We start from the raw sequence: 60,948 nt of genomic DNA on the forward strand, positions 1-60,948 counted from the left end.
ATAGAGATCGTCTTTGTTTGGTGCTTAAGGATAGTTACTTTAGCTTCCGGTGAATGCATGCTAATGGACAATGAGTATAGGATAGTATGTGATACATAAATACCACCACAATAAAACCGAACTCCTAGAACTCTTCATAAACCAAGTTAATTGCTTCTTGTTGCTAGTTCTCGTTTCCGCTTCCCAATCTCTTTTCTTAGATTACTTACAATCATCGATAGTGTAGCTAATCCTAAGTGTGCCATCACTAGTGCTTATAACCAGTTCTCGTGGGATCGATAATCTTTATTACTGATGATGAATCCGTGCAGTTACAGAATCGTAACAAGTTTTTGGCGCCATTACCGAGGACTGCGTCTATAACATTAGTGATAATCATATTAGATTAGACTAGACTTTGCTTTCTTTTCCTTTATCTTTCCTTTTTCTAATATTTTGCATTTAGAGATAAATAATTTTATTCTTGTTTTTCTTTTCCTTCTGTAATTTTATTAAAACGCCAAAAATAATATTATTTCATCTCTTCTTCTTTACTATATTTCATTTTTTTTTTTTGCATGCGAAGAGCTAATCTTTCAGGACAACTTCTACCGTTCGATCCAGAGATCGATAGGACCTTCTTGAGAAGAAGAAACCTTCAAAAAGCATTTCAAGCAGTACAAGAATCTTCAGATATGGCTGATAAATTGTTGAAGGATTATGCAGCACCTTATGCATGAGGGGTTCGGTCTAGCATCACTCGACTGCCAATCGAAGCTAACAATTTTGAAATCAAGCCTGCAGTAATTCACATGGTTCAGCAGAATCAATTTGGAGGAGGACTGCACGATGATCCAAACCACCACTTAGAGCTTTTCTACGAGATCTGTGGTACCATGAAAGTGAACAGAGTCCCTCCAGAATCAGTATGGTTAGTGCTCTTCAGATTCTCCTTGAAAGATAGAGACAAGCAGTGGCTAAATTCCCTTCCAGCAAATAGCATTACATCCTGGGAGCAGTGTGAGAAGAAATTCCTAGACAAATTCTATCCACCAAGTAAAACTGCTAATATGAGGAATTTGATTGCAAGCTTCAAATAGATAGACTCAGAATCATTATTTGAAGCATGGGACAGGTTCAAAAGTATGCTGAGACAGTGCCCCCATCATGGCCTTGAGAAATGGTTGGTTCTACACACCTTTTACAATGAAATCAACTATCACACGAAGGTATCCCTCGATTCTGCAACAGGAGGAGCACTGATGAACAAGAGCCTTGATGAAGCTAAAGAGATCATAGAGAATGTGGCACAGAATCACCATCAGTGGGCATCAAAAAGATCTGGTGGTTCTTTCTCAGGGAATCCAATAAAAGCGTCAGGAAAATCCGACGTAGATGCAGTCACTCTCATGTCTACAAAGCTAGACGCTCTGACTAAGAAGTTTGAGGCCATGGGAAACAACAACCACACGACCAATGCGATAGTTTGTGTTTACGAAATTTACGAAAGTACGAATCATGCTCAAGATACTTGGCCCCTAGGGCCAATACAAGAACAGATAAATCAACTTGAGCAGTGTGATATGATAGTCAGCTATAACCAAAGTCAAAACAATCCATACTCCAACACATACAATCCAGGTTGGAGGAATCACCCAAAATTCTCATACCGGAACAATCAAAAACAAGGATCAGCAAAACAAAGCTATCAACCTGGACAACAGAGCTACTCATCTGGGCAGCAGGGCTACTCATCTGGACAACAGGCTTTTCAACAGCAACCTTCACAATTGTCCAGAATTGAAAAGATGCTTGAAGAAGCTCTCTTAGAGCAAAAAGAGATGAAGAATGAGATCAAGCAGTTAACTCAAAGAATGGAAAATTCTGAGAAACATCAAAAGATGCAAGACAGCCAGATAGCCCAGATAGCCCAGTCCATCTCAAGAGCACAGGGAACATTTCCAGGGAAGCCAAATATAAATCCAGTGGAACACTGCAACCGCATCGAGCTGAGGAGCGGACGAACTGTGGGAGACCCCCAAATCATTACTCAGAAAGGACCTGACTCAGAGGAAGAGCCCTCTCCCCTAATGCCCAATCAGACCCAGAACAGGGATGGAGAGGAGGTTACTAAGAAAGTTGAAGGAACTCTTCAAATTCCCCCACAAAGTTAGGCGATTCCTTTCCCTCAGAAACTGATAACATCCAAGAAGGATGAAGAGTTCAATCGATTCCTGAAGAAGATTAAGGAAATTTGTGTAGAAGTGCCACTGATAGATGCACTGCACCAAATGCTGAAGTTCGTAAAGTTCTTAAAGGGTATTTTATCTAACAGGAGGCAGAAGGGCAATTTCGAGACCGTAGCATTAAGAGAGAATTGCAGCGCTCTACTTATGGCAAATATTCCACCAAAACTTCAGGATCCAGGAAGTTTTTCCATACCATGTAAAATTGATTCTGAACTCATACAGAGAGCTTTTTGCGACTTGGGGGCCAGCGTTAGTCTACTTCCGTACTCTTTATGTAAGAAGCTGGGACTCCAGAACATTAAACTGACTACTATGGCACTGCAATTAGCTGACCATTCATGTAGATACCCAATGGGAATAGTGGAAGACGTGCCAGTAGTAGTGGGTGGATGTATCGTTCCCACATATTTCATTATCTTGGATATGGAGGAGGATCCCAAGATACCGATCATCCTTGGAAGATCATTCCTTGTCACAGCTGGAGCCATCATTAATGTGAAAAGCCACAAGTTATCCTTGGAGATCGGCAAAGAAAAGTTTGAATTTGATTTATCTGATTCCTCCATCTGCGGCCCCTCTTCTCAGGGAAATTCTAGCAAGATCAACTTACACAAAGTCGAGGAGTGCAGTTTCCATGAGAGTTCCCCTCCAGCGAGCAATAATAAATACATTTGTCCTGCACGAGTCAAACTAAAGGCGCAGACTAGAGCATTAACCATAGGAGGAAAGTCGTGCTTCCACGGGTTTAGTCCACATTAGCTGAATCGGGGTCGAGCTAAAGACCTAAAACAAGCGCTTCTTGGGAGGTAACCCAAGGGTTTCATTTTAGTTTATCATTCCGTTTATCATTATATTTCTTTAGTAAGTCTGAGTCGAGTATTTTTATTATTTCTTTTTTTTTTGGGTATTCATTTTTAGGATGTGCAGAGCCTCCACGAGCTACCCGTGAGCATTTCATGGGTGTGGGGACGTTAGAGGAACCAAAATGGCGAAAGGCGAGTCATCGTGAGTTTAAAGGAGTCGGTCGTGTGACCCCACACGATCGTGCGAAGCCAACAGAGGGATGAAGGCCACAGGTCATGCAACCTTGCACGGCCGTGTGGCCTATGCAGAGAAAAGAAGAACACAGGTCGTGCCAATCGGCACGGCCGTGCGAGACCGCCAGAGAGGGAGAAGACTCAGGTCGTGCCAATTGGCACGGCCATGCGACATATGCAGAGAAGAAGGAGGAATGGGCCATGCCAATTGGCACGGCCGTGCGACCTAGGATGAGGGGAGACAAGAGGAGGTCGTGCCAATCGGCATGGCCGTGCAGAATCCCACCTAACCCGGTTGTGTCTATAAGACACGGTTGTGCCCCTACCCGTGTGCGTCGTCTACTCCTCCAAAAGCCTTAATTTTCATCTTCTTCTCTCCCAAAAAGCCTTCTCCTCCCCACTACACCTCATCAAACCCTAATTCGCACCTCTAGAGCTCATTTTTGCTTAGATCTATATCTAGATCTAACACTTCTTCAAGCCACAAATCTGGAAAGACAGAAGAAACTTCCTTATTTTTCCTTCCTTCTCCTCCTCTTCCATCCTCAAGACCCATCTCCACAAGAAATTCCTCAAAACCTTGCACGCCATGTCGCAGATCTTGAAGAGACTTCGTCGAGGAAGCGGTGGATCTGGCGAAGGAGATGCACCGGGAGGCGACAAAGGCAAAGGGAAGGCGTCTTCTTCAAAAGGCAAAGGAAAAAGACTGGCACGCGACGAAGGTAACGAAAACGAGTTCAATATTATTTTTAGAAATCATGAACAAAATGCTAGATATGATATCCTTGTCGCTAGAAAAATTACATGCACTAAATATATGGATCTCATTACTATGGATATGCTAGGAATTAGGGATGATATAGATTGGATGATTAGTTCTTTAGATTGGAATGATATTTTGTACGCTCATGCGCCGACTTACCCCCGCCTAGTCCTTGAATTTTTAAACTCGATTGATGTTAAATTTTCTTCTAAGGATGACTACGTAAGGGTCATAACTTTTAGGATGATGAATAAAGAAGTTCGGTGGACTTTTAGTAATTTCAATAATTATTTTGGTTTACCCATTGGTGGTGCCCGTGGATTTGATGATGAAATAAGATGGAATGAATTTTGGACGTCAATAACCAGATCAAAAGACCCTTATGAACCCTCTAGAGCCAAGGCATCCCGCATGCAAAACCCGACCTTTAGATACCTTCACCGAGTGATGAGCAAAACGATCTTTGGTCGAGGAGAGAGTGATGGGGTGGTTAGAAAGATAGAACTCTATTATCTTTGGGTGATGTTGAATAAAGTCGATTTTGATTCCGGATTTCATTTCTTGCAAACTTTGTTGAGAGCAGCTAAGGCATCTTCGGGGATGATAGTGTTTGGTGGATTGATCACCCAAATATCATTCAATCTGGGTTATGAGATTGATGGATTAGAGGTAATTTATGGTAATGACAAGATCGATATCGATTCTTGTCTTGCTATGAAGATGATTTGTCGGGATGAGAATGGGGTTGCCTTCCCTAGGAACAATGGTTTTCCATTACCCCTTCCCTGCCCCGAATGCACTTCAGTTCGCGACCCCGTGAACTGGGTGATTACTGATTTACACCCCGAGACTGTACCCTCCATTATAGAAGAAACTGAGTACCACCAAGAGCCCTCATCATCAGGATTCCCGCAGCCTTCCGAACATCCGGAACCTCCTAGGCACTCTTTTGCATATGGCACGGGACCTTCTAGGTTTGATTTTTCTAACTTCCGTGCCTCTTTAGACTCCCTTCATGAGAAGCAAAATACCCAACAGCGATTGTTGGAGGGTCACTTCAAGTTATCTGACGACCAGTTTAGGGAGGTACAGGATCATTTTCAATTTACTAGGGACTTCCATAGTCAAGTGACAGGGTTCGTTCAGGATTATGAGATTGACTAGGAAAGAATGAGAAATTTTATGGATGATATGGATATCACTAGACAACAAGTAGATGCTCTTTATCAATATCATCAACACATTGGTTATCTTCTTGGTATGCCTAGATTTCCCCCTGGTACACATCGGGAACCTCCTTATCCCCCACCTCCACCACCGTATTGATTTCATCGGGACGATGAAAAGTCTAAGTCTAGGGGGGTGTTGTGTCTGTCTGCACAACCTGAGTCGAGTCGAGTTTTCTTTTCTTTCTGTATTTTATTTTGTTTTGTATATTTTATTAGTCTGTTTTGTTTATTCGCATTTTACTAGTTTCATATTTTTATTTGCATCTCATTTGCACTTTGCTTTGTTTATTCACATTTTATGAGATTCATATTTCTTGTTTTGAGGTATATTTGAGAACATCAAACCTTCTACTTTTTCTGCTACTTGTCCGATAGTAAAATGACTAGCATTTTCTTAGTTTATGTGTTGTCAAGATAGTGTTAGTATGTTTGGTGTATCTCCTTTCTCTATCTCTAGTAGCATGAAATAAGCTAAATATTGTACGGAGTTTGGTATAAGTTTTGACCTAACCTTAAGGATCTTATTTACACTACACTTAAGTACTTAAGCTTGAATAGTAGAAATATTTTGGAATAGTTATGATTCATCCAAATTGTTTAGTACTTTTGTTCCCATGGTGATTTCTTATTTACATTTTGGTTAATGGATGACCTCGGATCATGGAAGCTCATTTGGAAAAATCTAAATCCTAACATATGCATCCCACATGTGTGATTAGTGCTACACTATAGCACCAAAAAAATATTTAAAAAATGAATAAGGGATAAAAAAAAATAGTTGTCGTGAGTGGAAACTAACAATTCACCCCTTTGAGACCGAGTTAGGTTACTGGGGAAATGAATGTTATGTTTCTCTTGATTCCGAGGAGTATCCTTTGAGACCTTGTGTAATTTAAGAAAAACGAACCAAGTGTGTGGCAGGTAAGTGCCTATCACCGAGAACATTAGGAACTCAATTGTATGACGACTTAACTAGGACAAAGAATTGAAACTTGAATAGTTTGAGCTACTTATTGCACTAAGCACAAAGAACTTATGCTTAGGTCATACTTAGGGAACTCCACAATCATGCTTATCAATGAAATTAGTTGATAGAGTTAGGCGAATGCACTAGGGATTATGAAACATTGTCAGGCGCTCATGAACATAGTTTGTAGCGTTTTGCTTGAGGACAAGCAAAGGTTCAAGTCTGGGGGTGTGATGTGCATAAATATTATGATCGTTTATGCATGTTTTAACACACATTCACTTGCTTTATACGTATATATTCCTTGCATGATCACCTCTTTTATCATGTATTCATCATATATACTCTTTTGTTTGGATATCTGCTCTTTATTTGATTTTGTGTTGACAGGGACAACTTTTGGAGTGAAAATGGTGATTGTCGATGCACCGGAACAAAGCAGAGAGCACGACCGTGCAATCTTGCACGACCGTGTGGCCAATCGAGAGAGAGATCAGAGCACGACCGTACAACCCTGCACGGTCATGCCTCACAACCAAAAACCAAGCAAGGAATGGCCGTGCAACCCTGCACGCCCGTGCCCTCCCATGACCGCAACCATGCAGCACACGGTCGTGCAACCCTGCACGATCGTGTCCCAAGAGCCGAGCCCGGAGTTCACACAGCCGTGCCAATTGGCACGGCCGTTCAGCGCAGCCAGAGACAAAGAAGGGCACGGTCGTGCCATCCTTACACGGTCGTGCCGCCGCAACCGCGCCCTAGCCTATAAAATGGTTTTAACCCTTTTCCTCAAGGGGGGAGAGCCGGGAAGCGAGCCGTCAAGAGGAGAATCACTTTGGTGTTGTTCCACGCTGTCCAATACATCGGTCCAGCGATCTTTCATCACCACATCAACTCTAGAAGCAAAGAATTGGATCCGAAGATCACTCGTTGTCGTTGGATAAGCATACTTCTTCTTTCTCTCTTCGTGTTTAAGAATTGTATGTTTAAATACACCATGTCTTCGGATTTTTCTCCGGCGTCTATGGAGTAGAGCTCTTGTTCTAGGATGAGGGAGTAATTGTGGATTAGTTTTGATGTAAGACTCGTATTATGCTTATATTCATTGGATGATTTCGCTTGCTTTGTTTCGACTACTTGATCTCTATATCGTGTTGATTGATTGTGTAGGAATTGCCAACCTCGTAGAGGGAATATCTTAGATTGTGCACCCGAGGGGCCCTAGTGACAGGGGTAACTCGTTCACGGACATCTAGAGGTACTTCCTTGAAAGGAGAGACGACTCCTCCACAAGAAAGTAAGAGGTCAAACTAAGCTCCTTAATTCTATCCTTGATAACATCAATTAGAGTTGTGTCCTTGTGATCTACCGAGGCGCCCTAGTGACAGGGGTTAATCGTAACAGGATTTCATAAGGATCGTCTTTGTTTAGTGCTTAAGGATAGTTGCTTTAGCTTTCGATAAATGCATGCTGATGGACAATGAGTATAGGATAGTATGTGATATATTAATACCACCACAATGAAACCGAACTCCTAGAACTCTTCATAAACTAAGTTAATTGCTTCTCGTTGCTAGTTCTCGTTTCCGCTTCCCAATCTCTTTTCTTAGATTACTTACAACTATCGATAGTGTAGCTAATCCTAAGTGTGTCATTGCTAGTGCTTATAACCAGTCCTCGTGGGATCGATAATCTTTATTAATGACGACGAATCCGTACACTTGCGGAATCGTAACAGAGGCGCCCTCAAAGGCATTAAGGCACCCTCAAGAGGATAAGCTGCGGGAGTTGCGGATCTTATCCACGCTGTGGATCCGGGCCTTCGGAGGCGCCCTTAAGGACCTTGAAGGCACCCTTAATGGCTTATATCAGCCAATCTCGACCAGCAGCTCAAGACAACACTTTCTAAGCAATCTTTCTTCAGCGCACTGCTAACGAGACTATCCGGTTGAGCTACAACAAGACACCGACGACCAGAATCTTCAGTTTTACAATTCGCTTGTGTCGGTATAATTTTCAGTACAGATTAATTGTAATATTCATTTGTAACCTTTTGCGAGATTATAGTTGTTGCCCAAAGTAAACGCTCAACGAGCGTGGACCTTGGAGTAGGAGTCTCCCCAGACTCTGAACCAAGTAAATCTTGGTGTTTTGTTGTTTGTTCTTATTTCTGTTGTGTTTACTCGTTAAGTTTTCCGAAACGAAAAGTGAAAGTCACGAGCGTTATTCATCCCCCCTTCCCCCTCTAGCGCTTTTCGATCCAATAAGTTAGTACAAGAAACCAACCATACCCTGTAAAATAAAGTTTAGCACAATATAGACATGAAAAATAAAGCTTTTGACAGTCTCCTGATTGTCCCCTAAGATTTAGCACAATATAGCACAATATAGACTTTCTACCTAGGATTACCACCCCCTAGAACGTAGGGTTACCACCCCCTAAGACCTAGGGTTACTGCCCCCTAAGATTTTCCACCTGCCTAACCGCAGCTAGGACTTTTGCCTAAGAACACTTAGGACTTTCCTGCAATATCATTCAAACTTTTTAGATAATAAATAACCTTAACTTTGAATCCTTTTCCATTATCAAAACTCAGGCTCGATCGTCTGATGCTTCCCGCACCAACAAATTATTTCATATTGTCTAGGTTGTACACTTTCCATTATCTAACAACCTTTGATATTCTTAGCCACCTCATGGTTACGGAGATTATGAGAGGTGGTATATAAAGGGGGTTCTCTTCATTGGTAATGTACATTCTCTGAACATCTAAAGCTTACTCTCGCCTGCACGTTCTCTACTATTCTTCATTCATCCATCCTAAATTGTACTGATTTAAACGTCGGAAGACGTTCGCCAGGGCGGTTGCTAATTCGATAACCTTATGACTTGTGATGAGGTGGACTTTGAAGCGGTCGACAAAGGATGTCTAGGAGGATCCAGGCGTCTAGATAACTTTTAGCGAGATGAACTCCAGAAAATTTCAACCAAAAGTGGACTTGTAGATGAATACTGAAAGATGGCACGTGGAATAAACTTGGAGGACTTGGCGCATTCCAAGTACTAAGGATCCAACATGAGATGAACTCGAGGGTTGAATATAAAGAGCATTGACAAGATTGAAGACCTACAATCTATATGAACTATAATAGATTACAAGTGATTTTAATCTTGGCGGTTTCTCACTTTTGTGCAACATCATTGTGGGGATGAACTAGTTGTCTACATAATTCCTTCATTCCTTGTATGAAGCTTTCTACTAAAAGACACTATAATTTTTATTGTAGTAAGTGACTAAACTCGATCTTATATCTTTGCGTAGGATTACAAGAGTGTAAGCCAAGTGAAATGGGAACCTCTTAGAAGGTTAGTCAATTAGGGTCAACATTGATAAACGTTAATTATACACGAATCAATGCCAAATCAACATTGAGCAATGTTGGTCAATGGTACAAGTCACTGTCAGTCATGGAGTAATTATCACCAATTAACATGGATCAACTGTCATTGGTGAGTCGTCGACATCAATAATCCATAGTCACCATTAGTGGCCAGTCGCTAGTGGTGGTCACCAATGGTTAGTGATGATTGATGGTCAATAGATTGGGTCAAAGACACACTAGGTCATGGAGCGGTCTAGGACTAGAGCGGATCAAATCAAACTCAATCTGGATCTTTATTCAGACTCAATCTAGATTTGTATCCAATCACTTAGTAAAATTCAAAATTTAAAGGAAGCCAACTGCTTTAAAAATGTAAAACCACTCCATCAGTGGCGGAGCTAACATGGGCTGGCCCAAAAAATTTAAAATTTTCTTATAATTCAAACTCATTGTTCAAAGTTGACGGCGGTCGGCATGGAAAACAAATTAAGAACCCTTCCAGGTTCCGTTGTGCAGACCGACATCTTGAACTCAGGTTAATTTCCTTTTTTGCTTCTATTGTTGACAGTGTCATTATTTTTAATTTTAGCCAACGATATATGAAGCTTTATTACTTACTTGAGGGTCTTCAGGGTTATAATGCAATATGATGAATTTATAATTTTTTTTTAAAATAAGTCGTGCAATTAAAAGATGTTGAGCATCTTGATTATTCATCGTGAGTATTTTTTTATTTATCCTGATAGTCCATGAAAAAATTTGATGATGAAATATTTTTATAGAACTGGACCAATGACTCTATCATTACTTTTTATTACTTGTGGAATAAAATTTGGGATGAAAAAATAATTTATTTCCTATGCCATATTATTCATGGTTTTAGGATTTTTAGTATTTAAGTTTGGAGGGTTATATATATATATATATATATATTTTGATCCTGTCTGAATCAGAAGTCAAAGAACGCTGGGGACGTGGCGCTCTCTGCTGGATCCTCGAGTGCTCTGGTGAATCTGCAACAAAACCGAGCCGGGAGGGGTGTCCCGGCGACGGCCCTCCGACGCTCAAGTCAGGCGAGGAATAACAAAGAGGTGGCTTCCGAGATTCAGACCAGCGTACCTCCGGTGAAGAAATGGAGACCTTATATAGACCTCTCGAAGGAGCCTGGGCGCGCCAATCAAAGCAATCACCTGCTTTCGACCATGCCCAGGTATGGGTCTGTCAGAAGGACATCCATAAGGCCATACCGTTACTGTATCAACCTCTCCATGATGTGACGGCGAGATCCTCCCTCGTGTAAACTTGTGTACGACATAATCATCAGACACGCCTTTGCTGACATCTCATATCCCGCGCCGAAAGAATAGGCCGCTCGGCTAACCTTTGTATCCTCGCCCTTATCCTAGCCGAATGGACCACCCGCTCGGCCCTTCGGTTCCAGCCGGGTAGACACCCGCTCGGCCATTCGGTTCTCCCGCCTTGGCGTCGGAAACCCAAGCCCATGGCTGGGTTATCTCTGGCTCCGCTCGGACCTGCTTAGCGCGGCCATTACCCGCTTGGCCAGCCCTCCATCCGTTCTTAGGCCGGGACCCTTCAGGAAGTGGGTCCCCCATTCTTACCGCCGGATCACTTGCCTCCCCTTCAAGTCTAGTCGAAGGAGGCAGTGAGTCCGACTGACTGGACTATGTGTCCGAGCGGGTGCTCGTCGCCTTTTGTTTTTAAAGTATTCCACAGGCCGCTCGGTGTGTGCGCCGAATTCAGTCGTTCGGCGCTCGCTCAGATGTGACTTATGCGGCCTGTCGTCGTTGCCTCCTGTCTAAATCCCCTCGGGAACGGGGGCAATCCATTCCATTAAGGTTGCACGTGCGTGGCATGGTGCACATTAAATGCGCCGAATCGCTCAGCGCCACGTGTCGACCATTGTGTGGCGGTGGCATTACTTCTGATGGGACGCCATCGTTTGAAATGGACGGCCTGATGGCGTCCTTGTTTCTCGTGACCTGGATCGGACGGCGGAGGCCGACCGGCCTCGTCCGTATAAAGCCTCAGTCTCCCTCTTTGGCCGCATGCTTGCTCGCGCTTCATCCTTCTGCTTCTTCTGTTGCTGCGGCCTCTGGCGATCCAGTTTCTGTTTTTAGCCGGCTATCATCTCACCGGTGATCCTTTCCGCCCGTTTCCTTCTCAGTGAGTCTTCTTCCTTCATTTACTAGGTCTTCCCTGCTCATTTTGCCTCTTTCGTTCTCATTCCTTCGATTTCTTGCTATCCTTTTGCCTCTTTCGTTCCCATTCCTTCGATTTCTTGCTATCCTTTTGCCTCTCCGAGATGGCAAGCTCCTCCGAACCCGCCACCAACGTTCACGGTCCATGGTATGCGACCATGGAGAGTCGGTTTGATGAAGAGGGCGCTCGGCGTCTTGTTCGGACATACGGGATCCCGGACGACCATGAAATAGTGGTAGCCGACCCGACAGACCGGCCCCATAACCCGCCGATCGATACCATTTGTTTTTTTCTGGACCAATTCCAGGGCGGCCTTAGATTTCCTACCCATCCTTTTGTTTTGGAAGTTTGTAATTATTTTTGCATCCCGCTAGGCCAACTTGTGCCGAATTCCTTTAGGTTGCTGAGCGGGGTGGTCGTCCTCTTTAGGCTGCACAGTATCTCACTCGACCCCAAAATATTCCACTACTTCTTCTACCCCAAACAATCCGAGTTGGGTACTTTTATTTTCCAAAGTAGAATAGGCTTCAAATTTTTTGAGAATATGCCGACCTCCAACAAGCACTGGAAGGAGTCCTTCTTCTATATATGACTTCTCGAGCGGCCAGCATTCAGAACCAAATGGCAGACCGCTGTGCCGACCCAGCCGGAGCTCGGCAAATTCAGAAGCAATCCAGCCTACCTTCATGCGGCAAACTGGTTGTCCGGTCAGCGGTACAAAATCGACCAGTTGCTTCTCAAGGGGGTGTTGTACATTTTTGGATTATCTCCCGTTCGGGCCAATCTCCCCTACCGCATGGGTAAGGACTCTTTATTCCCTTCGCCTTTTTTATCTAACTGATTTTAATTTTTTCTACTGCAGCTGAAGTCATGTGGCGCTCCAAGGCTACCGATCATCTGAAATTGAAAGCCGTGGAAATTGAGGCGGCTACCAAAAAAGAACTCGCCGAGCGGAGTCTGATCCCCAGCCGCCCGGCAGATGCAGGAGAGGGGGGGCGCAGACCGCCCCTGAAACAGAAGTTGCCCCATCTGCTTCAACGGAGGTTGAGGCGGATCCTGTTTCCTCTGCTCCAGCCGAGCTGGGAGTCCCCCAGGCCGGGGATTCACCATTGGGAGTTCGGCGGAAACGTCGAAGAGACCCTAGCCTTCCGCCGACCCAAGAGGGCGAACCACGGGCGTCGATCGAGATCGCCCCGCCCGATCGCACGAAGTCGCAGATCGGGACCCCCGTGGCCTCGCCCACCGCACAGCCCTCTAGCTCTCCTCCACGGACCCGTCGTCGCTTACTACGGTTGGGCGAGACTTCAACCATAGGGGAGTCCTCGGGCCAAGCGACTGCGGCTGAAGAAGTGCCGGCCGGCCATCCGACCATCAAGACTACCCTTCGATTCCCATCGGAGGAATATTTATTGTCTGCCGATCGGCCATCGAGCCCCGTTCATGAAATAACCTTGACGGGTCCGCTCGCCAAACTTTTCGAGGACGCCCAGATTCGGGTGGCCCTCATGACGCCCAAGCAGCTCGGCGATAACCACATGCAGCAGGCCACTCAGGTAGGTTCATTTTTCTTCATGTGCCATGCTACTGTTCGGTTCCTTATTTTATTATTTCCCTTACAGCATTGGGCTGAGCAAATCGCCACTAGCCATCGGCTGGCTGATCTGGAGGATCTCATGGAAAAACTCCAAGTCTCGGGGGGTCCATCGGCCGAGCGGGAGAAACAAGCCCGTGAGGCCGAACAGAAGAAGGCCGCCGACCTGGCTACAGAGGTGGCTCGACTTGAAGGCCTGGTGAAGAAGCGCGACGAAGACGTGAAGCGCGCCAGTAGCCGGAAGAAGCGAGCGATCGCTGATATGGACAAGATGAAAGTTGAAGTCCGAGCCCTAGATCAACGATCTAAGGAGCTGGAAGCCCAACTAACTGCCGAACGGGATGAGCGCTCAGCTGAACGCACGAAAGCGGAGGTGGATCAGAAAGTCCTTCACGATTCACTGATTGCCTCCCGGGCGGCGCTCAGAAACTACAAGGAAGGGGAGCCGAGTCGTCTGGCTGCTGCACGTCAAGATTACCTCCGCTCGGAGAGGTTTGGCACGAAATTTGGTGGCAACGTCTCCTCAACTTTCGCCGAGGCGGTCAAGGTCACCATGGCATACTTGAAGAAGGAGGGGCACCTTCCTGCTGACCTGACCATTCCCTCTTCGGATCTAGCGGTTATGATTGACGATATCCTGGACGCTTTCTTCAACTTCGAAGACCCTGAGTGAGGAGTGTTCCTTGTCTGTACCTTGTTTTTACGTTTCCTAAGCCCAGCGCAACTTTTTGTACTTGCCGTTCGGCATGCTTTCCTTTTAATGTAATTATGTCTTTGCTTGTGTCTTCCTATCCATAATATTCTTCTGTTTGCTTAACGTTTATGCTTAGAGTTAGTCATGTTCTTAAGCGTTCTCCGTCACGCGGCTGGTCAGCTTAACCCATTAAACAAAGTCAGAGCAGGAGGGCCTACTCGCTCTACACGCATCTAGCCAGTGTGAACTCAACAAACGCCAAGTATCGAAGGACCAATGCCCGAGCGGGCCTAAATGTTTTAATACTTCAGGTTTCCGCGGTTTCTTATTCTCTGGTATTCGTTCGTCCGCCCGGGGTATTTATAGTCGCCGGACCGACTCTCGATTTTTAACGATGGTGCTCGTCGGCACGGATATTTATGGCCGGTCAACGCGGCTCTCTATCTTTAACGACGGAGCTCGTCGGCGCGGATATTTATAGCCGGTCGGCGCGGCTATCGATCTTTAACGACGGAGCTCGTCGGTCTTCCGCTCGGATATTTATAGCCGGTCGGCGCGGCTCTCGATCTTTAACGACGGAGCTCGTCGGCGCGGATATTTATAGCCGGTCGGCGCGGCTCTCGATCTTTAACGACGGAGCTCGTCGGTCTTCCGCTCGGATATTTATAGTCGGTCGGCACGGCTCTCGATCTTTAACGACGGAGCTCGTCGGCGCGGATATTTATAGCCGGTCGGCGCGACTCTCGATCTTTAACGACGGAGCTCGTCGGCGCGGATATTTATAGCCGGTCGGCGCGGCTCTCGATCTTTAACGACGGAGCTCATCGGTCTTCCGCTCGGATATTTATAGCCGGTCGGCGCGGCTCTCAATCTTTAACGACGGAGCTCGTCGGCGCGGATATTTATAGCCGGTCGGCGCGGCTCTCGATCTTTAACGACGGAGCTCGTCGGTCTTCCGCTCGGATATTTATAGCCGGTCGGCGCGGCTCTCGATCTTTAACGACGGAGCTCGTCGGCGCGGATATTTATAGCCGGTCGGCGCGGCTCTCGATCTTTAACGACGGAGCTCGTCGGCGCGGATATTTATAGCCGGTCGGCGCGGCTCTCGATCTTTAACGACGGAGCTCGTCGGTCTTCCGCTCGGATATTTATAGCCGGTCGGCGCGGCTCTCGATCTTTAACGACGGAGCTCGTCGGCGCGGATATTTATAGCCGGTCGGCGCGGCTCTCGATCTTTAACGACGGAGCTCGTCGGTCTTCCGCTCGGATATTTATAGCCGGTCGGCGCGGCTCTCGATCTTTAACGACGGAGCTCGTCGGCGCGGATATTTATAGCCGGTCGGCGCGGCTCTCGATCTTTAACGACGGACTCCCGTCGGATATTTATAGCGCCGGCTCGTCTCTCGATCTTTAACGACGGAGCTCGTCAGCGCGGATATTTATAGCCGGTCGGCGCGGCTCTCGATCTTTAACGACGGAGCTCGTCGGTCTTCCGCTCGGATTTTTATAGCCGGTCGGCGCGACTCTCAATCTTTAACGACGGAGCTCGTCGGTGCGGATATTTATAGACGCCGGTCCGTCTCCCGGTTTCACGGCCGGAGGGTTTATAGACGTCGGACCGTCTCCCGATCTTTAACTGAGCTTGCATATATATAAACCTCCCGGCCGAGCGGCTCGGGGGCCTTCGGATAACCAGCCGTTCGGCTATGAATACAGAATGCCTTGGGAATAATTTGTTTCGTGCGATAAAAGGAGTACAGCTATTTTGAATTTACACAAAATAGAGCAACAGCGCACCTCTCACCCAACTCTATATGGCTGAAGGTGATTTGCACTCCAGGGCCGGTCCAGCATCCGACCTTCCGCATCCTTGAGGTAATAAGCGCCCGAACGGAGCTTCTCGACCACTTCAAAGGGTCCTGCCCAGGGAGCTTCCAACTTGCCGACATCTCCGACCGGCTTAACTTTCTTCCAAACTAGGTCGCCTACTTGAAAGGCTCTGGGGATCACGCGCCGGTTGTAGTTCTGTTTCATACGTTGCCGGTACGCCATCAGCCGGACGGACGCTTTAGCTCTTTCCTCTTCGACCAAGTCTAGCTCCATGCTCCTCCGTTCGGCGTTATCTTCATCATAGTTTTGCACCCGAACGGACTCCACCCCAACTTCAATCGGGATGACTGCTTCGCCTCCATATACCAAGTGAAATGGAGTGACGCACGTTCCCTCTTTTGGTGTCGTGCGGAGAGCCCATAGGACGCCCGGCAGCTCGTCTACCCAGCTGCCTCCTTCATGGTCGAGCCGAGTCCGTAAAATTCTGAGAATCTCTCGGTTGGTTACCTCGGCTTGACCGTTACTCTGGGGGTATGCCACCGATGTGAAGTGCTGCTCGATGTCATAACTTTCGCACCACTCCCCGAGCAACTTCCCCGTGAATTGACGTCCGTTGTCGGAGACGAGTCGTCTTGGGATGCCAAAGCGGCAGATGATATTTTGCCATATGAACTTTTTAACCATCTGCTCGGATATTTTTGCAAGTGGCTCAGCTTCTACCCATTTTGAGAAGTAGTCGACCGCCACCAATAAGAACTTCCGCTGCTCGGTAGCCATGGGGAAGGGTCTCACGATGTCCATCCCCCATTGGTCGAACGGGCAGGCCACAGTTGATGCTTTCATCTCATCTGCCGGTCGGTGGGACATGCTGTGATACTTCTGACAGGATAGAGAATTTGCCACGGTCCGGGCAGCATCCATTTGAAGTGTTGGCCAAAAATACCCGGCTAGCAAAATCTTCCTGGTTAATGACCGTCCGCCTGGATGTCCACCGCACGAACCTTGGTGCACTTCTCGAAGGATGTACTCGGCATCTTCCCCTAAGGAGATAGCCAGTCTTACCTGTCCGACCGGAAGAACCTCATTGCCCGTAAACCCGTAGAGGGGGGTTGTCATGGGCAGCAGCTCGGCTTGATCGATTTGTAGTTGATCAAAGGCCTTTCTGAAGATGATGTTGACCGAGCTGCCAGTGTCAATGAAGATACGGTGGATGGTGTAGTTGGCTATTACCGCTTTGACGATAAGGGCATCATCATGCGGCACTTCAACTCCCTCAAGATCCTTGGGCCCGAAATTGATCTCGGGTCCGCTCGCCCTTTCTTGGCTGCAACCCACCTCATGGATTCTGAGCTGCCGAGCGCTTGCTTTTCTCGCCCTGTGTGAATCTCCTCCGGTCGGCCCACCCGCAATAATATTGATTTCTCCCCGGGAGATGTTGTTTCTATTCTCCTCTTCCCGAGCGGACTGCCTAGGTCGCTCATTGGACCTTCGAGAGCGATCTTCATGCCTTGGAGGGAAACGCCGTTCGGGAGATCTCCTATATGTTCGTCTACCGGACTCTTGATGCCGCTGCCTGCAGTCGGGTGAAGGCGATCGACGAGGGCCATCCCGTCGTAAGGGATGGGTGATTGAAGGCAAGCCCCGACAGTCGCGGGTGTTGTGGGAGTCAGTATTATGGAAAGAGCAAAACATCGGGGTCCATACCCTCTTTTTCTTCATCCTTGGCCGCTCGGCCGCTACCTCTTGGACCACCGGGGACTTCGCATGATGTGCCCGGGATGCCTCAACTCTTGGTCCTCTTAGTGGCTGATGAGCGGCGTGCTGTTTCCGCTCGGCATGAGTAGGTTCCCGCTCGGTTGGAGTTTCCTTTTTCCGGGCAGCTTGCGCTTCTTCCACATTGATGTATTCGTTGGCCCGGTGTAGCATGTGGTCGTAGTCTCTGGGCGGTTTGCGAATGAGCGTGCGGAAGAAATCCCTTTCTGCGAGGCCTTGCGTGAATGCGTTTACCATCGTCTCCGAGGTGGCTGTGGGGATGTCCATCGCTATTTGATTAAACCGCTGTATATACGCCCGGAGAGATTCTCTTGGTTCTTGTTTGATGGTGAACAGGCTGACGCTTGTCCTTTGATAACGTCGGCTGCTCGCAAAGTGATGAAGGAATGCCGTTCGGAACTCCTGGAAGCTAGTGATAGAGCCGTCCGGCAGCCTCCGAAACCACCTATGTGCAGATTCCGATAGAGTGGTGAGAAATACCCGGCACTTTACGCCATCAGAGTACTGATGCAAGGTGGCGATGCTGTCGAACTTCCCCAAATGATCGTCTGGGTCGGTCGTTCCATTGTAAGCTCCGATCGGCGGTGGTGTATAGTATTTTGGTAACGGATCCCGATGTATGGCTTCAGAGAATTGTCGGTGAACCTGCTCGGGTGGTGCGTCCGCTCGGGGAGCTTTGCCCTTCCTATGATCCCGAATGGGAGGCTCATCGGATGAAGATCCTTGCTCCCCGTGGGCGGGCGCGATTTCTGGGGGAGTACGGAAGAGAGCCCGAGGGAACCCTCCTGTTGAAACATATTCCGGGCGGTCTGCTTGCGCCGCCCGGCCTGCTGAAGCCGAGGTTGTTTGCGGTTGCGCTCGCTCAGCTTGTGCTTTCTCCTTTTGCTGCGCCACTATCTTGGCTGCCCTCGCCTCGACTATAGCGTCAAACTCTTCTTGTGAGAGTGCCACGGTATGTAGTCTTCCAGCCTCGTCCATTGCTTCTGCTCGGATGCAGGTGCGTTCCCACAGACGGCGCCAAATTGATCCTGTCCGAATCAGAAGTCAAAGGACGCTGGGGACGTGGCGCTCTCTGCTGGATCCTCGAGTCTCTGGCGAACCTGCAACAAAACCGAGCCGGGAGGGGTGTCCCGGCGACGGCCCTCCGACGCTCAAGTCAGGCGAGGAATAACAAAGAGGTGGCTTCCGAGATTCAGACCAGCGTACCTCCGGTGAAGAAATGGAGACCTTATATAGACCTCTCGAAGGAGCCTGGGCGCGCCAATCAAAGCAATCACCTGCTTTCGACCATGCCCAGGTATGGGTCTGTCAGAAGGACATCCATAAGGCCATACCGTTACTGTATCAACCTCTCCATGATGTGACGGCGAGATCCTCCCTCGTGCAAACTTGTGTACGGCATAATCATCAGACACGCCTTTGCTGACATCCCATATCCCGAGCCGAAAGAATAGGCCGCTCGGCTAACCTTTGTATCCTCGCTCTTATCCTGGCCGAAAAGACCACCCGCTCGGCCCTTCGGTTCCAGCCGGGTAGACACCCGCTCGGCCATTCGGTTCTCCCGCCTTGGCGTCGGAAACCCAAGCCCATGGCTGGGTTATCTCTGGCTCCGCTCGGACCTGCTTAGCGCGGCCATTACCCGCTTGGCCAGCCCTCCATCCGTTCTTAGGCCGGGACCCTTCAAGAAGTGGGTCCCCCATTCTTACCGCCGGATCATATATATATATATATATATATATATATATATATATATATATATATAATTTTATTAGGAAATCATTATATCAATATTGTATAAATTATTTAAAATAAAAGATTAAAACTAGAGGAACAAAATATTCAAGATGTTAAAAACTGAAAGAATTTGATTTTTCATAACTACTGACCGATCCTGGATTATGGACTTATTTGTGCTTATAATTGTAATATTAAGAGATCAAGTTCAAATGATATATTTATAAAAAGATCCATGTCAACCTTACGTAGGAAATGAGAACGTGAAAATATATCCATATTACCTACTACTCTTAATAAAAAGAAGTCTATTATATCTCTGAATTATTTTTTCTTTATAAAGGGTGCGTTCAAGGATCATTAACGAAGGTGGAGAAAGAAACAATGAGAGAGAAAGAAGAACATTTGAGGTGGTGGGATTTGGTTCATAGAATTACAAAGAGCTTTTCGATTTTGTGATGTTCTTCCGACAGTAAGTCCTTCCATCGCTGATTACAGATCTACGAAAGATCACTGTAAGTATTTAATTGTTTTATACAATTAATATATAATTGTTATATTGGTATGAGAGCATTAGGAATTATACTATATTGCTTTGCATTTTCTTGTCTACACAACGAGCCACGAAGGTAATTTTCAGCCTAAAATCACCATGCTCCTGTGACCGATGGTTTGGTTGCTACAAAGGAGTGTCCGCCACTGCATCACGATAGTATGATGCCGACATAGGGTCTTAAGGAGACCAGTGATAGGGTCGCTCTTAAGAGTCGCTCGTCGGCGTTAACACTCTACTCGACAGCGCACTGCACCAAAATCGCGAGAGGGTCGCAATTTCCATCAAAGCCGAGCTCTGGCCACAGGGATATGCTGGTGAAGGCTTTCCGTGGCCGGTGATGGAGTCCTGACTGGCCGGCGATGCGCTAGTGGCTGGGACAGGTAGAGCATGTGCCTGCGACCTCGTCGAGCCAAAAGTCGATTGGCGTTTAGCGCCGGAGAGGACCGGCGACCACTCGAGTAGGCCGAAGATTGTTCTTCGTGGTCGGTGACCATGTCTATCGCGGTCGCATGGAGGTAGTGGGTGGCATGCATGGTGTGCGGCGTACAGCATGGGTAACGTGTGGCAGAGAAATCGCTGAAACGAAGTACAATGATGTGAGGAAAAGTTTGATTTTAGAAAATAAAATAAAAAAAAGGTTACCACATGAAAAATAAAAAAAAACAGATAACTGCTTTTTTAAAGAGTGTTCTTTAATATATGTATATATATTATTTAATCAGGTATTCGGGTCGGGTATCGGGTATTAATAGTCCCTCCATACCCTCCTCCATTTGGGTCGGATGTCGAATCCTCTATCGGGTTCGGGTGAAATTGTCATCCCTACTTGGGGGTTCGGTCGACCGATCCCAGTCAGTTCTACCCCTGCACAAAGATGTTAGTTTCCTGCAAAACAAAGTTAGAATATAACAGAATATAAGAAAAATAGGTTTTGACAGTTTTCGGACTGTCTAGTTTTGACTTCGGATTTTCGACCGGAAACCCTAGGTCGAACCGACGCCTGCTGTTCCCACGTGGGGAATGTGTCCTCACCTACTCTACTTAGGAGAACATACCTGATGTCAATCCGATCCTCCAGACCGACTAGACTTTCTGCCTAGGGTTACCACCCCTTAGGATTTTTCTCCACCTAGATTTACCTCCCCCTAGACCCTAAGGTTACCCCCCCCCCCCCCTTAGGATTTTCCTCCACCTAAGACCTAAGGTTACCCCCCTTAGGATTTTCCTCCACCTAGGGTTACCACCCCCTAGGACCTAAGGTTACCGCCCCTTAGGGTTTTCCACCTGCCTAACCGCAATTAGGACTTTCCTACAAACTCATTCAATATATCAGATAACACATAATCTTAACTTTGAATCATTTGTCATTATCAAAACTTGGGTTCGATCGTCGGATGCTTCTCACACCAACATTTGGTCTTCTTGTCTTCGATTCTTTCTTCATTCTCTATGGAGTAGATCCTTTGTTCTAGGAAGAAATGAGTATTTGTGATATAAATTGATGTAAGATTTATGGATTTGTCATCTTCTTGATTCAAGGATATTGTTATGTTTTGTATTGATCAATCTTGTATGGATTGTTATGTTTTGTGCCTAATTACCATTCTTGATTGGTCGTTTGTATTTCTTGTGGAATCTTATCGAGGAATTTGCTAAATTGTATGACCGATGGGCGTCGTGACAGGTCTGCCTTGTTAACGGACTTTTTAGGGAATCACCTTTAGGGGTAAAGCAAGAACATACAAAGAAGTAGGACGGATTGATATGCTTAATTCTATGTCTTAAGGTGAATTGATTTGTGATGCGTTTCTATGTCGTATAACCAAGGGACATCGTGACAGGGTTGCCCCGCTAACGGACTTCATAGAGATCATAACTCTTTGATTACTTAAGATTTAGATGTGAGTACTTGACTGGTATTTTCTGCAGAAGATAACCGGTAACTTCTTACAAATACATTTCAATTGAGGACAAAAATTGGTAGATTGCATTACATCAATGAATATCACAAAGAAACCAAAACTCCTAGAATCTTTATAAAACTGAATTTATGCATTTAACTTTTACTTCTAATCTTTAATTATAAATGATCTTTTAATCGTTTGTTTAGCTAATTCGCTTTTGAGACATCTTTAGTGATTATAACTAGTTTCTGTGGATACAATATCTTTTATTATTACTGACGACGTAATCGTACACTTGCGATTCATAACAGAAGACGGAGGCATGATATGCCCTAAATCGTGATATTAGCGACAGAACTATTAGTTCCATCGCTAATATCGCTATTTAGGTCCACATCATGTATTCTCACCTTGTTGTCCACATGTCTAATTAGCAACGAACGTTTAATTCCATCTATAATTAGCGACAGAATAAATATTCCATCTCTAGTTACTGATTAATTCATTTTTTTAATTCTAAATGGTAAAAATAGAGACAGAAATATAATTCTATCTCTAATTAGAGACAAAAGTATAATTTCGTCTCTAAATCCGTCGTTAAATGACATTTTTTTTTTTTTGTGGTCATCAAACTAATTAAGATAAATCTAAAACTTTACATTAGCTTAAAACAAATCAGTTCCTTAAAATGATTGATTATTAGTTTAGCAATTCAAAGCTAAAACCTCTAGATACAACCCTAAAAGTTTACAAATTCCATGGAACACTTGAAGTATATATTAAATTGCTATGCCAAAGATAGTTTCCCCTGAGGCAGTAAAGGGCAAGCCAAACTTTATATTGTTCGATTTTACTTGATAAGTTAACTAATTAAGTCCAGCCGAATCTAAATGAATTATCAAACCGTTTAAATGATTATTTACGCTTACTTAGTTTCTTTTTAACGAGTTTAAACTTAATTTTTTAAAATATTATCAAGTTCTTAATTTGAATGTTTAAAATGCTTACACTTATTTGATTAATTAGTATTAATTAAAAGTTTGATAAGATTTTTATTACGAACATGCAGACTTTATTCACGTGAGGTGTTCATAAATTTACGACAACTCACAATATTTGTTCACGAGAATAAACAAGTTGAATATATACTCGTTCAAATTTATTTATTTAATTAACTTATTATATTAAATAAATATAAATAAACTCTTAAGTCAAACACTTATTAATCTTCCCGTTAAATCAGTACATTATTATTATTATTATCGGTTCAGCTGTCAGTGGATCTTCAAACAGTGCACGAATAGGAAAAGAACAACTCGATGCAAGTTGCACATCGGATTGTAGAGTAGCAGTTCATTGGATTTGCCTCTTCAAAAATAAGATTTCAATCTGGATTGATAAGCAGATGAACTACGTCCTAGAATAGCAAATCCTGCCCCCACATATGGGCACAGTTTCTATTTGTATGGAAATTGCTCCAATAGATTTTAAATGTAAAATGAGCTAGCTGTGCTAAGACAAATGTACCAGAGTATGAGACCGTCTTTGCTCCAGCAGAATAGCAAATTCAGAGCTGGATTTAAGGTGCAATCATTAACATCTGCCAGAGAGCACATTTACGTGTGCTTTTGTCTGTTCCAGACCCTCTTCCCCCACATGCGTTGCAGGAATTCGGCCACAAGCTGACTTTGATTTATCCGAAAGCAAAATGTTATCATACTACTGCAATGATGATGGTGAATGAACCACGAGAGAAAAAACTATATATCACATAAACGATAGTACACTAACTATTCAAGAACAGCTAGCTAATATTAAGCCTGTAAAATGAATATTTTGAGACTATATATCAATACAATATTTAGGTTTCTCAAGATACAGAATCGTGAGTAAAGTCAGCATGAACTGCAAAGTCAATGCAAAGTCATAATGTAGCCTAGAATTAACAAAGGAAAAGATAAACAGTTTGATCAGTTGTCTCTAGCATAGTGAGTGGTGCATTGATGGAAAGGGCAAGGCACCAGCTACATCCTTGATAGGGATGGCTAGTTACATTAAGTCGAATTGAAGTAATAGGAAGGAGAACATGAAGACAAAAGGAATTGGTAAAAGTAAAAAAAAAAATCTAAGGAGATTTGATCCAATGAATTGCAACATATTCTTATTCTTTCGAGGCATAAAGCAGTGAACTCATGCGTCCACAAGTAAAACAATCATGCCACCCAATAAGCATTCGCAGAAAGCTTTGCTGAATTAAAAAACTGGTGATAGGATTAGCCGACAAAATAGCTTTACTAAAGCTAATAAAACATTCAACATTAGAGAGCTTAACCAGTTGAGAAGATAAACAATGCACAAAAGAACACATGAAGATCCGAAAGGATTGTCATTACCATTCAAGGAACTAAAGGGCTCTGCCAAAAGTAGTGTGATGTGATCCGATGATACTCACTTGCACCGCCAAGGAAGTAAAACACAAATGAATTGCAAATTAGTTACTCCATCCATTAGTATCCATATCAAACTGAAACTTGAAAGAGAGACGGAATAATAAACAAGAGAGACTTTAAACTCAGCAAGTAGCTATAAATTGCATTGCATTTCCTATAAAATTGTATCCGAGAACTTTCCAGCAATCAGAAAATATTTTCAACATTGTGCTTAAGAGGAGCCAGTTGATGTTGAAGTCACAAGAAACATCATTCATCCAAAAATATAGATTAGAATGCACACGAATTTATCAGGGGGAACAGAGAGTCTTACATTGGGCAACAGACAGATTGCTCAATACAGTCCTAGCATGCTCCTTGTTAAGTAACGTGAAGATATCTGCCTCCCCCTGCCAGAAGCAACTCCGTTCCTTCGGCTATTTCGCATTGGTGTCAAGTAAAACCTTAGCAGACCGTTGTTGTCGAGATGGTTCGGGGAGTACCTAGCACTTTTGTTCCTCTCCAGAACAAACTCATCTCTGCTATTCTTACAATAATGGTTGCTGGACTTGGTGTTGTGCTTCTTGATGCCCTTACACTCAGCGTTGCCACTGAAGGAATTCCTAGAGCTTACACTGCTGTTGCTCCTGAGCATCCTGTTATTTAAGCCCCTGGAGCTCAACTCCGGCCAGGACTCCGACAATGCCCTCTCAGCTATATTGGCATCTCCTCTGCTACTATTTCTTCGTTGAATGAGTCCCCAAATGTTCCACGCTTTGCTCCACCTCCGGGACTTCTTGGCAGCAGCTCCTCTTTGGTCCCCTAAGCCTGATTCGAAGCTTCCTAAGTAGTCGTCCCTCAAAGAGTTGGAATTCCAGTCTTTCACATCCCGGTCAAGCAATGTTGTGGGATTAAATTGGTAAAATTCCATGCCGCCGGCAAGGGATACCTTGCCGTTTGGGACCGGTTTGAGCTCACAGGCCTCCAGAGGCTGCTCGCGGATGGATGCTGATCGGTCCAGGCTTCGCCTTCGCCGGCTGGACGAATCCAAATAGTAGTCCCGGGTCTGTGACGAGCCACCGGGGACGGTGGTGGCATCCTCCTCGACGGGGATTAGGTAGTCAGAACGCTGCACGGTTTGCGAAGGAGCGTCCTCAACGACTGCGAGCATGGGAGGCAACCGAGGGAATACTGATCTGCCTCCGATGAGATAGCCGTCCCAGGAAGCCCTAGGCTCGTCCCACGAGAACCTGGTGTCGTCGAAAGACATCCGGCCGGCGTCTAGAGAGAAGCGTGGGTCAGTGTCGCAGGATCTACGGCCGGAGGCATTCACCGCGACCTCCGACTGCGTGTCGCGGAACATCCGGGATAACTTGGCCGGCTTTTCCGTCCGGACTGTAGCTTCGCCGTTTTGCTTCTTGAGCTTCTGCTTTCGCCGCCATTTCTGGAGCTTTTTGCTGAAAACGGAAGCGGCGAGCCAGAAGCTGTTGGCAATCTCCTTGAGGTCCTTGGGCGGAGGCTTCTTCGCCTGCTTCCTTAGTGGCTGGGAGTCTAGATCTATGTGGTCCTTCATTGGCTTCAGTTCCAGCGTTATATCCTCAACCCTCGCCACTTTCCTTTCCTCATTCATCTCCCTGGAGCTTCCGACCACCACGACAACGGGATCAGCGGGTCTTATCTCGTCATTGCTCTCCCCTTTCGCTTCGCGTGTTTCGGAGGAGGGGGAGATAGCGTCGGGAAAGGGAACCCCTATGTTTCGGCTCTCCTCCTCGCTTTTTAACGCACCATTAGCTGTGGCAATGGTGAGGATCGAAGCAGAGAGTGCAGCGCAGGGGTTCTCGGCCACCCGGCAGTGGCTGTCGCTCTGGTTAAACAGCGACCACAGCGTGCTACGGCCGCGGACGTCGCAGGACCTCCGCTGCGGCTCAAATGCAGCGGCAGGGGGCCGCTGGGCTGAGAACCCGTCCGCACCATCGCCTCGGACGAAGGAAGAGGACTTGGAGCGGCGCAGAAAAGAAGACCCGGCGGCGGGTCCGGCACCGGTGGCGACCTTGCGGAAGACAGACCGGAGGGAGGAGGTGGACCTACGGCCGGCGGAGCCAGCGGGGGCCTCAAGGCCCGCGAGGCGTTCGCGGAGGCAGGAGGCGCAGAAGCCGGTGACGGTCTCGCCCGGGTGGACGTCGCACGTGGAGGTAGGCAGGCGGCGCGGCGGTTGCAGCTGGTGATGGTGGTAGAGCGCTCGCCTCTCAATCTCCGCCGTCATCGGAGTCCCGTGTCCCGCTCCTGCAATCAATGATCTGATCCCCCCTCCTTAAAGCTCATCCGCTGCTCGCTTGAGGTGCCACTTGCTAATAATTGTTATCACTGTTGCCGCAGTGCCAGTAGCCTTGTTGCCATCGTCGCGACGCCGGGTGGCGCAGCATTAGCGGAAGCAGGGGAGCAGAAGGAAATCGCAGACGAGGAAGGCGATTGTGGCGCGTTCAATGAGGAGCGAGTGAAATGGCAGTAAAAGGAGGACGAAAAAAAAAGGGGCATCAACAATCGGATTCCAAAAGAGAAAAGCAAAAGCAACACGCTTCCTTCCTCCCTCCCTCCCTCCCTCTTTACCCTTCTCCTTCTTCCTTGTTCGCCATTGTCGATTTCATCTAGCTCGATCTTTCTTTCGATATAGCAACTGGGGAATTGGGCAGTGCATGCTGGAAATTGGGAAGACACAAAGGGGTGAACAAAAAGGTCGAGAGGGCCTTTGGGACAGGGTGGGGCCCGCGTCGTACAGGGCCGTGACGAACGAGACAAATCGTGAATCGAACCGATGCAAACAAGCGCTGTCACCCGCGTTGGGCCCGGTCCCGGACCCGTTTTGCGAGATTTGGGTGGTTGGGTGCCTGGGACTTCCACGTTGTTCGGTGGGTGTAGGCATATGACGTACGTACGCGCAGAGGTTACAGTCTCCGATATAATTTATTGTGATCTGTCTCTTCTATATAAATAGATCAAGTCTAGAGCTAGAGCCATCCGCTCACAGCGCCTATAACTAATCCCTGCCATCAGATACAAGCTCATTGTGGAATCTAAGGCTTTAAAATGAATAATTTAAATCTCATTTTTATTTTATTCAATATTTTAAATTAAATATAAGTAAAATTGTCTACGTCGTGCGACATGCAACTCGTAGAAGCATTCTGGCTTTCTTTCTCCCGCTTGATGGTTATTGGAAACCAGAGTTTTTCAAAGGGTATTTTAAATCATGCCTATTTGATGTGGATGATTTTTTTGTTCTATCGTTTCCGTCAACGTTTAACTTTTTATCATACATTTAAATTTAAAAATAATTTCAACGGATGCATGCAATTTCAACCTCTCCCTCTCTCCGTGCGTTTAAATATAATCTATTCTTTGTCAAGACATCGAAATTTTTTTAAAAAAAATGATATACTAAAAGAAATCTTAAAAAAATACTCAATAATAGATATTTAAAATGATAGAACTATAAAACATAAAATAATGATCATAAATTTATATATCTATCTTTAAATATTTTTTTAAAAAAAATTCCTTATACATATTATTACTAAAAAAAAATAGCTCTCTATTTTAGTGAACGATATCATCTTCATACTAAAGCACTCGTAAATATTTTTTTTATCCCTTTCAGACGATGGCAACCTATTTATGATTTTCAATGAAACTCACGTACTGACTTGGTTAGACTCTCATTTTAAAATGATGGAATAAGGTGTAGCATGTTTCAACATCTAGTTCTCATTCATTAGCAACACACTTAATGGTTTTCAATGAAACCCACATACTGACTTGGTTAGAGTCTTATTTTAAAATGATGTAATAAGATGTGGCTTGTTTCAACATCTAATTCTTATTCATTCACAGAGGTAATGGACGTGTTTAATCTTTAATGTTTATGTTTATCTCCTGTGAATTTGTAATTTTATTGATGAGTTAAGATATAAATTTTATTAGATTTCAAAATAGTATTACTGTTGTGCTAAATATATTCAGAACAATATACACCTAGATTTAGAAAACCTTTGTGAGTGTGAACCTAGATTTAGAAAACCTTTGTGAGTGTGAATTTAATTGTTAATAATTTTAATATTTTAAAAATATAAACTTCAGTTCATATTGGACAGAAACTATATTAGAATAATATGTTAAGTCACTTTAAAAAATTATTTTGGAACATCCATAAGGAAAAGAAGACAATCTATATTAGATTAATATCTTAAGTCACTTTAAGAAGTTATTTTGAAGCATTCATAATGAAAGGAAGATACCATGTTATGTTCATTTATATACAGATGGATTATCAAAACGTCCCTCTTTGATATTTTCTTAGACATATAAAATATGCAACATATTCGGACTATATTAATATATTTTAAAATTAAAATTGAACATCTAAAACCTTTACCAGTATAACTAATCATTTTAGATTTTCAAGTGTATATATATGAATTTGATTGATATACTTTTGAAATTCAACAAAATGATAAATAAATAATTTCCAAAGCAAACACATGTAAAGTAATAAACAAAAAAAAAAGTCAGCTTATTACTTGGCTAAAAAATAACGGGTTCAAAATCGATTTCAAAGTAAAAACTCTTTCCCTTCCAAAAATAAAATAATAAGTCATAAATTTATATGTTTATCCTTCGATATTTTTTTAAAATTTTATTTATATATATCATTGCTAAAAAAACATAGCTCTCTGTTTTAGTGGACGATATCATCCCCACACTGAAGCACTCGTAAATATCTTTTTGTATCCCTCTCAAACGGTGGCAACACACTTATGGTTTTCAATGAAACTCACATACTGACTTGGTTAAGCTCTAATTTTAAAATGATGGAATAAGGTGTAACATGTTTCAACATCTAGTTCTCATTCATTAGCAATACACTTATGATTTTCAATGAAACTCACATACTAACTTGATTAGAATCTCATTTTAAAATGATATAATAAGATGTGGCATGTTTCAACATCTAGTTCTTATTCATTCACAAAGCAGCGTGGATCCTCTGGACTCGTTCTTCCCTGGTCCCCCCTGGACCACGAAATTCATATAAATTGATGGATCACGTGTAGATCCCGTGCAGAAACGCAGAACGCGTAGAAACGCAGACGTGAAGCCCTAACCTCACCTCTCGCGATCCCACACTTCTGCCGGCGGACCGTTGCTATCCTCTCGCCCCCAGAAACGCTCCTCCTGTGATCTCCCTGAGCAAAACTTAGCCGGCGACACCTCCGCCGGCGACAACCCAGTGCTCGCACCACGCAGAAAACACAGCACTGCCTCCTCCGAGCCAGTTCTCCTACTCCTCCGCAGAAAACGCATCAGGCGACGAAATCCATATAGTTTCAGATCGGCGTGCTCCTCCTCCGCACATCTGCCTCCTCCGAGCCCGAGCCCTGTCTCAAGATCCTCAACCTCTGCCGCCGTTAGGGCTAAATTGCGGTACTGTTTCACCCTAATCCCATCCTCAGATTTGGTTGCCTATAGTTTCAGCTTGTCATTCTAGCTTGTTGTCTTCTTCTTCAAGGTTAATTAAAATGCAAATTTTGGTACTGCTAAAATGCAAAGTTTGGTACTGCTGCCCCTTTAGCTACACGTTTAAATTTGTTGAACTATCAAGTATCGATTGAATTGCTTAATTTGTGTTTCCCATTTACAGTGTGATGCAATTCTTTAAGGATTGCTTGATGAATGTTGTCCATTAAATCTAATTGATCAATTTGTAAATACGAACATTGTTAACGGTCACATTCTCAAAGAAGATAATTTTCTTTAGAGCAGATGGTGACTTCCAGACACCCATAACTATACTATAGAGCTAATTTGTCACTATGTTTTTTAGTTCTAAAATATAATTTTAAAAAAAATATTTTTTTTTGTAGGATCAAAGTAATTATCATGGATGGTGAATCTACAAGTTGTCGTCATTTGAATTTTGAAGGAAATGAAGATAGTTGGGAAGGTGACTTTGATATTATTAATGAAGGTAATAAGATTCATCTTTGGGAATGTATTGAACTTCAATATATCGAATTTCCCTTTTTAGACATTTTTATTTGTTTGTGTGTTATTATGGGCTTGAACATTGAAACAGATTTGGATATACCACAAATGGGGCTAGAATTTGAAACAGAAGAATATGCATATCAATTTTATTTGGCATATGCTAAAAAGGTTGGATTTGGCATAAGGAGAGGTAAAACCCATATGGATAAATCGGGTAAATTACTTGATAGGGTTTTTTATTGTTGTGCCCAAGGTAAAAGAGGAAAAGACAAACGAGATCTTTATGTCAAAGTAAGTCGTGATGAAACAAGGTTTGGTTGTGAGGCTAAAATGAAGATTAGTATTCGAAAAAAAAACCAAGTTTACTGTGGTGCAATTTGTTAAAGAGCATAATCATTATCTCTCAAGTTCAAACAAAACGCACCTCTATAAAAGTCATAGAAATATATCTTCTTCTACATCGATACAAATTGATATGGTAAGTGATGTGGGAATCCCCCCAAAAGCATCTCATGATCTTATGGTGAGGCAAGTAGTGGGAGGGAGAATTTAGGATTTATTTCTGAGGATTATAAAAACTACTTGCGATCCAAAAGAACAATAAACATGAGAGTTGGGGATACAGGGGGTGTATTGGAGTATTTGCAAAAAATACAGTTTGATGATCCAAATTTTTTTTATGCTATTCAAGTTGATGAAGATGATTTGATTACTAATATTTTTTGGTCTGATGCTAAGATGAGAGCTGATTATGCTAATTTTGGAGATGTTGTTTGCTTTGACACCACCTACAGAAAGAACAATGAAGGTCAACCAATTGTGTTGTTTGTAGATGTTAATCATCATAAACAATCCATACTTTTTGGTGCAGCTTTATTATATGATGAAACCAGTTTAACTTTTGAGTGGTTGTTTGATACATTAATTAGAGCTATGGGTGATAAAAAACCAACTACTATTCTTACAGATCAAGATACAGCAATGGCAAAAGCATTAACTTCCAGATGGCCTGAAACACATCATCGTTTGTGCATTTAACACATTTATCAAAATGCCGCCATACATTTGAGTCGAGTTTTTTTCTCAGTTTAGAGACTTAATTTGCTAAAGATTTTGCCTCATGTATATATGATTTTGATGAAGAGGAAGATTTTATTTCAGCATGGAACATAATGTTAGCAAAGTATGCACTTGAAGATAATGATTGGTTGAGGCGCATGTACAATATCAAGGAAAAATGGACTTTGGTATATGGACGATAAATGTTTTGCGCAGATATGACTACAACCCAAAGAAGTGAGAGCATGAATAGTATTGTGAAAAAGTATGTCACTTATAAACACAAGTTTTTAGACTTCTTCAATCACTTCCAAAGACTCCTTGATGATCGTCGATATGAAGAATTAAAAGTTGATTTCAGATCAAATACAATTGTTCCATATTTAATGTTTCCAATTGAGATTTTAAAGCATTCTAGTGAAATTTATACTCATGAGGCATACAAGTGTTTTCAACAGGAGTGGTGTCTATCTCATGATTCTAGTCTAGAGATTGTTGAGGATGTTGATACATTTACAAAATATAAAGTGACTCCTCACAAAAAGAGAAATCATCATATAGTTACACTTAATAAGAAGTGTGAAAAAATTGAGTGCAGTTGTAGAAATTTTGAATTTGCTGGAATTTTATGTTCTCATATTCTGAAAAATTTACATGGAAAAATATCATGAAGATCCCTAGTGAGTATGTATTGAAAAGGTGGACAAGAAAAGCAAAAATTGGATATTTTGAAGTTAATGATTCAATGGCCAATAATGCTAGTTTGGATCCAAAATTAATTCAAAACATACGATACAAAGAGTTGTGTGGGTTGAATGTTCAATTGGTTACCAAGGCAGTGGAAAGGGATGACACTTACAAGTTTGTTAAAGATGCTATGTTGAGTTTGTGTAAGATGGTGGATGATAAGTTGCAAGTTACTCAATCAAATGTCCAACAATCAAATGTGAGCCAAGCATCATAAGAATTTGATTATGGTGAAGGGAACTCTACTGGAGTGAAAGGAATTAAAATGAAGAAAAAAACGGTGTCAAGTAAGAGGTTGAAAGGTGGGTTAGAGAAGATTTCAAGGAAAAGAAAAGCAGCGAGGAAAACAAACCAAGCTTCAACAATTGTAATGGTTTCTATTCCATAACTTCACAAATTTTGTTTATTTGGTATTATTTGTTGGTAAATTTGAATAACTTAAATCATTCTATTTTTTTTATAACACAGGGTGTAGATCAAACTATTTCCAGCGTGGCTAGCGTACAATATGACCAGATCAATCATCAAGTTGGTGTTGTTTTACTTATGTTAATCTAAGATAATTTATGTTATAACTATCTAAGATTGTATTTTATTTTTTTGTTTTAGCCTATAAATTCTGTGCCAATAATTGGTAGTTCTATTGGTAGTTTCAATATGACTGAGCCACCGTTACTGGCATCACAACTTTCTCAGGTATATATACATTTTAGTAACAATAGAACTTGTTAAAAAAATGACTGATTAAAATTTTGCTAACTGATTTGGTTGAGTCACTTGTATATTTGGCTTAGTGTCTTGTGAAATTAGCAAAGTATGGTTTACAGATCTTTAACTGACAATCTTGTTTGGTTTCACATAGGCCTTAAATAGTAGTACATGTTTGCTGATCTTGTATGGTTTTCACAGGCCTGATGTGAACTTTTGTTAACTTTCTGACTCTGTAACATGTTAACTTCTGCCTAATCTATCTTTTGTTTATTGTTATAGGTGCAATTCCCATTTGTGCAGTTTGCTGGACCACCTCCTGCGGCCTCCTCTCCTTAGACATCAACGATCTCGTATGTGTCTATATCTATTTATATGTGCACTTAAAATTGTAGTTAATCTATTGATATGATTTCCTTTCTTGACAGGTTCCAAATGCTTTAGGAGTCTTAAAAGGAAGACAATGCTAAGATTGAGTTCTTACATAACTTTCTAAATTGTTGCATCCCCCTTTTGGCAATGGAGATGTGTTTACTTTTTGTTGGAAAAATATTGTTAGCTATATTTGATGATTCCTGATGTATCCTGGTTTGATGATTCCTGATGCATCCTGGTTTGATGTGTATATATATATATATTTGAAGAATGTAATGGACTATTCTGAGTAAGAAATATTGCACAAGAATTGGTATTGTAAGTTTTGTGTTTTCACTATGTGCATAAATCTTCTATAGGAATTGAATATAATAGTTGTTCTTGTAAATTAAATGTTCCATGATCAATTCTGTATTTGACCAATGTTTCCTGTGTTATTAATTCCATTGTCAGTTTTTTATTAATTCCATTAGCTCTATCCCTCTCTTGATAGTCTCTCCTTTTGGTTTAGAGCAAGCTAGGATGTATGTTTAGTGCAGTTGTATGTGGGAAGGGTCGTTTCTGGAATGTAATAGCTGCTACTTGCTCCTTGTTGACTGGAAGGTTAGAGCAAGCTAGGCCATATAAGATAGGAAGCTAGACGTGTAGTTATCCCATACCAATAAGTTTGCCTAAAATCAGTCACGCCTTCATTTTACGTGGCAACAACAACTTAGCCCCAACAAATTAACCATTCAATCATTTCCATCCTTATTCAATGATGCTTTGTTCGATATTTTTTTTTTATCGTGCATAGATTTTTAAGATGATATAGTTCGACATATTGCTCTACAATTGTCCAATAAAAGCTACTGAGAACCTTTGCTGAAAACAACTAAAAAATATTATGCCAAGAACCAAACAAACAAACAACTCAAAAACCTACCTCAGTCCTCTCTAGGCATGATAGGCTTCCAAGCCAACAATTCTGCTAAAATACAACCGACACTCCACAAGTAAATTCCCACACTGTAGTTTGTGGCTCCCAAGAGCAACTCTGGGGCTCGATACCAAAGAGTTACTACCCGACTAGTCATAGGATGCTACTAATTGAGCCAAGTCTCATTAGTAAGGTTCATAACTCCAAGTTAACAAATGCATACAAACCACTATAACAAGTATAACAGAACTAGTTCACTTTGTATAACAAAACAAGTTACATTACTTAGAGTTACATCAAAATGTCAAGTTACATTACAAAATAAGTTACATCAACCACATCCCCATCATCATAATCCAAGTACATACAACTACACCGATAGCAACTCTAAATTTCCTATTCAATGAACGTATTTCGTCATTAAACTGCATAATTATATGATTGTTGTTCCCATCATCCAGAACATCATTATATTCAGCAGCACCATCATAGCTAACACTTTTCTCCAATTCACTAATCTGCAACATTAATTTTTTATTATTCCTCTTCAACTCATTAATAATTGTCATATTTCTCTCTGACGGTTCTGGGTCATGCCATAAGAAAAAGTCACATCCTCTTTTCTGAATTTCAAATAAATTTAATCAAAATTCAATAATTAAGAAACTCACAACACCATGTTCGTATAATGAAAACTTACTCTAAAATTTGGACATGAAAAAAATCGCCATCCTGGGTTGGATTCCGTCCATGATGTCTGGAGAATAGTTCGTAACCCACAATAACATAATATATCGGGAGCTTCGCATTGCTCGTCGTTCATGCGTCGTCGAGTGGAAGATGATGTTGATGAAGAGTCGGATGGCATGATATTTCTTTCATTTTACCTAAACAACAACAATTTATGAAAAAGACATAAATTTGACTAAAACATACAAATTTCGACGGAAAAACTAACAACAGTCCCCAACATACTTAAAATGTCTCAATTCTATCAAAGAATTTTAGCGCTCACAGAAACTTCCACTTTCTCCCATGTCATGTAATCTACAAGTGAGAACATTCCCTTAGTGTAACTCTATCCTTTGTTGAAATTACTTTTAAGCTTTGTCTAAACTTTGCAAACACATTAATAACAAATTTTATGGTACAACGTGTATAAAATGACATCAAAGATGTTTAGACTTTCATCAAGCAAAGACAACAAGCTAGAACTTCAATCTGAAACTATAGATTGTACAAACCAAAGAAATATTGGAAGAATCCCAAAAATTGATAACCCAATTGCATGTGACTTGAGTTTACAAATAAGCATAAATGGGAAACACAAATTAAGCAATTCAATCGATACTTGATAGTTCAACATATTTAAACGTGTAGCTAAAGGGGCAGCAGTACCAAAATTTACATTTTAATTAACCTTGAAGAAGAAGCCAACAAGCTAGAATGACAATATGAAACTATAGGCAACCAAATCTGAGGATGGGATTAGGGTGAAACAGTACCGCAATTTAGCCCTAACGACGGCAAAGGTTAAGGATCTTGAGACAGGGCGAGGGCTCGGAGGAGGCAGATCCCCGGAGGAGGAGCACGCCGATCTGAAACTATATGGATTTCGTCGCCTGATGTGTTTTCTGCGGAGGAGTAGGAGAACTGGCTCGGAGGAGGCAGTGCTGCGTTTTCTGCGTGGTGCGAGCACTGGGTCGTCGCCGGCGGAGGTGTTGCCGACTGAGTTTTGCTCAGGGAGATCACAGGAGGAGCGTTTCTGAGGGCGAGAGGATGACGACGGTCAGCCGACGGAGGTGTGGGATCGCGAGAGGTGAGGTTAGAGCTTCGCGTCTACGTTTCTACGCGTTCTGCGTTTCTGTGTTTCTGCACGGGATCTACACGTGTGCGACACATGATCCATCAATTTATATGAATTTCGTGGTCCGGAGGGGGGACTAGGGTAGAACGGGTCCAAAGGATCTGCGCTGTTCGCCAAGGTAATGGATATGTTTAATTTTTAATGTCTGTGTTTATCTCCTGTAGATTTGTAATTTTATTGATGAGTTAAGATGTAAATTTTGTTAGATTTCAAAATAGCATTACTGTTGTGCTAAATATATTCAGAACTATATGCACCTAGATTTAGAAAATCTTTGCAAGTGTGAATTTAGTTGTTAATAATTTTAATATTTTAAAAATATAAACTTCAGTTCATATTGGATAGAAACGATATTAAAATAATATGTTAAGCCACTTTAAGAAATTATTTTGGAACATCCATAAGGAAAGGAAGACAAACAATATGCTAAGTCACTTTACGAAGTTATTTTGGAACATCCATAGTGAAAGAAAGACATCATGTTATGTTCATTTACATAACCAACACATATAGATTATTAAAACGTCCCTCATTTACATAATCAACACATATCGATTATTAAAACACCCCTCTTTGATATTTTCTTAGACATATAAAATATGTAACATATTCATAGTATATTAATATATTTTAAAATTAAAATTCAACATCTAAAACCTTTACCAATATAACTAATCATTTTAGATTTTCAAGTGTATATACATGAATTTGATTGATATGCTTCTGAAATTCAACAAAATAATAAATAAATAATTTCCAAAGCGAACACATGTAAAGTAAAAAAAAAAAAATCAGCTTATTACTTGGCTAAAAAATAACTGGTTCAAAATCGATATTCAATCGATTTCAAAGTAAAAACTCTTTTTCTCCTAAAATTTTATAAAAATACTAAAGTAGTTGGATCATATATGATTTCACAAGTTTTATTGATTGACAAAATAAATTATTTATACAATTTTATAATTTTATATTTGTCTTCATCGATTTTTTTTTTATTCTATCACTTTTTTATAATGTAGACATAATAGATTATATTTTACTAAAATAAAATTTTCAATTTAACCAAGTAATATACGGAACGACTTTAACTCTATTGTACACCGAGCTACAAATTATGTACACGTACAGCTGAAAGAAATATTTTTGATCGAATAGGTCATTCCCAATCAGCCGCATCTTCAGTAACTTGCTTTCTCTAAACTTTCCATCTTTTTCCTTGGTGGCAGCCATTGCTGGGAGCCACCAAAACAGTCAGACATTTCTGACCAGGAATATGAGTATATATCAATCGGTAATATGAGAAAATATAGATTTCACGGTCAAAATAGAGGACAGATATGCACCTGATGGTTTCTTGTCGATGAAGAATACCACTAAATTTACTGGATACCTACAAGAATGTTGAGCACAAATTAATCCAGTTGCTAACACGAAAGCTTCAAGGATACAAAAGAAAATAGCAGGATCTCATTCAACCTACCATGCGACAACAACATCAACTGTGTAATGAACGATGGCAATGACCCAAGCAAACAACTTAATAAAGCTGAAGTTATGCAAATCCGGGTTCAAAAACACTATTTAGCAACAACCATGACAGGACCAGGAAGGTGGGTAGAGTAAAATGTTACGATTCTTAGCATTTGAGAAGCCTGAAAGGACCACTTACCATTATATGGCATAGATCAGGGATAAAAGCAAGTAATAGAATCAAGGCAACTTAGAACTATAAAAAACAAATATGCCAAAGGAGAACGGTATAGAAGCGTTTGCTACTGTAAACAAACTGATGAAAGGTCCACTGAAATGGCATACAATTAACATGTCATAATCATCATATAAAACAATAAAATTACATGTCTACAAAATAAGCAGGGCAATACGATAGCACACAGTAGCCTTGGTTGCATATATTTTTCATGCATGTGGATTTGCAGGAGGAAAAAAAACAGGGAGTGGAATAAATTGAGGGATTAATATGAGACAAGAATTCTAATGTATTAATAAAAAAATATGGGTTAAAATGAACTGATGATTATGCAGTGTCGCTGATACAAAAGGTTGAACAAAAATGCTGAAAAACCAGAATGGAGCACAACAATACAAAGAGTCGAAGATAATTTAGCTTCAGCTACCCTGTGATGAAAAAGCTTCCATGACTTTTAGAAAAAAAAATATAAGTGCAGTAGAACAAGCCATTTTCATGGGTTTGAAGTGTTTGAGAGTTAAAATAAATGTTGGATCGAAAGCGCTAGAAGAGGGTGGGGGTGAATAGCGCTCGTGGCTATTTCGTTCGATTCGTAAAACTATCAGAGTGAAACACGCAGCGGAAATAAAGAAAAGGGGACAACACAAGAACACGATCGTTTACTTGGTTCGGAGCTTGTGGCGACTCCTACTCCAAGGCCCGCGGTCGTTGACCGCTTTCGGTGAGCAACAACTATAAGCTCGAAAGATTGTTACAAGATTATTACAATTTAGAACTATAAAAGAAAACAATACCGACAGTAAGAATATCAAAATCTGGAGTTCCGGGTCGTCGGTATGTCGTCACAGCGCTTTGGGATGAACTCGTTAGCAGTTGAACGCAGAAGGATCGCTTGTGTATCGTTGTACCAGGCTGCTGCTCGAGTCCCTCTTTTAAACAGTGCTGGAGGTGCCTCCAAGCCTGTCCGAGGCTCCTCCAGGCCGCCGAGTCGCACGCGTGGATCAGCTCTGATCTGGTCGCGCTTTATCCCACTGAAGGCGCCTCCAAGCTGCTCCAAGGCGCCTCCAACGCCTGGTCCAAGGCGCCTCCAGTGACCTTCGAGGCGCCTCCAGCGTCTCTGGACAGCTGGCTTCGGCCGGCGCCCGAGGCGCCTCCAAGCCCCATGGAGGCACATCGGATACTGTTCATCCGAGGCTAAGTGCGCTTCTTTGTTCCTGCAAAATGTGTTAGTCCCAAACACAAACCCTGCAAAACAAAGTTAGCACAGAAACAATATGATAAATATAATTGACAGTCGTCGGACTGTCCGGGTCTAAGGATGGCAATTTCACCCAAACTCGATGAAGGATCCGACATCCAACCCGAATGGAGGAGGATATGGAGGGACTATCAATACCCAATACCCGACCCGAATACCCGATTAAATAATATATATACATATATTAAAGAATTTTTTTTTCTAAAATCAACTTACTATTTTTTTTTTATATTAATAGGAGACTATATAGATGTTTAATCTATTTTTTTAATTATATATATATATATATATATATATATATATATATTAATAGGATATTAATTTTAATATATTTTTGTTAAACGATAATTGTTCGATAGAAAGAAGAAAAATTACACGTATAGAATATATCCGATCATTTAATGGGTATGGGTATACCTATCCTATACCCGATGGCTATGGATACGGAGGATATAGAATCCGACCCGAACCTGACCCATTGTCATCCCTATCCGGGTCTGACTTCGGATTTCCAACCGGAAACCCTAGGTCGACCCGACGCCTACTGTTCCCTCTACGAGGAACGCGTCCTCACCTACTCCACTCAGGAGATTTACCTGTTGCCAGTGCGAACCTCCAGATCGACTGGACTTTTGCTCAGCGTTCGAAGCTTCCGGACTTTCTGCTGGACTTCCGCTTCTCGGCTGGTCCAGTCTTTCACCTGGTTCACGACACCAGGACTTTCCACCTAGGGTTACCCTCCCTAGGACTTTTGCCTGAAGCTCTCGACCCGCCAAGACTTTCCGCATAGGGTTACCGCCCCCTATAACCTAAGGTTACCACCCCCTAGGATTTTCTACCTACCTAACCGCAGCTAGGACTTTCTTGAAACACTCAATTAAGTGCATTAGATCACAAAACAACTTAACTTTGAATTCCTTTGCGATTATTAAAACAATGGTCGATCGTCGGATGCTTCCCGCACCAACAATCTCCCCCTTTTTTATTATGGCAACTGAAATTCAAAGCTAAGTAAAATAGACGTTTAAAGTTTAAGTAAGACAGCTTAATAAATTAGAATGCAAGCATGGTTAAACTAAAACTTAGACTTTGTCAGGCTCCCCCTTAATAAAGGCTTTCTTTATAAAATTAACCTTTCTTTTGAATTTCTCTACTCTCCCCCTTTGCCATTCATCAAAAAAGAAGCACGTTTGAAAAAAAAAACTTAACTTTTTATGAAGATTTTTAGGAAAGAGAAAAAATCTTAACTTTCCTGTAAATAAAATTCACTAAGTAAAATAGTTTGAGCTCGAAGTTGGTTTTCGAAAACTTTATCAATTAATTTTGTTGGAGAAAGATTTTTCTTTTGTAGCATAGCAAACGCAGTTTTAGTTTTAAACAACTTAGTTAAAATTTTGGAACATTAGGCTTTTAAAGAGGAAAAGATATTTTAGTAACACTTAGCTTTTTATGATTAATATCTTTAGCTAAGTGAAGTCAAGGTCTAAAGAGCAATTTTTCTTTCAACTGGGTTTAAAAGGCTAATAAAAAGTCGACTTTGAAATGTAGCTTTTAGCCAATTTTGAAACCTAGTTAAATTCTTTGAAAAACATGTTTTTGAAAGTCTTAGCTAAATTTTGTGAATCTGTTAGAAAACACTTAGCTAAATTTTCAAAATACTTAGTTAAAGGAAAGTGTGTTTTGAAGAGATTTGAAAGACTTAGATTTAAAAGGAATTTTGACAGCTTAGTCTAAAAAGAAAAAAAAACTTTTGAAAATTAAAGTTTTGAAAACTTAGCTAACTTTGAAAGAATTTTTCTTTGAGCAAATAATCAATTTAAAACTTTTGAAGACAAGGGAGGAGCTTAAATCCTTAATGTCCAAGCATGAGTTTAGTTAGATTGATTGCAAATTAGCTAATTTTCTCTTTAAGTAAAGTATCAAAGCCCTAATGTTCATGCCTGAGTGAAAAAAAAGATTTAAAATTCAAGCACGTAGGTTCGCGGCCACATATCTAACTATATAGCTACTAGCTGATTACCTAGAGGGCAACAGCTTTCACTTGGTTAGTCAAGTTAAGTCAATAGATCCAGTTAGATTTGATTAGGACTAGAAGACTTGACTTGATTACTGTTAATTAGGTGTTTAACACCCAGACTCATATTGATGCACAGATATAAGCATTCTTGAGTCCAGGTTGTACCCTATGCATCTCACGTCGTTCTATGTTTTGCAAGCACAATCAAGGTATACCTAGGCGTTTGTGAGATGCTCTGGTTGAATTCTAGGATAACATGATTTCTAAGGTAGAGCCTAGGCTAATTCCATATTTTGAAAATCTAGTAAAATTGAAATTTTTAAAAACAATATTTTCTTAGATTTTAAAACATAAGATGATTTTGAAAACAAGTTAAAATCATGTAGGAAACTGTTTTGAAAATCAAAAACTATTCTACCCAACACGTTACCATTTGTGCAGATTGTAAACAACTAAAACTAATAAACATAAATAAGTAGAGGTCATCCAAATACTAGTGCAATCAGAGAAGACAAATAGGTGTCCGTCCAAGATACATCAAGTGATAGTGTCAAAAGGCAAGATCATCGAAAGCAGGATCATCAGCTGGAGGGTCGTCAGCTGGAGGTGGTGCAAGAGGCTGCTCGGGTGCAGGCTGAGGTTGTCCCTGGCACCGTATCTCGCCTCGGAGAGACGCGAACCCTGCAGCTATCTCGGATCGGAGAGATTGGAGGAAGCGATGACTATCTAGCACAGCCCGTCGCGTCTGAATGGACTGGATCTCGAGCCGAGCAAGCCTGTCCTCAACGGAAGGAGGAGCCGAAGTCGAGGGCCCGGCTAATGTGGAGGGTCCGGCAGAGGTGGAAGGATCTGCGAAAAACTCCTCGGCTAAGAAGTCTGGTCACTCCTCACCCTCGCCTGGTACGTCCTCGGCCTCTGGAGCACCAGGAGCAGCGACTGGCGGTGGCCGGCCCTTCCAGGCCAGAATCCCCTCGGCAGTGACCTCTACACCCGCTAATCTAAGACTACGCTGACCTAACTCATCATATATAGTAAGTGGGATGAGTGTCCCTCTGGTAGTGTCTATCCTAGAGGTGGAGAAGATTTGGGTCAGGATATAACAGTAGGGCATATGGATCACTCCAGACGTGACTGTACTAGAAGCCTGAATGATGTTATGAAACATATGAAGTGCAATGTCTATATCTAGGCGCTGGCTAAGAGTGTACAAAAAGATTGAGTGGGATGGTCGCATCTTCGAGACGTCTCGAGATGTGATGGGCAGAATGCAGGCTGTCAGGACGAGGTACATAACATAGTCCTGAACTCTAAGAAGGGTCGACCTGAACTCAGTCAGTCCAAGAGGTCTCTCCTCCCCAAAAAAGTGCATATAGATGTCATCTAAGGTAATATGGGAATAGGGATCACCGAATGGTAGCTCCCTACTCGGGTAACATAAAAATGTACACTGAGACTCCCTAAGCTCTAAGCTAGTGCGAAGCAGGGAGGGAGTAAACTGAATGTCAGTTCCACCAATTCTGGTGGAATAGGTACTATCATCAACCTTTTCAAGGTTGTGATAGAACTAGGCACACAAGTCTTGATTTACTGTGGTGTTGCAGTCAACCAGTTTTCTTAGGTGATAAAAATCTATCATCTGGACTGCAGGGATACAAAATTGGGCAAAAAATGCCCTACCTATATACCTAGGTTTAATGGACTCAAAGGTAAACCTAGCAAAATCTATCCTATGTTGTTCCGAGGGGAATCTAGGGTCCGTAGAGGGGCCCTAGCCGGTGTTGGATCAACAATGCGACGTTTCCTATTGTTGACAATATATATAAACAGATGCAGAATAACTATAAATAAGGATAATAGGAAGATTTGAGATATACCTAGTAGGCATTGTAGAGATGTGAAGGAGAGTGGATGGTTTGAAGGCGCCTTAGGGGAGGAAATCGTACGAGAATCACTGCTTTGTCTTCGGGAGAAAACGAAGAGAGAACCTTCTGTTCGTGGTTATATTTTGCGTTGAAGGCGCCTTAAGTTGAGTTTAAGGCGCCTTGAAAGATCTGTTGGAGGCGCCTCGGGGGTAATCCGAGGCGCCTGAGGCTAGGTCGGCGGGAGTTTTCCCGCCTCTGTTTAGGGCGCCTCCCTTGTGTGGGAGGCGCCTTCTGAGAGGCGCCACGTGTTAAAAATAATAATAATTTTTTTTAATATTATATTAAGTTAATTTGTTTTAAAGATTAGGTTAATTAAAAAACAGGTTAATTAAATATTGATTAAATATTTGAAACATATTTTAAGTTAGTTAGATTTTTGAAAAAAATAATTTTAAGTTAATTTTTTAAACATAATTTTAAGTTAATTAATTTTTGAAAGATAATTTTAAGTTATCTTTCAAGTTAATTAATTTTTGAAAAATGATTTTAAGTTAATTATTTTAAGTTAGTTAATTTTTGAAAAATGATTTTAAGTTAATTAATTTTTGAAAAATATTTCAAGTTGATTAAATTTTTGAAAAATAATTTTAAGTTAATTAATTTTTTGAAAAATAGTTTAAGTTAATAAATTATTGAAAATAATTTTAAGTTAATTAATTTTTGAAAAATAATTTCAAGTTAATTAAATTTTTGAAAAACATTTTATTAAATTAATTTAATTATGAATTTAGAATCAAATTTCGAATTTCAATTCGAATTTTGAATTTGAGTTTGAATTTGAATATGAATTAATTTCGAATTTAATTTGTGAATTTGAATTAATTTTGAATTTAATTTGTGAATTTGAATTTGAATTAATTTCAATTTCTATTCCTTAGTCATCTCACCCGATCTAAATTTTCAATCAGGGAATCCTATAATTTTTGTGAGATGAATTAAATTCAATTTTAGGGTTTGGTTTAACTTTGTGTTAGATTCAGGTTTAGCGTTAGGTTCAATAAGTAGACGTTCTTAGGATAAACTTCTGGGCTATGGTGAGTCACAAGGACATCATTAAAGTAACCATGCCTTCGAGGTTTTCCAAATAGTCCTACCCATTGAACTTAGTACAAAACCTTGGTCTAACTGGTTAGGATCCATAAAGGGTAGCTTCGGTCAGTTTCACTTAGCCAAATGCACCAGGTCGAAGCCATATCTTCCTAGACATGCGATGACTAAGCTTCCCCAACGTACTATCATCCAATACTTCACCAGTACTGTGAGTCAAGTTAAACTTAGCCCATTTTAATCTACTCTTAATTACCCTGCCGGGTAGTCTGCTCTTGGTTACCCTTATCGGGTGGATTAAGTTCGGAGGTGCCAGCTATTCTGGAGCCTTCCCTTGGATTTTAATTTGAACTTAATTTGATTTAATTTTTATTGTTTTACTTCTAGCTCCCCCTGGATCGTAGCCTCAATATGGTCTATCGAGGTAGTGTATTTGATCCTTAGGGACCCAATATTGACCAAGTCCAACTTGATTAACCAGGTTGGACTTGGGTACCCATGCTTGGACTGATTTATGATTTTGTCTATTTACTAAGGACAGATAAGATCTATATTTTCTTTTAGTTTTATAACCTAGCCCAGTTTTGTTGTACACGGCTCTTTGTGTCCCAAGAATTAGGTCAAGCTTCTTGGAGCCCAAAGAGAAGTGTATTTCTTAAATCCTTAACCTGAGTTTTCAGACTGGAGTTTTCTTCCTCAAGTTTTTGAACTCGAGTTGAACTTCCAGTCTGAACTGGGTCAGGCAAGGTCTTGGGGTTAGTCACTTCTTTAAGGACTGCTACTTCCTTTAGAAGTGACTTGACCTTTAGGTTTGACTTAGCTAATTTGCGTAGTAAGTAATTAACTAAATTGTTAAGTCGAGGAACACTTACAGCGGGGTCAGGTCCTTCGGAAACGGATACGGATCCGTGGCTTCGCTCGGATTCGGCTTCTGACTCGCTCTGGCTCTCGGACAGTTCAATCTATCAGCGTAAGTAGACTCGTCTGATCGAGTTCGTCGTTGATGTCTTCTTCTGATGATTCTTCCCAAGTCGCTTTCAGCACCTTCCTTTTCCTCTGCTTCTTTGCATCCTTTTGGTTTGGGCAGTTGGCCTTGATATGCCCTTTCTGGTTGCAGCCGTAGCAGATGACCTCGAACTTGACTCTTGAGCTGGGTTGACCCTCCTTGGATTGTACTGCTTTTTTTAGGTCTCTCTTGTTGAAGCTCTTCTTCTTCTTGTAGAGTTTCTTTACTAGTTCGGTTGTCAATTCATCGTCTTCATCGTCTGATTCGGGTTCGACTTCCGATTCCGGTTCAGTTCTTCGCCGTGATTTCGGTTCGCGTGTTTGACTGGTACCTACAACCAAAGCAACCCCCTTCTCGATTGGCTGTGTATTAGTCTGTTCATGCAATTCAAACTCACAAAATAACTCATCTAGTTTTATAGAAGATAGATCCTTGGAGACTTTGTAGGCATCTACCATTGATGCCCATAATGTACTCCTTGGAAACGAGTTTAGTGCATACCTTATGACGTCTCGATTTTCGACTTTCTGCCCGATTGAATGGAGGGAGTTGAGGACGTCTTATATTCGCGCGTGGAGTTGACTTGCCGTCTCTCCTTCCTGCATTTTTTAGATTATATAGTTTATTGAATAGAAGATCTCTTTTACTAACCTTGGTGTCGGAGGTGCCCTCGTGGAGTTCGATCAGCTTCTCCCAAAGCTCTTTTGCGCTGGAGAATGGTCCAACTCTGTTGAGTTCCTCCTTGGTCAGTCCGCACTGGAGGGTGCAGGTCGCTCTGGCATCAGCTTCCACCTTCTTGATTAGGGTAGGTTCCCATTTTTCGCAGGGTGTCGGCTTGCCGTCTTCGTCGGTTGCCAGTTGTATTCCAGTCTTAATAATCATCCAGGTATCAAACTGGATCTTCAGATAAGTTTCCATTTGTCCCTTCCAGTACCCGAAGTCTTCTCCGGAAAAAAGTGGGAGGCGAACGGTGCTAAAACCCTCTTGTTGGGCCATTAGTGTTATACAAAAACAAAGACAAAGTAGAAACGTCCCAAGACTATGTCTTGGATTAGCAGTGCGGGAAATAAAGTTAAGAAATAACGAGCTCGAGTGGTGTTGCACCAGTCTCGAGCAAAACCGATTCGGAAAAAAAATAATTAGAATATAACTATTAAGTTAATTCTAATTGACTCGGTAAAACTGAAAATACCACGAAAAATTGTGTGATTTGTGGCTGCACCAGATCAACGCGACCCCGCTCTGATACCAATTGTTGGATCGAAAACGCTAGGGGGGGGTGGGGGGTGAATAGTGCTCGTGGCTATTTCGTTCGATTCGTAAAACTATCGGAGTGAAACACGCAGCGGAAATAAAGAAAAGGGAACAACACAAGAACACGGTCGTTTATTTGGTTCGGAGCCTGTGGTGACTCCTACTCCAAGGCCCGCGGTCGTTGACCGCTTTCGGTGGGCAACAACTATAAGCTCGAAAGATTGTTACAAGATTATTACAATTTAGAACTATAAAAGAAAACAATACCGACAGTAAGAATATCAAAATCTGGAGTTCCGGGTCGTCGGTATGTCGTCACAGCACTTCGAGATGAACTCGTTAGCAGTTGAACGCAGAAGGATCGCTTGTGTATCGTTGTACCAGGCTGCTGCTCGAGTCCCTCTTTTAAACAGTGCTGGAGGCGCCTCCAAGCCTGTCCGAGGCGCCTCCAAGCCACCGAGTCGCACGCGTGGATCAGCTCTGATCTGGTCGCGCCTTATCCTACTGAAGGCACCTCCAAGCTGCTCCAAGGCACCTCCAACGCCTGGTCCAAGGCGCCTCCAGTGACCTTCGAGGCGCCTCCAAAGTCTCTGGACAGCTGGCTTCGGCTGGCGCCCGAGGCGCCTCCAAGCCCCATGGAGGCGCCTCGGACACTGTTCATCTGAGGCTAAGTGTGCTTCTTTGTTCCTGCAAAATGTGTTAGTCCCAAACACAAACCCTGTAAAACAAAATTAGGACAGAAACAATATGATAAATATAATTGACAGTCGTCGGACTGTCCGGGTCTGACTTCGGATTTTCAACCGGAAACCCTAGGTCGACCTGACGCCTACTGTTTCCTCTACGGGGAACGCATCCTCACCTACTCCACTCAGGAGATTTACCTGTTGCCAGTGCGATCCTCCAGATTGACTGAACTTTTGCTCAACGTTCAAAGCTTCCGGAATTTCTTCTGGACTTCCACTTCCCGGCTGGTCCAGTCTTTCACCTGGTTCGTGACACCAGGACTTTCCACCTAGGGTTACCCCCCTAGGACTTTTGCCTGAAGCTCTCGACCCGCCAAGACTTTCCGCATAGGGTTACCGCCCCCTATGACCTAGGGTTACCACCCCCTAGGGTTTTCTACCTGTCTAACCGCAGCTAGGACTTTCCTAAAACACTCAATTAAGTGCATTAGATCACAAAACAACTTAACTTTGAATTCCTTTGCCATTATCAAGGTTCTAAAATTCGCTAGGCACTAGTCGGGCGGCAAACCAGCGTCTAGCGCCTAGGCCGTCTAGGCGGGGACTAGGCGCCGCTAGGCGGATTCCTCGGTATCCCTTGTTTCATGTGAACTGTGGACAATGTCATATGCAACTCTAAATGTTATCTTAAACAATTTCATAGCAATGAAGATCTAACTATGTATGCTGAAATAAATACATACTTTCCAATACCAAAAAATGAAAAACTATAAAAGAAAACTAATAGTTTTGTGCAAAGGAAATATACTAGGCTTAGTAAATATGAGTAAAAGAAACAGTTAAACAATAGAACATGCAGTAAGTTATCATAATCATATAGTAAACAGTAGAACATTGGAAAATAGTAGCAATAGTTCAATTCAAGATTACAATGCATTGTGAACTAGTAACCACTAAGCAAAATATAATTGTTAAATAATATAAATCATGTCTTAACAAAATGAGTTCAAAATTACACAACTAATAATATCTCATAGACTCATATTTATTCTGTTTCTTCTCTATAATTTTCAATAACTTGTTCTTCATCGGACACAAACTCAATATCATTATTGTGATCCTCGTCTTCTTCTTCGGATTCAAAATCATCTTCATGAAGTTCTATCACTCTAGAGCTTCTTCGAGTTGTAGATTTTCATCTGCTCCACTTGCTTCATCAACCATTTGTCAAGTGAGCCCGGAACCTAGTTCAACTTCATCATCTTCCCCACCATCCACAATCCAACCTTGTGCATTTGAAGCATCTTTTGCAAGAAGGACATCAACATTTCTTTCTTTTTCTCTTTTTTGTTTGTTCAACAATCTAGCATTAAATTGGACAAATACTAGATTGTTTAACCTGTTGGCATCCAACCTATTTCTTTTCTTTGTGTGAATCTAAAAAAAACAGAGAAAGTAAATACTATAGTTAGTACCTGAATATAGAGTATAGACGTTAAAAATTATAACTAATTTAATTAAAGAGTAGGCTGAAAGTTTAAAACTTACTCCTTCAAATGTACTCCAATTTCTTTCACACCCAGATGAACTTGTAGTTAATGAAAGCATCCTCAATGCCACCCTTAGCAAGTTAGGTGTGTGAGCACCGTATGTACTCCACCATGCACATGGATCAAATGTATCATCATTTTTTTCACATGCTTTTGCTGCCAATGTTTTTCCAAATAACTCAGTCTTATTTCTATATTTTAGAAATTCCTTGTTAATAATTGTATCTTGTAGATCTAACTCATTGGCATGCAAAGTTTCCATGCATTCAAAAATCTCCATCGCGACCTCCTCATAAAGAGCAATAGAACTATCTTTGTAGTAAAAATAAGGATTCAACAAAAATACAGTGGTATGCAATGATGTATCAAGTCTATCCTTCATTTTTGACTCAATAATGACTATGATAGGCTGATAATTTGATTCCACGTTATTCAGAGCCACCTTGATATCTTCTTTAGCTTGAAGAAGCTCCCCATATAGAAAACCCATCGATGGCTTTCTATCTCCATCTACCAATCGAAGAACTCTTACCAAAGGAGCAAATATTTTCAAACAAAGTGTCACACCATTCCAAAAACTCATGCTCATCACTGTAGAGTAAGCCAATTTTCCTTTGTTTGTTTTTGACCATTTACATTTCTCCCACATATCACTTGTAAACATGGCCCTTAAGCTAGCTTTTTTTTCAATCAAACTTTGCAATGTGAGGAAATTTGATGCAAACTTGGTAACTCCTGGTCGGACTATGTCTCTCTTCTTCGTGAAACTTCTCATCAATGATAAAGTCTTATGGTGAGCATAGATGAAAATGGTAAAAGCCTTGGATTGCTCAATCACCTTTTTATATCGTAGAAGTTTGCCAATACTTTCAAGCATGAGATTAATAGTATGAGTTGCACATGAACTCCAAAAGATCCCGGGTCGTTTTTCTCTCATCAATTTAGCTGCAGCTATATTGTTGATGGCATTGTCTGTAACAATCTGAACAATATTCTGAGCTCCTACTTGTTCAACACACTTGTCAACATACTCAAAAATAAGTTCAGCTGTATGCGCCTCCTCTGAAGACTCCTTAGACTCTAAAAATGTAGTACCCTCCTTGCAATTAACACACAAATTTAAGATGCTTCTTCTTTTTCTATCACTCCATGCATCTGTCATGATCGAGCATCCATTCTTTGTCTATTCTTCTTCATGTTTCTTCAGCAATTGTTTTGTTCTTTCAACTTCGGCTTTCAATAGTGACTCCCTAAGTTGATATTGAGTTGGAGGCTTGAATCCTGGTCCAAATTGACCCACTGCCTCCATTAGTTGCTTGAAGCTATCATTATCGACAGCATTGAATGAGATTCCATTTTCATAAGCCCATCTCCCAACATATTGTTGAACTTGTTGAGTTCTCTCTTTGAAAAGAGCCTCATTTATATTTTTTTGGCGAAACACTTTACTTCCACTGGAGCTTGCATTTTCTGGAGCAATTGCCGATGCATATCTATCCATGGGGCCAAGTGGAAGAGGTTTTTTAACTCCATCCATCCCTTCAATTTCAAGACCTTCTTCTTCATCTAGGGAAATAGCCACCTCTGCTCTACAACTTTGTTATTCCATTATTTTGTTCTTCTTTCTGTTCCTCCCTTCTAAAATAGCATGTTTGCACTTATTTTTGTCTTCTTGAGATGCTTTTCGATAACCCGATACATTTCCAGGTATATTTCCAATGTGCTCCTTTATCCTATACACTCCTCCTGACATTACTTTTCCATATAACTTACATTTAATTTTGTCGAGGTTCTTAGGATCAATCAATATCTCAAACTCCCATCCGATGTCATTTGATTTTCTTCTAAGAATTCCGGATTCGGGTTGAGTGACAAATGCTGTCGAAGATGGATTGCTTGCCATTGATAACAGATAATCTGAAGGAAAAAAAATTATATATAACAAGACATAATATGATAATAAAATTTAATTATACCATACAAATATATAATACAAAATAATGAAAATATGAAATATAACATTAAGTCATTAACAAGTCTGAGAATATTTTTTTATATATCTTAATCTAATTAATAAAATTTATTAGATATTTGTTTAAATAAATTTAATTTTAAATATATTTTTTATATTATTAAATCTGTTATATACTTATATATAAATTAATAATATTTATTAGAATTTTTAAAATTTTAATTTAATTTTCATATTTTTAAAACTGATTTATATAAATTATAATATTTATTAGAATTTTTAAAATTTTAATATAATTTTAATAATTAATATTTATAAATCCGATTAATATACATTTATAATATATAAAATTTATAAATATGATTTATATAAATTAATAATACTTATTAAAAAATTTAAAATTTTAATATAATTTTAATATGTATAAATCCGATTAATATAAATTTATAATATATAAAATTTATAATTTATAAATAATTAAATATGATTTATTAATTTATTAATATGTATTATATGTTTTTTAATTTTAAATATTTTTAAATCTGATAAAGTGATAAATGATAATATTTATTATAATTTTTTAAATCTGTTAATATATAAATTAATATTTAATATTATTTATTTAAAAAAATTAAATATATTATTTATATATTTAAATATGATTATATAAATTAATAATGGCTATTAGAATTTTATATATAATTTTATATATTTAAATTTGTTTTATATAAATTAATAATATTTATTATAAAAAAGATAAATTTTAAATATATTTAATTGGGATCTTAATTTTATTAGGGTTTATGAACTCAACCTTATTATTAAAATTATCCCCATTAGGAGTTAGGAATTGTTTTAATTTATTAAATCTAAAAAAAATTTAAAAAAAGAAGAAAAAAAAACGCTAAAAACGCGTCTCTGTCGCGAGTCTCGCGACTCGCGCGACGGCGCGGACGCCACGGGCCGCCACCGGCAGCTCGCGGGAGGGCTTCGGCGCGTACAGCGCGTCCGGCGAAGCATCTGGCAGCGTCTGACACCTGCGATGCGTCCGGTGTTGCCGCGACGAAGATTTGAGAAACAAAAAAAGTGCGATGAAACAAAAATGAACAGAAACAAAAACTTACCGGAAGCAACGCGATCAGGGAAGACGAACAGTCGGCGAAGAGTCAGGGCGATGAAACAAACGAACGCCTGGCAAATACCTAAAAATCGGGTTTAACATGCCTTAAAAAGCTTGGCCCGCCGAACCCGCCGAAGCCCGCCGAAGCCTGCGGAGGACCGCCGAGGACCAGCTAGGCGGCCCAGCCGCCTAGGGCTTCCGCCTCGCTGGTTTCTGGCGCGGCATCCTGCCGCACAGCGCCTAGGCGGCCGCCTAGGACGCAATTTCGAACACTGGCCATTATCAAAACAATGGTCGATCGTCGGATGCTTCCCGCACCAACAATAAATACATATAAAATAAATGATGGTGAGAAGCATGTCTGAGATGTAATCTAAATTTGAGGATAGGATTAGAGATAATATATTAAAATAGATATGTTCAAACGACAACTAAAATGAAAAGAGTTTTGTGAGGAATAAAAAGCGATCCAGGAAAAAAAATCTAGTTAGCATAACAAGAGAGTCCAAATGATTTTATTATATCTGATATGACTTTACATGGATTTCAATAGCAAACTAGGGAGCACTTGACCTCAAAATTAGGACACATGGTTTCTTTTCCGATAAATTCAACAACGTTTTATTGTTTTAGAATCACAACAGATTTTTACCACGTTTGTTAGCATTACAGTGAGTACCAACATCCACAGTTACAAAAAAAATAACTTTCATTTTTTCACATTTTTGTACTCTTATGAGGTATTATTTCTTGCATTAATGTACTAGAAAATTTGTTTCCTAACATCTAAAACAGATCATTTGAACCAGTTTGCTGTGTTGAGCAGTAAGTAGTAACAAAGACTAGACATAAGGCCATTTAAACCAGTAAAACGGAAGAATAAAAAATGCTGCATGATAGTCATAACAGCAAGTGACCAGAGATTTCGTGATGAATAAAAACGAAATCCAACAGATAACATCGAGAGCAAAGAATTTTATACCTGTTACTACAATAACAATAATAATTGCAAAGGCAATGCTTCCACCATCATACCATCCTTCTTAATACCCTGAAGAGAGGTGATGGGAACAAAGGTAAAAAAGTAATAAACAAATGTTTACGTGTTGAGCTTCAAAACCTATCTAGTCAGTTTTTACATGGCCACGGAAATTGCAACACATCTTAACCAAAGAGTAGAACCAACAAGAAAAAGCCTTACAAGATCAGTAGGAAGAGCATATTAAAGTTACTGTTGCAATGCCAATGATAATGATAAGTCGTAAATATTAAAAACTAAACCAGCTATAATTTTAAGCAAGCAACCCCAGGATAGGAATGGGATATACATTACAGGGGAGAAGAAAAAAAAGTGGTAGACATCATCTGCCAATGCAACCTTTCTCAAGGTTATCAAGCTAAACTGCTTCAAGAGCTACAATGAATGTCCTAGTTAGACATGAACCGCATGAACAGATCAAGAACAACCTTGACAAGGCAGTAACTGTTTCTGAGGCAAATGAAATATTATTGAGCTTTGTAATGCAGAACAATGAGAATATGTTAATAGATCAAGTGGAAAACAAGTAATGTGGGTTAGCTAGGGAAAATTGACATAGAAAAGACCAATCGCACTGCCCTAGAAAACCTTCAAGCCGTTGACAACCGAAAGAACTAAAGGCAAAATGGGAAGGAAGAGGATCGATTCTGATTTGTGTAATGTAAAGAAAGAAAGAACGAAAAAGTTGTATAAACTAAGGCAAATCGAAACAGAAAAAGCAGTTTTTAAGAGCTAATAGATGAATCACATTGACCTAGAAAACAATAAGTTTAAATTTTCAGAGTAACCTTCAAGCCATTGGCAGCCAAAAGATGTGAAGGCGAAAGGGGAAAGAAGAGGAGAAATTACCTCTCCGTTGCCTTTGCAGCAATCACTGTATCTCGATTGGGGCAAGCCGATCGATCAGCTAAGCGTTCGTGCAAGCTCGAATCCGCTGCCAATTAAAGAAAAATGAGGGGGGAAATAAATCATAGAAGATACCATTTGGGACTTTGGCTACGGTAGCCCATAATAACCCTAACAAAGATACGGAAGACATGGCGGGATCAGCACTGGCTGCGGAGAACGAGAAAAAGCATCGAGTTTTATTTAACGAATATATTCATGATCCACAAATTTATTCAAATTTTTATAACATAAACGAGTTTAATAAATATAATTTATAAATTTAGATATTTATTAAAAACTAAATTATATATTTTTAAAAAATTATAATATTCTGGTTAAAATTTATAATTTTATTCTAATAAATAAATTTAATATATGTATCTATGTTTTTCATAATTAGAATGTAAAATCTATTAATTCAATATTAAAATTATTATTTTTTTATTTAAAAGTTGATTCATGAGCTTAACGAATATGTTCACGAGCTTACGAGTCGAATATTGTGAAGCTTGAGCTTAATTTGTTTATTTTAACGAACCTTATTAAACAAGCTCAAACGAGTTTTTATCGAATCGAACTTCGAATAGTTCACGAGTAACTTGGCTCATTTACACCGCTAGTTTAGGGGTTTAGCGAAGGGAAAAAGAAAAAATATTTTAATCAGTCCAAACTGATTACATCATTATTGAAAGAAAAAGGAAATTATTTTTTTTAACATATTACTTTAGTAAATAAATATTATAAAATTAAATGTCACTTAAAAATATAAATCAAACCATTAAAAAAATATTTACCGTGTTAATTTTATAATCTAAGTTACTTACTATATATATTAGTTCATAATTAATAATAACCGAAATATAAAATCTATTAATCAAATTCACATATCTATATCTGTTGCATTCACTAAAAGAAAGTTTCTATTAATTCAATTAACTCACTTCTCAAATAAAAAGAACATACAGATCAAGAATTGAGTATATGACTAAAAAGCACAATAGAAAGAGGGTTAAATATTGCTGGTTGAAAAACTTTCTTTTTTATAAAAACAGAGATAAATCGTAGAAAATACAATATGATAAGAAGGACTTGGATGGTTTACTTGGTTAGTAATTTAACGATTACTATTTCAAAACTCACAATTCCTTAGACTATTTTTAAATGGATAATCATAAAATCTCCTCTCGTAAAGCTTTACGAAGGAGGAAACATGTACAAGAATGAAGGTTATAGTAACATACTACTATCTCTTTAATAATAATAATAAATACAAGTAATAATAAAAAGTTACAGACAACAAATGAATAGGACTTGGCGTAGATTGTCATAAAGCTTTGACGTATTAGCACTTGCATGCACATAATAGAGTAGAGTAGAAGCGAGTGAGTCGTCGGAAGAATTGATTACCCAGTCTCGAACCTCGAGATTTCTTTTATAAATTTTTATTCGATTGATTGATACTTTTTCGGTCGACCGGTCCGACCTTTAGAATCTCCCCGGCTTTGCATCTAGGTTCTTTATCTACTCAGATCGTATCTTCTGCGAAATTAGCCTATATCGATCAAATGAATACTTGTTTGAACGATTAAACACCAAGAACTTCTTTTTGTTGCTCGATCCGACCTTATCTGATCTTCTCTTACCAAATGTGTTTTGTCGACCGATCACATGTTCGGTTGACTGAACTTTGTTATTTCCATCATCATGTGATCCAATCTTATCTGATCTCTGGTTACCAAAAATATTTGGTCAACTGATCATGCTATCGGTCGACTGAATTAATATTTTCTTCTTTGACTCAATTTGAATCTGATATGATCTCATCACTAAGGATTGGTCAACTAAACCATTAGTTCGATCAACCGAATTTTTGGATAATGCCGAACTTTATTTTTCTACAAAACAAAGTTAGCACATTATAATAATAATGATCCTGCAAAATAAAGTTAGAAACAGATAAGTATACATTAATATGACAGTTAAGACTGTCTTGATCTCGACTTAGAAACCTCTATTGGTTTCTTGGGTCGGATCACCACCTAAGGTTGCCCCAATTGGGTCACCACTCCACTGCAGGAACTTGCCTCAACTTACCAGTTAAACATCTGGTCTTCCAGACCTGTTTGGACTTTATTTAGTCATGTTTAGTGTATGATCAATTTGATTGACTAAGACTTTTCTGCAATACTGAATTAACACAATAAATATAAAACCATAAAGTAAAGCAGTGTTAGTAGCATTCAAGATTCGTTGATCCAGTCAATCATGCGCAATCGATCAGAAACCATTCAACTATATATTTGCTTGGAGTTTACTCCTCCAAGACTTTTCATCTACACACTTGCTTGGAGTTTACTCCTCTAAGGCTTTTCATATGTCTAACTTTCAGTTAGAACTTTCTCTTGCTTAATTTCTAGTTACCTAAAGGGATTTGCTAGTCTTCTGGCTACGAGTTTATTTTTTTATATTAAATTTGATAATATTTTGTGGGCATTTATGAGTATGTAACACTTGTTATGATGAATCAGGTATAGTATTTAGAGCATGTTTCAATCCATAAATCATACAATAATGGAGGAGCACAAATAAACAAGTGAAGAAATATTCTTTCACATATTAGTAAGGTGAGGGTCTTATTCGATCGAGTCTCACCTGAAGAGTAAATATTGAATACTATCACCTAACTTAGAATAATATGTAGTTTCTAATATTTATTTTTATAATTTGACATATTATAATTGAACTAATCCCTACCTAATATGAAAATATATTAGTTGAGAACCTTGATTTCATTGATGATACTCCACGTCCAATGAAGACATCACAATTAGATGACACAGAAGATAGATGCTAAAGTAATAATGAATGTCATAACTACATTGATCCTGTCCGAATGATGATCCAACGGACTCTGGGCACGTGGCGCTCCCCTGCTGCTGACGTGGGTCTCCGACTAACTGCACGATGCTCCGGCGATCCTGCACAAAAGTCGGGCCGGGGAGGTTCCCGGCGGCGACCCTCCGACGCTCAAGTCAGGCAAAGCTCACAGCAAGAAAGTGGATCCGAGAATCGTAGAATACCTCCCAAAAAACCTCCTCTCCGGCGAAGGTATGAGGGCTCTTATATAGAGCTAGGAAGGAGCGTGAGTACACTGATCGAGGCACACACGTGTCCTCAGCCCATATCCCGGTATGGGCTTGTCAGCGAGCTTACCTGACCCATACTGCTACAGCACCAGTATGTCCTCGATGGGACATCGGAACCCCTGGTCATAAGATTTGGAGTATGGCCTGAACATGACCGTTGTCAGAGAGACGTCTCTTGTCCTTTTCCCCTGCTCCTGATCTGTCGTCCGGTCGGCCGGCCTCATCAACGTCCAGCCGGCCGCATACGATGATTTACTTGGAGACTCTTGGTAGCGTGTTCTGTGGAGACCGGTAGCAGTATGTTTCCTAATGTCTTTGGCCGAGCGTGACGTCCGCTCGGCCTTGCAATCTGTCTACTGAGCGTCGAAACCCTGACTCCCGTCAGGGCGCCTTTGACCACCGACCCGACACCGGCAGGCTGGTCGGACCCACCCTTCTCCGGCCGGACACCTGCCACTTTGACTTCCACGTGGCGTCGACTCCACCAGATGGGGGTCCCCCATTCTTACAACCGGATCACTTGCCTCCCCTTCAAGTCTAGTCGAAGGAGGCGACTTGTCCGACTGACTGGACTGTGAGTCTAGCCGACCGGCTCCTTCGTGAAAGTATCCTTCGATCGGCTTACCGCAAAGATGGCCTTGAGCGAATCAACAATGGCATTCGCCGGATCTCCCCGGGTTCTGCGCCAATCTTCGCCATTAAGGTTGAGCATGCTTTTATTAAATGCTCCGAATGGTCGGATGCCACGTGGCGCAATGTCGTCATCATACGAAGGCGGTGGTAGGGTGTTTTGATGTGATCGAAGCGATTCGAAATGGACGGCCCGATGGACGCTTCGATTCCTGTGACCTGGATCGCACGGTGGAGGCCGCCCGGCCTTCACCCTATAAATGCTTCGTTTCCTTCTCCTCCTCTTTTGCCTCCACGATTTCGACCACTGCCCCAGCGCCTTGGAGCTCCGGCGATCCTGTTTCTTCTCCTCAACGCTCTCCGGCACCTCTTTCTCGATCCCTTTCCCCGCAGTAAGGTTCTATATCTTTTCTTCCTTCTGTCCGGTGTTTCCTCCGCCTTTTTTTCCCCAGTTTCGATCCTTGAACCCTCCTTTCGTTTGCTGTTGTTTTTCTCCTGCTTTTTTACCTTTTGATTCCTTCCGAGCGGCCCATGGCTAGCTCTTCCCATCCCGAAGACCAGTCACTCGGCCCATGGTACACCACCATGCAGTCGCGATTCGTCCAGCGAGATTTTGATACTCTGACAGACAATTTTGAAATCCCAGAGGATTTTGAAATTCGTTTAGCCGGTCCTTCCGCTCGGCCGCACAGGCCGCCGCGTGGAGCCTTCTGTGTTTTTCGCGACCAATTTACCGCCGGTCTGCGCTTTCCTCTACATCCTTTTATCATAGAGGTCTGTAATTATTTCGGTGTGCCGCTCGGCAGTTTAGTACCCAATACCTTCCGTCTTCTCTGTGGGGTTGTTGTTTTGTTCAAGATTCACAACATCCCCCTCCGGCCGGAGGTCTTCTTTTATTTCTACTATCCAAAGCAAGCTGAGCCGGGCACTTTCATGTTCCAAGATCGACCCGTGGTCTTCAACAACTTCCTACTTCCAATAAACATTGGAAGGATTACTTTACATCCGCATGCCCGATCGGGCAAACTTTCGACCCAATGGCAGGTCACCTACCTCCCACTCCGAGTGAAGAAATTCAAGACCAAGGAATACCTCCAGCGGCAAATATCTTGGCGGTGTCTTGCGACATCAATAAACTTCTTCATGAGGGAGTGATGTATATTTTAACGGGTCCCATGCGGACTCCTCTTCCGCCCGGCCGGTAAGAATTTTACTCGTCCACTCACTTTGATTGCTAACTGTTTTTTCATTTTCCTTCGCTGACCAACATCGTCATGGAATCGGTGATGGTGGTATCCTGAAGAAGAAGGCGGACCACGCGTCGAGGCCGCTGCCGTTGGTCCGGACGATGAGGCTGGGATCGATGGTCGCGCCACCGTCCTGAGCGAGAGCAGGTCCCGCGATCAGCATCGCGCCCATCGAGCAGGCGAGGACGATGTTCTTCATGATGATCTCCCGTTACACAAACTGTCGCTCACCGGCGACGTGGTAGTAAGATGCTGCAATACCGGCTACATCAGCGATACAACCATCCGAGCGGGCCACTGCAACCACTCGGGGAAAAGCGCCAGTGGCGGAAGCCATTTCATCCGACCGGACTCCCTCTGATTGGGACGAGCCGGAAGCCCCCACTGAAGCTGTTCCAATCAGCACCCGTCCCCCCGCTCGTCGATCAGTCCAGCGTTCGACCATCCATTCGCAATATTCCGCGCCGGCTTCTGATCCCGGTAGGGCGGTCCCTGGTCACGGCCGCACAGTTCGGGTCACCCTTCATCTCCCGACTGAAGAATTGCTTCCAGAAGCCGACCGGCCAACCGTGCCAGAGCACACCATCACCCTAAAAGGGCCTCTGGCCGAGATGTGGGCCGACGCTCGGGCACGCATGGCACTGATCCCCCTCGGGAACTTGGCGAATAGCCACATGCAGGCATCCACGGGGGTAAGTGTGTATCTCTGAAGTTTCACTTGCATTTTTCCGTTCGGCCTTTAACAATTTGCCTTGGCATCAGCGGTGGGTGGAAGAGATAGCCGTCGCCAACCGCCTGGCTATGGCAGAAGAGGAGATAAGGCAACTGAAGGCGGCAGGTGGTCCGTCCGGCTCGCATGGCCCTTCGTATGCCGAGCAGCAGAAGGAGTTGAAGAATGCTCAATCCTTGCTGGCGTCCGAGCGGAAGAAAACAGCCGACCAGGCTCACCATCTGGCCGAGTACGAGCGACAGGTCAAGTCGCTCGAAACAAAGATAACCTTGGCCACCAATCGGAAAAACACGGCCATCTCCGATCTGGAGAAAAAGAACGTTGAGGCTCGGGGCCTAGAGCAGAAAATAAAGGAGCTGATGGAGCAGCTCGGTGAGGAGAAGGCGGCCCGTCTGATCGACGCTGAAAAACTTAAGAATCTGAACGAAGCCCTCACAGGCTCTCAGGCGGCTTTCAAAGAATATCAGGATGCCGAGCCGAGCCGAGTCGCTGCTCTGCAGCAGGGCTACATCCGATCGCCCGAATTTTCGGAGAAAATTTGCGAGCGGATGTACTCAGCCTTTGACTTGGCCATGGCCGCCACTATGACCTATCTGAAGTCGAAGGGCCTTCTTCCGGAGTCCACCAATATTCCAGCCAGCGATCAGGTGGCGCTCTTAGATGACATCCCCAAGACCCTTTACGATTATATCGAGTAATTTATGTAATTGGGCCACTCGGCTCCCTTTTGTACTTTTGCTGCCCGGCCTAAGTTTTTATTTTTAATGCAATGATTTCCTTTCGTGTACTCAATCTTTTTGCAATGTCATTTTGTTATTGTGTTGCCATGCTCTTCCGCTCGGGCAAATATTCCGGATGCGTAACGTTACGTTTTGCTAGCAAGGATCTCTTGCCGTAAGCCGACCAGCACCTTTGGGTATTGAACCGAGCGGAACATAAAGTTGTTCGGGCAATATTGATGGCCAACTTCTCGGACATTAGTCGGCGTGTTTATAGCCGGTCGATCGTCTATCGATTTTAACGACGGTGCTCGTCGGTAGCGGATATTTATAGCCGGTGGTAGCGGCTCGATTTTCGTTTTTGCGCTGTGCTTCGCGCGGATAATTATAGCCGGTCGCGCGGCTCTTGATCTTTAAGATGGAGCTCGTCGGTGCGGATATTTATAGCGGTCGCGCGGCTCTCGATTTTAGCGCGGTGCTCGTCGGTTCATCCCTCGGATTATTTATAAAGCGCTCGTCTCTTGATTTTTAACAGCGGTGCTCGTCGGTAGCGGATATTTATAGCCGGTCGGTAGCGGCTCTCGATTTTTACGGGCTCGTCGGTGCGGATATTTATAGCTGCGACTGGCTCGATTTTAACGCGGTGCTCGTCGGTTCATCCGCTCGGATTATTTAGACACCGGCTCGTCTCTTGATCTTTAGACGGTGCTCGTCGGTAGCGGATATTTATAGTGCGGCTCTCGATTTTAACGGTGCTCGTCGGTAGCGGATTATTTATAGCGGTCGGTGCGGCCTCGATTTTAACGCGGTGCTCGTCGGCGCGGATATTTATAGCGGTCGGCGCGGCTCTCGATTTTACACGCGGTGCTCGTCGGTTCATCCGCTCGGATTATTTATAGACGGCTCGTCTCTTGATCTTTCACGACGGTGCTCGTCGGCGCGGATAATTATAG

The 60,948-nt window shown here is 41.7% G+C and overlaps 1 protein-coding gene, 1 long non-coding RNA gene and 1 other non-coding gene across 4 annotated transcripts; all 3 read right to left on the minus strand.

Annotated features, from left to right (window-relative positions):
* Positions 1 to 1,046: 1,046 nt before the first annotated feature.
* LOC121988108 lies at positions 1,047 to 1,153 on the minus strand. Its single transcript, XR_006113868.1, has one exon. It is a non-coding gene; the product is annotated as a small nucleolar RNA R71 (small nucleolar RNA).
* A 22,007-nt stretch (positions 1,154 to 23,160) lies between these two features.
* On the minus strand, positions 23,161 to 27,004 carry LOC121984267 (protein OCTOPUS-like). 2 transcript variants are annotated; one of them, XR_006112833.1, is made up of 3 exons: positions 24,674 to 27,004; positions 24,304 to 24,361; positions 23,161 to 23,632 (listed from the first exon to the last, which is right to left on the minus strand). XR_006112833.1 is itself a non-coding variant. In XM_042537119.1 (2 exons), the coding sequence occupies exon 1, from the start codon at positions 26,600 to 26,602 to the stop codon at positions 24,695 to 24,697; it is 1,908 nt and encodes a 635-aa protein (XP_042393053.1). In that variant the 5' UTR covers positions 26,603 to 27,003; the 3' UTR covers positions 23,162 to 23,632; positions 24,674 to 24,694. The 2 variants fall into 2 exon arrangements, 1 of the variants encoding a protein (XP_042393053.1); XM_042537119.1 differs by lacking the exon at positions 24,304 to 24,361 and having other exon boundaries at positions 23,162 to 23,632; positions 24,674 to 27,003.
* A 10,135-nt stretch (positions 27,005 to 37,139) lies between these two features.
* LOC121987312 lies at positions 37,140 to 53,629 on the minus strand. The gene is made up of 4 exons (XR_006113486.1): positions 53,485 to 53,629; positions 52,579 to 52,647; positions 37,400 to 37,446; positions 37,140 to 37,317 (listed from the first exon to the last, which is right to left on the minus strand). It is a non-coding gene; the product is annotated as an uncharacterized LOC121987312 (long non-coding RNA).
* Positions 53,630 to 60,948: the final 7,319 nt, after the last annotated feature.

This window comes from Zingiber officinale, chromosome 5B (assembly GCF_018446385.1).
Source record: "Zingiber officinale cultivar Zhangliang chromosome 5B, Zo_v1.1, whole genome shotgun sequence".
In the NCBI taxonomy this organism is placed as follows: domain Eukaryota; kingdom Viridiplantae; phylum Streptophyta; class Magnoliopsida; order Zingiberales; family Zingiberaceae; genus Zingiber; species Zingiber officinale.

Coding starts and splice junctions, on each gene's coding strand:
- LOC121984267 (XM_042537119.1), bottom strand. CDS start 26,602: ATGACGGCGGAGATTGAGAGGCGAGCGCTCTACCACCATCACCAGCTG.